The following is a 72089-nucleotide window of genomic DNA, read 5'->3' as shown; positions in this document are numbered from 1 at the left end:
AGACTAATACAATTGTTAGAGAGTAACACTAGAGCTTTGATTTAATGCAACTTACAAATTCACTTGCAAATTATAGATTTTTGTTCAGTCCTCAATTCTGCTTGGCTTTTATACTTTATAGCTATGATAGCTTGTTCACCATTCAATCATTTATCTCCTTAAGACTTATTTCTTAACATGCCATCGTAGACTCTTCTCTTGAGTAACTTATTGAAGTAAAACCCTTAATTCCTTCTCCTCCTTAGGTTCTCACACATGACACCAACCTTGTTTTCTTCATTACCAAAAATTATTATAAATAGGAAATTAAAATATTTTCCTGCTCATTATCCATTATAAACATTAGGGCTATGGATAGATTAGGCAGGATGTAATGTATCTACCCCATATCTTATCTTTTCTAGAAACTTCTCCTAGAATACACTTGAATTCACCTAAAATGGTTTACATCAAATTTTGTGCCACCAAATAATCAATATTATCTTCCTCCTAGTTCACAAGTTTTAAGAAAACAAGCTTGTCAGCTTAGATTTGGTGAATCTTTGATCTTTATCATAATATCGCAACTCAACATTATCAACCTTCTAATTCTCACCACATACTGTGTTTCTTGAAATCAACTATCTTGCTCAACATCCTCTATATTTTTCTTTTACTTGGCTCCAACTAACTTTCTGCTTGGCTTGCACTAACTTTTCTTGGCACCTACTATCTACTCAGTCAAGCTTGGTAGACAAACTTTGTTTAACTTATTCTTCTAAACTTTCTAAGTGGAGCCAACCATTTTGTAAGCTTAACTAGATCATCAATACATCATGTTATCACTATGTTAACTAATCCTTGTACTTCATTTCATAATAATAACTCAACTTTTTGTCTAGGAGCTTTTGTTACATCTTATTGATCAAATCCTCCTCATCAATCAACTACGTGATAGTACTTGAATCTTATAACCAAATAGCAAGTATGACATTAGTGATAAAACAATGATTGAAACACATAATCTTCTCCAATATTCTCCTTCTTAACAATATCTTTTTCAATGATCTTTTCAATCAAATTTCAATAATCTCCCTCTTTGGCATTGATGGTAAACCAAACTGATCAACCACATCAATCAAATGATAAACATCTTGTTTGACTAATCCGACTAGGTTAAAACTAGTAAGGCAATACCAAAGAGGGAACTTGTATTCCTCACTCTATCAACAACTTCCATCTTCTAATTAGGTTACAAAACTCTTTCTTAAAACCCCCTCTGAGTTCCTTCTTGTATCTCCCTCTTACTAGGTAGATTAGGATTTCTTCCTCTTACTTTTATAATAGATTAATCAGCAGAGTATCTCCATCTAATGTGATCTTTTTGGCTCTCTGATCAATGTCTCCCCCTTTTTTCTGACTTGATTCTTGATATCTTTCTCCCTCTCTAATCAATAGATCAGTTTAGGACTTTGTCCCAGTTATCTCTTGCACTTGATTAGTAAAACTCTTCTTCTGATGATGACCAATTTAATGTGCTTTCTGCCTCTTTAGCAACAATGCCAAAGCCCTATACCAAAAATATTTCATCTTAAAGAATGTAGATATAAGAATTTATAGTTTCTTCAATTTCTCCCTCTGTCACCTTGCTAAATATTCTGCTCTATCATTACTTTATGCAGTTCCTAAAGTAAGATCCACTACATCAATTTGTATTATACGAACATAAGTTTGTTTGATGTAGGGCACTCCTATTTCTTAAATGGCCTTTGATAAGGGTATCATTCCTAGTTTACCTATTAGATGCTCATGAGCATCCTTAGGTAATGGTTTTGTGAAGATATCAACATTTTTCTCCTTTGAGTTAACATATTTGATCTTCACCTCTTTGTCTTGAACTAATTCTCTTACATAATGATACTTGATTGCAATGTTCTTTGTCTTTGTGTGCATCACTAGATTCTTTGATATATTGATAGCACTTGTATTATCACAATAAAGTATCATTGGTTCTATGATTTCTTGCTTCATTCCTTTTAGTTGATGTTTGATCCATATAATGTTTGTCCAATTTATAGCAGTAGCAACATATTTTGCTTCAAAATTAGATTGTGAAGTACAACTCTATTTCTTGCTTGTCCATGTAACTAGTGTCTTGCCTAATAAAAATGCTCTAGCCTAGTCAGCATTAGTGTAGGCTCTTAAGTCAAACGTTTCATTCTTCTTGTAGTATAAACCAAACTCTTCTATTCCTTTCAAGTATCTCATTATCCTCTTCACAACCATTAAGTGATTCTCCCTAGGATTAACAGAGAATCTTGCAACTATCCCTATAGATAATGCAATATTAGGTTTGCTATGTACTACATATTGCAGTTTTCCAATGATAGACATGTACAATGTTTAATTCACCTCAGCTGAATCATCATTCTTTGACAACTTGTGTCCTATTTCCATAGGTGTACTTACTAGTTTAGATTCCTCTAGTCCAAATGTCTTCAATATCTCTTTGACATTATATACCATGCTTCATCTGATATACTTCCAATCTCACAAAAAATTTGATTTCTCTGAACATAGACATTTCTAATTCTTGCTTCATCTAATTTGCAAAAATCCTTACATAAAGCATCTTGTCCTCCAAATATGATATCATCAACAAATATTTTAGATAGCAAAATACCTTTCCCTTTTTTTGTCTCTATGTACAGATTATTGTTATCATCAATCCTTTCACATCTAATCCTCACAAGATAAGCATAAAGTCTCTTATAACATGCTCTTGGTGTTTGCTTCAATTCATATAGAGCTCTATATAGTCTACATACTATGTTCTTATTTTTATCATCAAAAAATCCTTCTAGCTATTCTATGTAGACTTCATCCTCTAGTATGCCATTCAGAAATGCAGATTTAACATCCATCTGATAAACATTGAAAACTTTGTATGTAGCATAAACAAGTAGAGTTCTTACTCCTATTCTTGCAATAGGAGCAAATGTCTCTCCATAGTCAATTCCTTCTTCTTCTGCATATCCCTTGTAGACTAATCTTGCTTTGTTTCTTGTGACTTTACTATTCTCACCTAACTTATTTCTAAATACCCACTCGATACCAATCACATTGTTGTCTTCTGGTCTAGGAACTAGACTCCATGTTTTGTTCTTCTCTATCTATTGAATCTATTCTTCCAAGGCCTTGTACCAGTCATCATCCTTTACTACATCTTTTATTGTTTTGGGCTCCTTCATGCTTAACAAACATGATTTACTTCTCAATCTATTTCGTGTCATTGGCCAAGCATCTTTGTTTTCAATGATTTAATCAACAAGATGATGTCTTTTGACATATTTAAACAATCTTGGCTCAGCTCTTCGTTCTACATTTTGTCTTTCAGCTTTAGAGTCACTATGTATATCTCTTTTAGGTATCTTAGCATCTCTTTCATGTGTACTAACCTTGGAATTAGAATGTGCATCTTCTTCATTTTACAACTTTGCATTTGAATGTAGCTCAGTTCTTGAATGCAACTCGACATTCATAGGGTGTAACTCGGTAGTCACTGATACTTACTATTGATTTGTAACTTTATTTGTAACATCTTCTTCAATAGGAATTCTTTCATAAAATTATACAAATGATTTGTATTCTTATGGTTCTTTTATAGGCTCAACTACATATACTTCTATAAATTCATTAAAATTCACATATGCACTTTCCACAATTTTTTTAGCATTAGTATTTCAACACTTATAAGCTTTTCTTTTTGTGGAGTATCCAAGGAATATACCTTCTTCACTTTTTGCATCAAACTTTCCATTCCTAACATCTTTAAGAATATAACACTTACTTCCAAATACCTTAAATTATTTTACATTGGGTGGATATCCATACCATAGTTCAAAATGTGTTGAATGAGTACCTTTTAGGATTTGCACATTGTTCAAGGTACATACATCAATACTTGTAGCTTCTCTTCAGTATTTTAGAGCAACATTCTGCTCCATCATAAGTGTTTTGGTATAGTCCATTATAGACCTATTTCTCCTTTCAACAATCCCATTTTGTGGAGTGGTCATGGGTGCAGATGTCTATCTTTTGATTCCTCTATCATTATAGAATATCTCAAACTCTTTTGAAGTGAATTATCATCCTCTATTTGATCTCAATAATTTCAAACTCTTACCTTCCTCTTTCTCAACTCTTTCCAAATACCACTTGAACATTTGGAAAACATCAGATTTCTATTTTAGAAATATGATTGTCATCATTCTAGATTAATCATCAACAAATAAAATTATATACTTATCTCATTTGTAGTGTTTTACTTCAATTGGTCCACACAAGTTAGTATGAACAATTTCTAGTATTTCTTTAGAGGTATAAGCTTTACTCTTAAAGCTTGACTTTGACATTTTGCCTAGTTGACATTGTTTGCACACTATATTATCAAGTTTCTTCAACTTAGGCAATCCTCTAACTTTCTTCATGTTACTGATACTAACCAAGTTAACAAAATTAATATGACATAATCTCTTGTGCCAAAGCCATACATCATCAAATTTTGTAACAAAAAAAGTAGCATCCTCTATATCCAGATAGAATAGATTACTTCTAGTTTGATCACCTTTTCCAATCAGTTTCCCATTTGTGTCATATATCTTGGCAGTTTTTGTTCCAAAATTCAACCTTGCATCATAGATCATTCAATTGTGACACATATAACAAGTTATAATTTAGTCCTTCAACATAGTAAGAGTTGTCACATGAAATCTTGTCTATGATTTTGATAGAAGCTTTTCCTTTTATCAAGCATGGTGCATCATTACCAAATCTTACACTATTTCCATCATAACAAGTCAAGGTAATGAACTTACTTTTTTCTCCAGTCACGTGATGTGAGCATCCGCTATCAATGATTCATCTATAATACTTTTCCACATAATTCACAAGTGTAGTTGCCTCATCTTCATTAGATTCGTCCTTCATTGGAACATATACCACTTCATCATCATGTTCATTAGAATCATCCTTGCTTTCTTCTTTAGCAATGTAGCATGACTTCTCGCCTTTGTCTTTACAATCTCTATTGTCAACTTCTCTTTTATTTTTATACTTGTTTCCTTCTTTTTAGTTCTTCTTCTATGTACATCTTGTAGCAATATGAACAACTTCATTGCAATTGAAAAAAATGATAGGTAACTTACCTTTGAACTTGCCTTTTCCTTTGTGAAATCTTTTTGCTAGTAGTGCTTCCAATTGTTCAACATCTTCCTCATCTATATCACTATCACTAGATACATACTTTATCTTTATTTTCTTCCTCTTCCTCTTCTTCTTCTTCTTCTACCTCACCTCATTATAACTCTTCAATAACAACTTAGCTTTGAAAATAGACTCAAGACTCTTTGGTTTGTAATTGTCAAAATTAGATAGCTCAAAAGTAGCAAGTGTACCTACCAGACCTTCAAGAGTTAGATTATTTCCTAGAATACATCTCCATTCTTAGATTGTAGAAACTCTAATAGCATAAACAAGTAGTAATAATCTCAAGACTTTACTTAATGCAATAGCATCATTTATATGGCTAAGAGCTCCTCTTATTTCACTAACAACTTCTTTTATCCTAGCAACATATTGAGAAATATTTTCACCTTCTTCCATTCTCATATCATCAAACATACCTATAATTCTCTCAAATTTGGCTCTTTGAACATTTTTGTCTCCTCCATAGATGGTGTTTAGAGCATTCCACACTTTCTTTGCTATGTCACAACCTTTGATATCATCAAATTTGAGATAGCTTAGGGCAGAGAAAATCTTCAACATTGCTTGATTGTGTTACATTTTCTTCTTCATATCTTCAGCAGTTTGGGCTCCAACTAGATCAACATGTTCCACTATAATGGTAGATTGTGAATGATCTCCAAGTCCTCCAATGTGTAGCTTCATCAAATTTTTCCATGTAGGAAAGTTAACTTTGTTGAGCTTGGGTAATTCTCTTTTAGACATCTCAATATTTGTGCTTCTAGCACCTTAAAGCTAGTCCTCTTAAGTAGATGGCTATGATACCAATTGTTGGAATTACTTTAGAATAATTGGGGTGGGGGGTGAATTAGTTATCCAAGGTCTAGATGTATAAATAAAAAATTTCACAATTTAGTGAACCCATAAAACATTCATACCCATGCATGCATTTGTTGTGTATTTACTAAAACTTGTATGTTATTGTTAAATCAATTTACAGAAGTGTAAAGCATGAAACTCAACACATTCATGACACTTGACATAATGATTTACGTTGAAGGCCAATTTGGGAAAAACCACCAGTAACATGCTTCTCCTTTTTCACTTTTTTGAAGTGATACCCTATAAAATGCCAACCCTATTAAAGGTTACAATACACACTATTAAATGTGGCCTAGTTAATGGATTTCAATCACCTTATTAAAACTAAGCCTTGTTAGAGGACCTTCGGCCATTCACTTGGAATACCACCATGTTAAAGGATTTTATAATGACTATTAGGTCACCCTTCCTCCAAAGGATTTACTGTAGACTGATACAATTGTTAGAGAGTAATAGTAGAGCTTTGATGTGATACAACTTACAACTTCACTTATAGATTATAGATCTCTACTATTCAATCCTCAATTCTACTTGGCTTTCATACTTTGCAACTCTGATAGCTTAACATTCCATTACAAACTCTTCTCTTGAGTCACTTGATGAAGAAAAACTCTTAATTCCTTCTCCTCCTTAGGTTCTTGCACATGACACCAACCTCTTTTGCTTCATGACCAAACATTCTTATAAATAGGAAATTAGAATATTTTCTCTCTCATTAGCCATCATCCAAATTAGGGCTTTGGATTGATTAGTTAGGATATAATGTATCTACCCCATATCTTGTCTTTTCTAGAAGCTTCTCCTACAATCCATTTGAATTTTCCTTAAAATGGTTTACATCAAATTCTATGCCAGTAGCTCATCAATCTTATCATCCTCCTAGTTTACAAGTTTCAAGAAGAAAAACTTGTTTGCTTAGATTTGGAAAATATTTGATCTTTATCATAATGCAACAGCTCAACATTATCAACCTTCTAATGCTCGTCACATACTGCATTGCTTGACATGAACTAAGAAAATGACTTAAGTGTATTATCACTCATATGTCAGAACCAATCTAAGATTAACATAAACTTGGGTCAAAACCCTTTAACTCTTCAAATGTCCAAGCAATAACATCATTAAATTCTTGACATAATTTAAGGTAGAATTCTTGTTCAATATTAGTGCATACTTTTCCCAAATTGGGAGTACATCCATTAGAAACACTAACAGGTGTGTAGTCATCTTCTTTGCAGTAAGGTTTGAACCTTTGCCTCTTACTTGATCATTAGAGCTATAAATGCCTTCCAATGTGATTAGAACTTTAGGTAGTTTGTTGGAGTTCAGGTTCATGATCTAGTCCCCATACTGGCTTTGTAACTTGGAATGGTTTCTAGTAGAGAATTCTACTTCATTTTGCAATAAATTGATGATTTTCACATTAGAATTAAACCATTGCCAATTTGTCCAATTATCTAGGACAATAGGCCATACAAACGTTCTGATTCGTTGCTTCTTTTTATTAGAAACATGCTTCGGTATATCATAATGAGCACCAATTTCTACAAGCCTATCAACATGTTCTTTTTTCCCCTTTGTCTTGAGACACTTTGAATATTGAAATCCCGAAAGCCTTCAAGTAGATCCCACACTCTATGCTTGTATGATTTAAGAAGGTTGTTCTTTATGAAATTTTAATTTCAAATTTGATTAAAAACCAACTCACTATCCCCAAGTACTTATAAGAGCTTGATACCTCTCCATTGTGCAAGTTGGAGACCTTGGATTAGAGCTTCATACTCTATCACATTATTAGTATAGCTGAATTGGAGTCTATAAGAAAAATGATATTTCTCCAATTTAGGGAAAATGAGAATGACACCAACAATTGAAACATTTTTTATTCCTTGAGCCATAAAAGAACATATTCCAGAATTCACTTGTCTTTCCTTTTGGTTTTATAAGATTGGCAATAGGGACATTTTCCTCAAGTATGGAATAGGTTCCAAGACTTTTCTCCCTAGCTCCTTGTATTGGGTCAAATTGGTAAGCAGTGGCTCACTCATCAAAAAGATAATTAGACATTTCTACTAAAGAAGTAGAAAGCTCATGTGCTATGTCTTCATCATCTACTTCATGAATTGTGCAATTCAATTTTATGGGACTAGGAGTGTAGGTCTATATATGATTGAGGGCTAGAGGACCTACCCTTATAGAATTTTTTTTTTATACCTTATTCTTGAAAACTTTTATGACCATTTAGATGCAATATAGCTACCTATTTGTGTAGACAAATCCTTACAAAGAAAAATGAAAAAATATGACTTGACCTTAGCTATTGATATCTCTTGTGTGATAGTACAACTAGGGCATGCATGCAGTACCATTTCCACATTTTTTAAGATTCCTACCATCCAACTAGAGCACATCCTTAACCATTAGCCCATATTTAATACCAAGGTGATCAGCTATACACCTAGTCATTACAAAACTACTAGCCCCTAAATCAATCATGAAATTATGGGGTAGCTTGTCTACTATGATCAAAGGGACATAAAAAGGAGGAGGTCTATTTTTTCTTACTTGGTTCTCCTTTCTTTTGGTTGCACCACTCTTATTGCATTTTCCTCTCTGGCTGACTGATATTCCACTGCTATGCCTTCTATGTCTTGTTGTAGTAGTTTCTTCTATAATGTTATAGTAGAAATCATATCCCATATTGAGATATTAATAATAGCCCTCTTCATTTGATCTATGATGAAGAGAGGAGTACAAACTACTTTGGTTGGCACCTTGGGAGCTATTGGGACTGATGATTAAAAGTGAGCAGTCCAAGGTTTAGTAGACTTCTTTTTTTTCCATATCTTGCCTCTATTGGGGAGAAACATTTGGTTATGCATTCATCACAGTTATATGAGAAGCAATACCTAAAGTTGAAGTTTAATTTGGAGAAGGAGGTGTGGCATCCTCATCAACTCATCTTTTTTTTCTATAATTGTGAGCTATGACATCATGCTTGGTATGACAATGCTCCTTTAGTTTATGGTTAATGAAATAATATTCACCTTGTTGTTGTACACGAGAAGCATCAATAAATTGATGAGCACTACATTGTTTCTATGTTGCTTGATCCTGTATGACCAATGCATGAGATGTTTTTTCTCTTTCACACATACAATACCCATACGAATAGTTGCAAGAAGGAAAAAAGTATTTCTCGTGAGCAAGGTTGTTATGGGGGACTAATGCACTATTTCAATTTATATTTATATTTTCAAAAGGGGTATTACCCATAGGTATATTTTTATTGTGTACCCTAATGTTATTGATATGATAAGTTAGCCATGTCAGACAATCAAATGAAGTCAATCCATCTAACCTTCCATGTGGACCAATGTCCACTAAGTAATTTTTGAACTCCCCAAATTTCTATCTTATGTTGACCATGCATCTTCATATCTATTTCTAGCTTCACCACCTATTTTTTTTATTAACTGCCCAACTCTAAGAAGCTACAACCACCTTTATTTCATTTTTTATCATTGTATCATAATGTGCCTCCTCTTTTTCTCCCTAACCATTGTGACCCTGTGCTCAATGTGCAATTGGCTCTTCACACCATCAAGACAGTTTAGACTTAACAACCTTCTACCTGTGCAAAAGCACATGAAATAAATTATTTTACCCCTTGTTGCCCCTTTAGAGCCTATTTCCTAGTTAGCATCTTGTAATCCTACTATCAATTTTAACTTATTGCATGTGCTACCTTTTGCATGGTTTCAACTTGAAGGTTGACTATATCTTTGACACCTACGATGGTGTAGAGAATATGTTAGAATATATGGTCCACTGATATAGCTGGGGTGGGGGGTGAATCAGTTATACAATTATTATCATAATCATTAACCTTGAAAAAACTTAACAATGTGAGTAATATAAAATAAAACAACAACAAGATACTCCTACACAATTAACACTAGATATGTTAACTAGGTAATCCCTTGATCAAAGGGAAAACCCTAGTGGGAATGATACCCACAAGATGATGTATTAATATAAACATCCCTTATTAAAGGATAGATCCTGTTAGGAGTTAGTTACAACATTCCATACATATGAGTCCCTATTAGGAGACTTTGAATCCCTATTAGGAGATTTGAACCCTATTAGGAGTTGTGCTAACCCTGTAGTTGTTGAAGACAGCTGGATTGACTACCCAAACAACTTCAAGGTTAAGTTCTATGAGCCCACTATCCAAATGATATCTATAGTATTCCTTGTAGAATAATAAAACTAAAATGTACTTCCTTTCTCTATCTTTTTCCTATCAACTGGACTTCTTCTCCTTCATATCTTGTAACTAGATCACATACTATGCATCCAATGATCCCTTAGATCACTTACACACATTCAATAAGCATTCAACTCGTTCTTGCACTATGCACTAATACTCACATTCCACTTGATCTTCTTCTCATAGACACTTTAAAAATAAGAAGAACAACTTTCCTTTATTTTGTATCTTCATAATAATTCCTTGAGTTGACCTTGAGGCTTTCCCAATTAAGTAAAATAAAATAATTAATAAATTCACAATTGCAATAACACTATCAACTCATAGTCTATACAAAACTTCACACATGTGATACCCATCTTGCACAAACACTAACATCACCTCATGAATTTCATCTATCAATGAGTGATTTCAAATCTCTTTATTACATCTTAGATGAAAGATAGTGATAAATCATCAAAACATTGTTTTCTAGTACTTTGTTTCTACCCTATTTCAAGAAATCAAGTGTAACTTCCATACACCATTGACTCAAACTTAGTCCTCTTAACCACATCATTAGGAAAACCTTAGGAACACGTCCTTCATTGTTAATCATCTAAACCTTCCTTAGCTTCTATGTATCATAATATCTTTGACTTCTATTCTTCTAGTCTTTTACATAATTACTAATCTGTTGACATCAATGATAAATATAGTCATGAATGCAACATGTCGATGTTCTCCAATGCTCATGATATTCCCCCCATATAGCATGATTAGAAGTCATGCTAATATACTATATTACTTGACCACTTGATTCTCCATCACAACATTACAATTATCTATCATAATTGTGGACTAGACCTCACAAAGTTGTGACAATCATCTCTTAACTATGATTTCCTCGTCGTGACTGCCATTTGTTCTTCCATTTAACCTTTACAATCATGCAAACAATCCCATTTCAAAATTTTTCCACTTTAATATTTTATCCCAATGTTAATGTTGCAAACATGAGAAAACCTTGAGGTTTTGACTATTTGGTGTTTCATGACATAGGAACCTTCAAGTTTAACCTTACCATTAACCCTACAAAGGTGTGCTCCAAGAGTTTACATAGTCACAACCTAAACATGGGGTTTAGCATTTAACCAAAAGATGAAGTGAACAAATGAATTTCACATCATTATAACCTTAACTATGGTCTGCCCTTAGCTCTGTGTGATTATGTGAACAAGACTATTTTGTAGCATCTCCACCTTGACTCATGCTTAATCCTAACTCTTTACGACTATGCGATGAAGAGATAATCGCAATATTGCCACTTGAATCATTAACCTAGATGTTAATGTTTTGAATGAGTGATCAAGGGATTTTTTTGTCTCACAACCCCAACCTTAGATGAGTCTTAACCACCTACAATGTTTCGCTGATGGTTAGTTAGACCTTTAGAACTTGAAATTGAACACTTTCCCCTTGAGCTTCAAAGTTGTACCACTTTCAAACTTGATTTTTTTGCGTGATCATGACTTAACTAACAATTAATACCTAAATTCTTGCTACTGTGTGAGAGGAGGACTAAGCACATGATTGCAACTTGAATTTTTACAAGGATATATCATGAAAATTTGAAAATATTGAAGACTTAGGAATATAAGAGGTATAACATAGGTTGTTAGATATCCCTATCAAGCTTGCATGGAAAGAAATATGTGGATAGTCAAATTTTGAATATTGGTCATGTTTGTCACCCTAAAAGTTCAAATTTTGGTAGGGGGTGGTGCAAGGACAAAAATTGCTAACAATTATCTTCTATGATAATACCAGTGCAATTAATATATCAAAGAATCCAATGATGCATACCAAAACTAAGAACATTGCTATAAAATATCATTTTTTGAGAGAATTGGTACAAGATAAAGAGGTAAGATTAGAATATGTGAATATTAAAGAACAAATCATGGAGATATTCACTAAGTCATTACCTAAGGATGCATTTATGTATCTAAGATGTAAGTTAGAGGTTATACCCCTCCTTGAAGCTTACTAAAATGAAGTTGATTGCATATGAAATAGTACATGAGGTGTATTGATATTCACTAAATATTGTCTTTGACATAAGATGTCAAAGAGGGATACTATGTATCATATCACAAAAGATTTTTTTGAAATATCAAAGAGAAGGAACTAGGTTTGATATTAAACAGGGAGAGTTTTCTATTAGAAGAAGGTGTTGAAGACAAAGTTTTCTGATAGAGGGAGAAATCAAAGGAAAATGGAGTTCACACTAATAGAGGTAGTTCTCAGGAATAAGAATCAGAATGAAATTAAGGATATTTACCTTAATTTATTTTTGACTAAAAATTTCATTGAATTGTGACATGTTGTGTTACCATCAATGCCAAAGAGGGATATTGTTCAATACAATTGGTTAGTTGTGTATTGTCTTTGATGTTACACAAAATGGAATATCATTACCGATTAGTATATGCCAAGCTTAATTATTCATTGAAGATAGTTTCCTATGTTTGTCAAGCATTCTAGAGTTTTCCAAGATTAGAAGAGAGTGTCTATCGAGTTTACTTGAGTGACAAAGAGAAGTTCACAAAAGTTGAGTGTCAACTGAGCTCACTCAGTTAATGAAGAAAAATTTGGATGGAACCAGTGTTAAGTGAGCTCACTTAGTTACCAAATAATGGCTATAAAGATGCAGTGTTAACCAAGTTCACTTGGTTAACATAGGAAGACAATTTATGAGTTAGTGTCTACCAAATAGGGTTGACTAAAGAAGGATTTTCTTATTTTGTAGTATTGAGTTTATTAGATTTTCTTGTTAGTTCTAGCTAACTAAGGAGATGAATACTAATTGTTCAAAGTCATATTCAAGCTGACTTGACAATGTGTATGATATAAATAAAATTTCAAGTTGAGGATTGAATGTGTGCAAGTGTATGGAATAATAGAAGATGCCAAGAGGAAGAGAATTAGAAGGATAAGTAGAATATCCTTGAGGAGCTACAAAGATGCATTCAATTAGGAAGGATCAACTATTCAGGAAAGAATTAAGATTCATAATTAGTAATTTAGGTGCATCAGAAATCAAGTCATCTCATTATTACTCTCTAACCATTGTAGCACTGATCTAAATCTCTTAATACAATTGGGTTAACAACTATTTTTAAATCCTCTAACAAGGTCACATTTCTAGATTGAAGTGTCTAAAGATATCTAACATGGCCACTCTTAAAAGGGTGATTAAATCCTCTAACATTTTCAAATCTAATAGTGTTTTTTGTAACCTTTAATAGTGTTGGCTCCTAAAAGGGTTCACTTTAGAAGAGTGAAAATTAGTAACTAGCTGCAATTGGTGGTTTCTCCCAAATTGGGTTTCTACATCAAATCTTGGTGTCATTTGTGTTCATTTGAATTCAACTAAGTTAAGCAACATTAAACATAGAGAATATCTTAAGATTTTCATGTTAGGCATTTTTTGAGTAACAAGTAGTTATTTTAGTGCTTGCCGAGTTACAACATTTACGACTATAAACTGAGTGCCCATGTTTGCTAAGAACCAATACTTTTGGTGAAATTTGTGTTCTATTTTAACATCTAGGGGATAGGGGATTTATTTTAGTGGTAACTAATTCACCCATCCTCTTATATTTCTAATAATATATAGTTAGACCCTCTCAATTAGTCAATAATAATTATACATGAACTTCATACAAGGTTGCCTTATAATTTAATATTATGCAAAGATGATTTGATGACATGGATTTTATATCAATAGGTTTCTATTGAAATTTGATTAATACAAGTATGATAAATGTGTTTCAATCATGGTTTTTTCACTGATGTCAAGCACACTACATTCTAATAAGACAATTTCTTATATGATTTAAGTATTATCATTTGTTTGATTGATGAAGAGAATTTGATCAAATGAGGTAACAATAGTAGCTAGAGGAAAGTTTGAGTTAATGTATGAATAAGATTACAAGGATTAGTTAAGAAAGTGGTATTATAGTGCATTGATAATCTATTTTAGGTTACAAAGGATGAATACACTAATTAAGTTCTAAAGAAAAAGTTAAACGAAGTATTTCTACCAAGCTTAACATTCGGCATAGTAGGAACCAATCAAAATTAGTGTAAACCAAGTAGAAAATCAGTCAGAGTTGAGAAAAGTCAATTTTAGTGTAAGTTGAGTAATACAGTGTAAGTCAAGTAAAGTTTAGTTGATGTTGAGCACTAGTACAATTTAGTTCTATTGGATACAATTGATTAATTGTGTATTGTCTTTGGTGTTTCTCAAATATCATATCATTATCTGTCAGTGTATGCTGAGCTCACTCGAGTAGTGAAGATAGTTTTTTGTATCTACCAAGCTTTCCTGTGTTTTCCTATTTTAGAAGGTAGTGTCTACTGAGTTCACTCAGGCATCGAAGGAAATTTTATAGAAGATGAGTGTTAAGTAAGCTCAATTGGTTAATTAAGAAAATTTGGATGGAACTAGTGTTAACTGTGCTCACTTGGTTACCAAAGGATCTTTATAATTTTGGAACTATGTTATCCGAGCTTCTATTGGTTAACATAGGAAATCATTTCTGAGTGAGTATCTACTGAGTTGGGTTAGGTCACAAAATTTTTTCTTGTTGTGGCATATTAAGCTTAATTGGTTTATCTATTGGTTCTAAACGAATGTAATGATGAATGTTAGTTATTCTAAGTTTCATATGAGCCAACTTTACAATATGAAAGATATAGGTATAAGGTCAAATTATGGACTCAAGAAGTGTCTGAAGATATAATGAATGTACTGAAGATTTAATGATGAAGAAAGAAAGTGAATTTGAAGGATAAGAAAAATATTCCCTTGGATTAGAAAATATATATTTGATAAGGAAGGATCAAGTACAAGCCAGAGTAGAGATCTATAATCAACAAATTAGTTGCATTCAAAATAGGTTATCTCATTGTTACTCTCTAACCATTGTAGATGTGATATAAATCTCTTAATATAGTTGGCTTAAAAGCTATTTGTAAATACTTTAAAAAGGTGGAAATTCTATTCAATTTTCTTAAGACCTCTAACAAGGCCACTCCTAATAGGGTGACTAAATCCTTTAATAGGGTCACACCTAATAGTGTGTTTTGTAACCTTTAACGGGGTTGGCTCCTAATAGGGCTCACTTTGGAAGAGTGAAAATAGTAACTAGTTGTAATTGGTGGTTTTTCCCAAATTTGGTTTGCATGTTAAATCCTAGTGTCAAATGTGTTCATGGTATTTTATTTTATGTTTTTGCAACCAAGTTAGAGTAAGGGTAATCACAAACAACATATAGATATTTGCATAATTAGTACTTGTCGAGTTACAACTTTTTATTTGTGTTTATCGAGCATCAAAAGCATTCAATTTTAGAACTTTATTTTGAACTCACATCTAAGGGATATGGGATTTATTTTTGTAGTAATTGATTTACCCCTCCCCTCTTAGTTACTCCTCTTATATTTCCAACAATTGGTATCAAAGCTTTTAGTGCTTGTAGAGAAGGTTTCAAGGACCTAAGCTAAAGATCAAGATGTCTTACAAAAGAGAGATTCCAAAGCTAAAAAAAGACAATTTTATAGCATGGAAAGGACTTATGAGGTTACATTTGGCTACTATTAGTGATTCAGGGTGCAAATATCTTGATACTGAATACAAGACTCCCACTAGAACATTATGTTTTGAAGATATTGTTGAAAAGAAGAATCATAACATCATGATGATTGAAAAGAATATTGCAATCAAATACTAGAAGGAAGCTATTAACATTTTAGTTCATACCTTGAATGGAGTACAATTGAAGAAAGATTCAAAAAAAATTCCTTATCAACTATGGTATGGCTACAAACCTAATGTAACTTACTTGAAAGTATTTGGCAGTAAATGTTATATCATGAAAGAGTCTAGAAAAGAAAAATTTGATGTGAAAGGTGATGAAGGCATATTTCTAGGATACTCTTGTAGAGGTAAAGCATACAAATGTTTGAATTTTTCTACTCATAACATAATAGAAAGCACACATGTTAGAATTGATAAGTTTGTAGAAAACAGAGAGGAAGAAAAAAAAAAAGAGCTAGAGGATTACAAAAGATTTTTTTACTATGAACCTAATACTCTTCCAAGCCTATCTGAAAGAAAGGAGGCTTCATCTCTTGAGTTCTCAAAATCTCCAATAGTTACTGAGTTACAGATAGTACAACCCGAGTCACAATCTGAAGGATCCAAGTCATAGTAAGAGGCTAACAAGCTAGTTCAAACCAAGTTTTATGAACCTGAGTAATAGATAGTAGGATCTGAGCTTCATACTAAAATTCATGATGAATATAGTGGAACTCATTCAAAACCCAAAGAACCTATATTAGCAAGATTTTTCTGAAGGCATCATGCACCTAATCAGATTATTAGAGACAAATCTAATGGAATAATGACAAGAAGCAAATTAAAAGGTACATGTTTACTTACTGAATTTGAACCTAGAAATGTTAAAGATGCTCTGGAAAATGAAAGTTGGATTGAAGAAATGAATGAAGATATAGAGTAGATAGAAAATTCTAAAACTTGGACTCTTGTTCCTAGACCCAAGGATTAAAATATAATTGGCACAAAGTGGGTGTTCAAAAATAAGCTGAATGAAGATGGAGAAGTTTCCAAAAACAAGGTAAGACTAGTATGTAAAGGCTACTCTCAATAAGAAGGTATTGAATATGGTGATACTTTTGCACTTGTTGCAAGATTAGAAGGTGTTAGAACTTTACTAGCATATGCAACACAAAAGATTTAAAGTATATCAAATGGATGTTAAATCTACATTCTTGAATAGAATTCTTGATGAGGAAGTCTACATTGAACAACCAAAAGGTTTTGTAGATTCTAGCAAAAGAGACACGGTTATTATGTTAAGAAAAGCATTATATGGTCTCAAGAAAGCTCCTAGAGCTTGGCTTTCAAAGAACAAACAATAATAGTAGTTTGTGTATCAAAGAAGGACTAGACAAGAAGATTTTATTTGTAGAAATATTTGTTGATGATACCTTATTCATAGGAAATGATGACTTGTGCAAAGCATTTTTAGAAGAAATGAGTAAAGAATTTAAGATGTCCATGTTTGGTGAAGTAAAATTCTTTTTTGGGTTAAAGATAAAACACAACAAAAATGGTATCTACATCACTCAATCTAAGTATATCACAAAGATACTAAAGAAGTTTGGAATGGAAGATTCAAGACTAGTTGGAGCCTCTATGTCTACTAGACATAACCTTTGCAAGAATGATGAATCCAAATAAGTAGATCAAACCACATATAGATCAATGATTGGAAAATTCTAGTATATAGTACATATAAGGTGTAATATTGGACTAGCAATTGGAATGGTAGAAAGATTCTCAACAAATCCTAGAGAAAATCACATGATGGAAATCAAGAGAATCATGAGATATCTAAAAGGTACTAAAGACTATGTCTTATGGTACAAACTTGGAGGCGATTTGGACTTGAAGGTATTTGTTGATGTTGATTAGGCAGGAATTATTGATGAAAAAAAAAGCACTAGTGGCAAATAATTCTTACTTGGTAAGAGACTAGTGTCTTAGAGAAGTAGGAAACAAAATTGTATCTATTAATCCACAACAGAGATAGAATATGTGGTTGCAACAGTTAATTGTTCTAACATTGTTTGGTTCAAATAGTTATTGGAAGGAATGAAGATAGAGATCAAGGATCCAATAGTCATATACTATGATAACACCAGTGCAATCAATCTATCAAGGAATCCAGTTATGTACACCAAAAAAAAGTTGTTATACAACATCACTTCTTAAGAGAATTGGTGTAGGATAAAGAAGTAGGATTGGAATATGTAAATACAAAATGATAGATTGTAGAAATATTCACCAAGCCATTACCTAAAGATGTATTTTTGTATCTAAGAGGTAAGCTAGGGGTCATTACCTTATCTAAAGCTCACTAAATAAATTTTAGTGATGCATCAAACAAGAGCAAGTTGAAGATCAATCAATTGGTGCTGAATTGATAAGAGCATATTGGAAATGAATCAATACTTAAGGTACATTGATATTAATAGAGTTTTTATCTTTTGAATCTATTGTGCTAGAGGGAGAAGTTTACTTTCATATCATATAGAAATTTTTGTCATTCCAAAGAAGGAGAAGTTTTCTATCATAGAAACTTTATGAAGAGATATCTATGAGGAAGAATGAACTTGATTGAAATTGTTTTAGATAGAGGCAGGAACCTGTGAAAGAAAGAGCTAATACTAATAGAGGGAGTTCTCATGAATAAAACTAAGGATATGTTCCTTACTCTATTGTTGTTCCAAAATTTCATTTTGTTATGACATGTGTTGCCATTAATGCCAAAGAGGCAGATTATTGGATACAAATGATTAATTGTGTATTGACTTTAATGTTACAAAAATGTAATATCATTAATTTTTGTAATGTTGAGCTCACTCGGGTAGTAAAGACAATTTTTTGTATCTACCTAGCATTCCTGTGTTTGCCTAGTTCAAAAGGCAGTGTCTACCAAGTTCACTTAGGCATCGAAGGAAAGTATTCAGAAGATGAGTTTTAACCAAGCTCACTTGGTTAATGAAGACAAGTTGGATGGAACTAGTGTTAACCATGCACACTCAGTTGCCAAAGAATCTTTCCAAGTTTGTAGTCTTAACTAAGCTTCTGTTGTTTAATACAAGAAATCATTTCTAAGTTGTATCTACCAAGATGGGTTGGCTAATGAAGGATTTTCCTATTTTGGCATATTAAGCTTAATTTATTTATCTATTGGTTCTAGCCAACTTTGATGATGAATATTAGTTATTCTAAGTTTGATATGAGCTAACTTAGCAATATGAATGATATAAGTATAAGATCAAGTTGTGGATTCAAGAAGTGTGTGAAGATTTAATGAATCTATTGAATATTTAATGATGAAGAAAGGAAAAAAATTTGAAGGATAAACCGAATATCCTTGTGGAGAAGAAAAGATATATTTGATTAGGAAGGATCAAGTATAAGCTAATGCATAGATCTATAATTAGAAAATTAGTTGGATTCAAATTAGGTCATCTCATTTTTACTCTCTAACCATCATAGTAGTGATCTAAATCTCTTAACAAATTTGGCTTAAGAAATATTTGTAAATCCTCTAACAAGGTGGCAGTTCTATTGAATTGTCTTAAGACCTCTAACAAGACCACTCCTAATAGGGTGATTAAATCCTTTAATAGGGTCACACCTAACAATGTGTTATGTAACCTTTAACAATGTTGGCTCCTAACAAGGCTCACTTTATAAGAGTGAAAGCAATAACTAGTGGTACTTGGTGGCTTTTTCCAGATTGGGTTTCCACGTTAAATCCTTGTGCCAAATGTGTTCATGCTATTTTCCTTTATGTGTTTTTAACTAAATTAAAGTAAGGGTAATCATAAATAACATATAAAGATTTTAATAATCATTACTTATCGAGTAACAACATTTTATGTGTTTTCACCAAGCATCAACAGTATTTAGTTTTTAGACTTTATCTTGAACTCACATCTAGGGGATCTAGGATTTATTTTACTAGTAACCGATTCACCCCTCCTCTCTAAGTTAGTCCTCTTATATTTCCAACATAGTTCATGTAGAGTGATTTGATAGAGGATGCTAAGAAATGTAGTATGTTTTTAGCATCAACAATGAGATAATGTGAAGTGTCAAAACTATGAGAAAGATTGAGAATTTGATGAATCTGAGCTGACAAGTTTGATTTTTTGAATTGTACAAACCATGTGGAAGATAATATTGATGATTTCGTGGCACACAATTCATGGTGAGCCATTTTGAGGTGAATTAAAAGAGGATTCAAGGAGAGGTTTCTAGAAGGGAATGGCATGAAATGATGAGTAGATTCATTGAATCCTACCTAATCTAACCTAACCCTAAAATGGACAATCTAAGATGAATGACAAAATATCTTAATGCTCTATTTATAGAGATGGTTGGTTAGAAGAAAAGTTTTTCATGTGCAAGAACATAAGAAAGAAAAGGAGTATAGGGTATCGCTTCATTTAGTGACCTAAGTGAAGAGACTAAATTGGAATGAAAATCAAGAAGGCTTAAGGGTATGGATGCTTGAAGGGTGAACAAGCTATCAAAGTTGAATTATGTGAAAGCCAAGTAGAATGGAAGACTCAAAATAGAGATCTCCAATCTGTATGTGTGTTGTAAGTTGTTATTAGATCAAGCCTTATTGTTACTTTCTAATTATTGTATTAGTCAAGGGTAAATCCTTAGGATTAAGGTTGACCTAATAGTAATTTATAAATCCTTTAACTGGGTGACATTCCAAGTGAATGATCTAAAGTCCTCTAGCAAGGCTCACTCCTAATAGGGTGATTGAAATCCTTTAACCATGTCACATTTAATAGTGTGCATTGTAACCTTTAAAAGGGTTGGATTTTCATAGGGCATTACTTTAGAAGAGTGAAAATGAGTAGCATGTCACTAGTGGTTTTTCTCAAATTGGGTTTCAATAGTAAATCATTATGTGAAATGTGTTATTGAATATGTTGCATTTCATGTTTACATTTATGCAAAGATTATTTGATAGTAACCTACAAGTTTAAGTGATTGTATGACCTAATGGATGCATGCATGATGAAAATGTTTTATGGATATGGGTTCTCTAAATTATGAAAAAAATTTAATTGTTCATCTAGACATTAGATAATTGATACACTCCCCCCCCTCATGTATTCTAAAGAATTCCATTAATTAGTTTCAAATTCATCTTCTTAAGAGGACTAGTTTGAAGGTACTAGAAGCAAAAAGATCAAGATTTCAAAAAAAGAGGTACCCAAGCTAAATATAGATAACTCTCGTACATGGAAATGTCTAATGAAGCTACACCTAGGATGTCTTGGAGATCATTCACAATCTACCATTGTTGTTGAGCATATTGTTCCTATTTGAGTCCTAACTACTAAAGATTTGAAAAAGAAGAAAGAACACAACCAGCTAATGTTGAAGATTACCTCTTCCCTGAGCTATGCCAAGTTTGATGATATCAATGGTTGTGATAGTGTAAACAAAATGTGGGATGATCTACACACAATCTATGGAGGTGACAAGAATGTTCTAGAAGATCCAAAGATGAAAGTGTTAGAGGTAAGTTCAACGATATGACAATGCAAGAAGGTGAGAATATTGCTCAATATTTCTATAGGATAAAAGATGGTGTTAATGCAGTAAGAGGAGCTACTAGTAAAATAGGTGATGATACTATACTAGAACATTTTGGCCCATCTATGCTATTAGAGTTTGTATAATAAAAGAACCAAGATGTACGGTAGGGAATGATCTAAATTTTGAAGGTTTGGTATGTAGGTTCACTACTTTTGACCTATGTAATTTTGATAATTATAAACCTAAAAATGTTGAATCTTCTTTCAAAGATAAGTTGTCATTGAAGGAACCTAATCAGAAGAATAAGAAAAAGGTAAAATATGTGCCCAATGATAATGATACAAATGAGGAGGATGTAGATAATCTTGAAGTACTACTAGCAAGGATATTTCATAAAGGTAAAGGAAAGTTAAAAGGTAAGTTACCTATCGTGTGTTTCAATTGAAATGAGGTTGGTCATATTTCTGCTAGATGTCCAGAGAAAAATAATTAAAGAGGTGGTGACAAGTAAAAAAGTAGAAGAGATGAAGACAACAAAGATTACAAAGACAAAGGCAATAAGTCTTGTTACATTGCTGAAGATGAAACAAAAGATGGATCTGATGATCATGATGATGAAGTGGTGTATGTTGCAATGAAGGATGAATCCGATAAGGATGAGGCAACTACACTAGTATCTTGTGTGAACAAGAATGACAAATGGATAATTGTTAGTAGATGTTCACATCACATGATTGGAGATAAAAGTAAGTTCATTACCTTGAATTAATATGATGGAAATAGTGTAACATTTGGTAATGATGCACCCTATTTGATAAAAGGAAAAGGTTCTATCTAACTCATTAAAAATATTTTGTGTAACAATGCTTATTATGTTGAAGGACTGAACTATAATTTGTTGTGTCATAACTAAATAATCTAGGTTGTAAGGTTGAGTTTGAAAACAAGAGTGCTAATATATATGATACTGATAGAAAACTAATTGAAAAAGGTGATCAAACTAGAGGTAATATATTCTACATTAATATAGAGGATGCTACTTGTTTAATTGTAGAATTTGATGATGTTTTTCTATGGCACACAAGGTTATGTCATCTTAATTTTGATAACTTTGTTAATATCAGTAACATGAGAAGAGTCATAGGTTTGCCTAAGTTGGAGAAACTTGACAATATAATTTGTAAATAATGTTAGTTAGGCAAAATTAAAACATTAAGTTTTAAGCGTATGACTCATACCTCTAAAGGAAAATTACATATTGTTCATATGGACTTGTGTGGACCAATTGAAGTGAAAAGCTACAAAGGAGATAAGTGCATTATGCTACTTGTTGATAATATTCTAGAATGATAAAATTTATGTTTCTAAAACAAAAATTTGAAGTTTTCCAAATCTTTAAGTGGTAGTTAGAGAGAGTAAAGAAGGGAACATGTAAAAGTCTAAAATTTTTCAGATTTAACTGAGGAAGGGAATTTATATCAAATGAGTTTGAGATGTTTTGTAACGACAGAGGAATCACAAGACATACATTTGCTCCTAGGATGCATCCACATAATGGAATTTTTGAAAGAAGGAACATATCTATAACAGACTGTGCTAGCACACTCATGATGGAGAAACTTTTTTTTTTGAAATATCAAAGAGAAGCTATAAGTACAATTGTCTATTCCTTGAACCATGTACAAGTCAAGAAAGGTACTCATTCAACACCTTTTGAGCTATGGTATGGATACTCAGTCAATGTAAAATATTTTATAATGTTTGGAATCAAGTGTTATATTCTCAAAGATTTTAGGAATGGTAAAGTAGATGAAAAAAGTGAAGAAGATATATTTCTTGATTATTCCACAAGAAGTAAATCTTAAAAGTGTTTAAATACTAACACTAATAGAGTTGTGGAAAGTGAAAATGTGAAATTTGATGAAATATATAGAAGTACATGAGGCTGAAACTATGAAGGAACTAGAAGAATACAAATCATTTGTATACTTTTACGAAGGTATTCCTATTGCTAAAGATGTTGTCAATCAAGTTGTAAACCAACAACAAGTATCGGTGACTATCGAGTCATATTATGAATGTTAATCTGCATTCAGGAACTGAGCAACACTTAGGTGTTGAGTTATAGAATGAGGTTGAGGCACGTTCTAATTCTAAGATTAGTGTACATGAAAGAGATGTTGAACTACTTGATAGAGATGTAAATAGTGATTTAGAAGTTGAGAGGCATGTTGGAAATAATCATAATGAGCTAGGTTACTTAGAGGGGAGGGGTGAATCAGTAAACTCATTTTTTTTGACAAATTCAACACTTAATAGTACAATTTATTTACCATTAATAGATCTAATCTATTACATGTATGAGAAACTAAAAGCACAAAACACTTTGAATACAATATTTGGTGAGCTAGAAACATTCCAAATAGAAAGTAAAATTGGGGTGGGGATGATACCCAAAATATTCAATATTGTAGTATAATGTTGGCCTGTTAAGGCTTATAATGATCACTTTTGATGATCTACCCTATTAGGAGCAATTAGGACTGCTAGATCCACCTTGTTAGAGGTTTTACAAACATACAATGAGTATGCACTTGGTAAAGTGATTTAAGAAAAGACTGTTAAGTCTACCTTGTTAAAGGATTTGAAGTCAATTCACCTTTTAGGATGAAACAAGAGATTTGACTTATAATTAAATTGTTGATTAAGATCCTTGAAGTACATATCACCTTTTTGTGATAGATGTAACTTGACTACTCCTAATTTGACCTTGCAAAGTCATTTAATCTACTGTTGATTTACCTTTTTATGCTTTTCATTCCATTCACATTCACTCTTCTCAAAATCACTTCTCAATATTACACTTGGGTATGATACAATACATTACATATATACCAATCCAATTCTCACAATTAAAAGGTCAGCCAAAATACAAGTTAAGACCAATATTACTGAGTCGGCCCAAATCTAGAAACTCAGGTTTTGAAAGCTAACTTGGTGAATTTCTGATACATGACATCCACTGCATTACTTGACATCATCATGCATTCGGTAGAAGTAGAGGCTCAGTCCATACTAATCAACTAACATAGCTTCAAACTTAATATACACTAGAGACTCGGTAGATACTGTGTCACTTGATAGAAACTAAATTCGATGTTTACCATGCATGCACTCGATAAACACTACTCATCCCATTACTCAGTTAACACTTGCTTCACATCATAAGAATTGATGACTTGGTAGACACTATGAAGCTCAATAAACATTGGACTACTTAGCAAGAATTGAACTATTCAGTCTAAACGGTTGGACTTCACATTGCCTATATTCACTTGGTAACCACTTGGAATGGTTAGTATGAACTATGAAACTTGGTAACCACTAAATTTATTGAAAAAAACTTGAGACTAATCAAAGAGCTTGGTAACAATACAAAATTTGAATAAGTGTTGTCACTAATAAGAAACATGAATTAATGCCAACAATCTACCCCTTGTGCTTTAGTGACAAAAACACTTATTAGCCAAAACTTATGTACAATATAATGTGATACTAGCTTGATATGGCATGCTGATTTTGATTTTTGATTTTTCAAAATTTTTCTTTGTAATATTGTTGTATATACATTTTGCATATATCTCCTCCATACAATGTACATATCATATTAGGCATATATCTCTCCTCCTTATATACATGTCTCTCTCCCTTTTTATTATGGAAATGTCTCTCCCCCTTTTTGATAATAAAGCCAAAGATTTATACACGACATACTTATATAGAGACCAAAATGTGAGAGAAACTTAGAATCTAGCTTAAGAATAAGAGTTAAGGTTTTGTCCCAATTTTCTTGCAAAATTTTGCAGGGTTGAAGTGCAACTTGGACTTCTATAGAGAGTTTGATCATATGATCTACAATTGAAAAATTATTGTCATGGATTAATGTTTTAGAATAAGAAATGTGCTTTTACATTGTATCCATGATAGGAAGGATCATGTTTTGGATGTCTATAAGTGTAGACTAGATTCTTTCTTCCTCTCTTAATAACTCTACTTGCATATCTAATAGGAATTTGATCCTCATGTGGTATGCAGAGCTTGAATTGGGGTCAAGCTGCAACTTTTGACCACTAGCCTTCAGATCCTCATCAATCTTATTCAATTTTCCCTTAATTTCCTTTGTATGCTCAGTAACATTACATAAATTAGCAAAAAGAGATGTTACATTTTTGTAGGAGGATTCAAGATTTGACAAAATTGAAGAAAATTCTACTTGCGTAATAGTTATCTACTGAGCAATGTGCTCAAGCACTTTATTGTCAAACTTCTTCACTGCTTTCTCCATTAGCTTATCCTAGCCACTAGAATTCTCATTGAATTTATTAACTGCCTCTTCTAATTGCAAAAAAATGTGTTGAGAAGAATCAACATTAACACCTATAGACTTTGTTAAAATATTCTTGGCACTCTCTATAATTTTGAATTCCCTATCTCTCTCTTCTCTTAGTTGCTTTTGCTTGGCTTTCTGTTCAAGAAGTTGACTGACTAATCTCATCTTCTCTATAGTAGCATTATCAAAATCTAACTTGGGAATCTCAATCTCCTTGTCCATATCTATATCTTCCTCAATTTCTTTTCCACTAATCAGAAGCTTTAGTTCTGTCTTTGGTTCAACTTCTGATACTAATGCTTCAGATTTTGAAACAAAAACAATAGTGGAAACACTAGGGCTTGCAATGAAAATTTGTAAATTTCCTACTAACGGAATGCTTATTAGAGCACTAAAATAATACGAAATTGATGTACTAGAAAAACTTCCCAAAATTGATGTGTTTATAGGTGGAATATTGACAAAAGTATGCACAATTGAAGAACTTACAGGAATATGTACACCTAAAGTAGCCAAAACTCTAGAACAAGAGACTATACTTACTGCTAATGATACTAACTTAGTAACTAAAGAAGTAGAAGACTATATCTCAGTAGATGAAGTGGTAGACACTTCCATTAGTGATACATTGAGCTAAGAGGGAGCAAAGACTAATTGGACATTTGATGTGTCTATTGCAGTCACAATCAAACTTGTTGAAGTTGTCTCCATGCTTGATGATGTTACTATTTTTGTTGGAGAGTGAGGAAGGGAGGCTATGATTTCCATAGCTATCCTAAATTGATCACTTTCTTCTTCTTGTTGCTTGTATTCCTCTTCAACTTCTTCCTCTTTATCCTTTCCAACATTCTTCATCAACTCCTGATAATCTTCAACATCAATGGTGACACAAGGAGTATTTTCTTCTTCATTATCTACATCCTTTTCACTATCATCATCATCATCATCATTGATCTCAACCAGATTCTCACTTGGTTTATGTAGGTGATAAATATTCTTCCACATATTTGTAGCATCCTTGACTACATGCTCTATGTCTTTTACCAAAAATAAAAAAGTATGAAATCTGATGGTCTTTTCTTCATGGCTTCCTTTACCTCAACATTGGCAATGCTCAGTAATAACTATCTTAGAGATTGTTCATATATGTCCTTGGATATTTGTATGGCTAATTCCCATATTGGCTTTAACCTTATTAATAGCTTATTAGAAATTTGAGGTGCAATTTGATAAGGGGAATATATCCATTTTCCCATCTTTGTTAGTACCAACTCCTCAATTTGCATCTTCTTTGCATCTGTTCTAGTTTTATACTTTAATGCTTTGAATTTTTTTATACTAGCACCTTCTTCCAATTGCTTTATTCTTTCCTAGAAGGTGAGATGGGTCTTACTAAACAAAACTTTTCTGCCACCTTTCTTCTTAGATCTTCTAGTGAATATAGTTGTGGAGGGCTTGGGTGGCTTGGTGATAATCACCTTGCCTTTCTTTCTTGCAAGCTCTTCCTCCTTCTTAGATTCCTCTTCTTTCTCAAATTATTCTTCATCTTCACCTTTTCCCTTGATAATCATAAGAGGGGCATTTTTTGTTTTTTGTTTTGATATCCTCCTCTTACCTTTATTCACCACCTATGGAAACTTAATCTCAAGTTCTATTCTAGCTTTGGCTTCATCATAGGTTTCAAAGATAGGTTCCTTTGGATCTAAACACTCATTTACCAGTGCTTTAATTATTTCCTTTGTCTCATCAATATTAACCTCATAAGGAAGAGGTTTTACCCACACTATTCTAGGCCTTATTGCTTGGATATACATCCTATCACTATCAACCATAAAACATACATCATCCTTATAGTTTTCAACCAATTTCTATGGTATCCTGAACTTGTTATTCATCTTTTCCATGAAAACTTAAAAATAATTGTCCATGATGCTATAAAATTTTTCACCCATTTCAGTTATAAACTCATTGATTTGGTATAACACGGGTGTGTCTTTTCTCCATACCACTATTCCTTTAGAGGGGAAAAACTTTTGAACATAAAACAACAAACATGTCAATAGAGAACCAAACTTGCATGGGTCAGTTGTTTCAACATTAAATCTACTAAGTCATATTCCAAATTCTTCTTAACAACCTTATAGCCTAGGTCAATAGCTTCACATGATACATTGTTGAGTCAACTTGAGCTATAAACCTTATGAGGTATGATATGAATGCCAAATTTGAGCTCTACATTAGATACATTGCTAGTTTTCATTCCTCTACCATCCCATTTGACTAGGGTTTTCTTTTGAAGCTCATCTTGACCTAGGGTTTTTGTGACTTTAACTTTGTAAGCATAGGGAGACTTGTAATGCAATGAATCATTTTCTTTGTAATAAAAATTAGTTGCTCTAACCACAATTGACCATTATGGACTTGACTTAAGATATTCTTGATCCATTTAATTTTAATGTTTTGTGGTAGGTGAGGAATATGGGTTAAGCTTTTCTCTTCTAGCTGTTTATGCTCAGGCTTAAGAGCTCCATCCACATAGAGTTTTCCTAGGGCACTATCCATTTCTAGGGTTCCTATCTCCTATATAGCACATTTGAAATGAGTTCAAATGTCATTGATAAGAAGTACCTTTGGTGGAATCTACAACTAAGCTCTATTCGAGTCGAGGGATTCTACAATCGCTAGCACCAATTTGAAATTTAGAGGTTTCCACTCAACACCTTGCATGAACATTTCATATCCTTTCTTCACCTTGCTGTTGGTGCTACTAGATGCCACAATGACTCAATAAACTAAAAAATATTTGAAAATCTTTGGCTACAAATACTACTCAAGATCACTAGAATTATCTACAAATTGCTCTATTCTCAATATGCTAAATTCATGGTGGAAATGAAGTCAAATTCCTTCTTTTTGTTAAAAATTTCCCATTAATGCTTGCTACGATGAGAGCCATAATGACATAGTGCACAACACTTTGTCATCCACTATCTACACAAATTGCTTAGAAAAAAATTGTAACTCAATAGCCAAATAAAATCTTGATACTCCTGACTTCACTCGGTATGACATAACCTTGCTCAGTGATTACTGATGTTGAACTCTTGTGATCCCTTTGTATCTAGAATACTGATTTGGATCTTTTTCTTCCTTCCAATTAGAACTCTTTAAGATGTGACCTTGAGAATATAGTTCTAGTTCTCCCTTAAGAACTTAATCGAAAATAGTGGAGTCACCCACTTCTTGAGTGACTTGACTACCATCACTTGAAGTACCTTGCTTAGTAGATTTAGGAATCTATTGTTTTCTCATCTACTTCTTGATGTTATTAGCTTTTTCTTTCTTTTCATCTTCAACTCTACCTATATTCATGCAATTCTTAGCTATATGACCAAGTTTAGTACATGTGTAACATCTTATGATAGCATCCTTTCTTCTCAAGTGATGCCTTGCACAATTTATGCCAATGTGTCCATATTCTCCACAGTAATGACGTCTACACCAAGTATTGTAGCCCCAATCAAATATTTCCTTTACAAATTGTTCAACTAGATTGAATGGGTTTGATCTAAATTCAGATGCCTTGTCACCTTGTTTCTTGCATTTGTGACATTTTCCTTCAAACTTTGGTTTCTCCTTGCATTTATTAGCTTTATGACCATGCTGACTACAACTATAGCATTTTCCATTGAATTTTTCTTTTTCATTGCTGCAACATTTTTTTGATGTATGACCTATCTTACTATAGTGATTTCAAGTAGGTCTTTGATCCCTTTGAGCACATTGTTCAGAGGATTTACCTTCTTCTTTGTATCCAAGTCCTACTTTGCCCTTTTTCCTATAGAGATTCTACTCATTTTTCTAATTTAATTGTTCCATGTCTTCTTGGGATTTCATTATTCTTTAATTGGGTTTCTTTTTAGAATTTAGATAAACTTTCATCCTTTAATTGATTTTCCTTTTAGTGTTCAAGTCATTCCTTAACCTTTCATTTTTAGATCTTAGACTCATGATTTCTTCATTTGTATTGGAGAGCAGATTGATAAGAATTTCTTGCTGATTTTGAATTTCATTGTTCCTTACCTCCAAGTCTTCTTTCGCCTTATTTCTCTATTCTAATATTTCACACAATCTTATTGACTGAACTTCTTGTTCTCTTTTCAATTTTCTTACTTCTTCTTGTAAGGAGCCATTCTTTTCTAGGAGTTCTTTGATTGGATCATTTGGTTCATCGAAACTGCTTGAGGGGAAAAATTCTTCAATCTTCTCTTCAACATACTGGTGGTCATTCACCTATTTTGCAAGTTCCTTCCTTCTTTTTAGGGGTTGGGAAAGATGCTCTTTTTCTTCCTTGATTTGAGCTATCATCATCTCCAGTTCTAGCTTTTCATTGTCAATAGCTTTGTCAAGTCTAAATATCTCCATTTTCCTTGATCTTTGCTCAAGTTTTCAAACTATATCTTGAGAACCACAATGTTCTAATATCAACTGTTGGAAATAATCAAGACTAGCTAGGTTACTGAGAGGGGAGGGGTGAATCAGTAACCTAAAAAATTATGAGAAATTCAACACTTAACAATATAATCCATTTACCATTAATAGATCTATTCTACTATATGCATGAGAAACCAAAAGCACAAAACACTTTGAACACAATATTTGGTGACCCAAAAACCTTTTAGATAGAAAGTAAAATTGGGGTGGGGATGATACCCACAAAACTTCAATACTATAGTATCAAGTTAGCCTGTTAAGGCTTACAATGATCACTTCTAATGATTTTCCCTTTTAGGAGAAATTAGAACTACTAGATCCACCTTGTTAGAGGTTTTAAAAACATGCAATGAGTATGCACTCAGAAAAGAAATTTAAGGAAAGATTGTTAAGTCTACCCTATTAAAGGATTTGAAGCTGATTGACCTATTAGGATGAAATAGTAGATATGACTTACAACTAAATTGTTGATTAAGATCCTTGAAGTATAGATCAACTCTTTGTGATAGATGTAACTTGGATGCTCTTGATTTGACCTTGAAAAGTCCTTTAATCTATTTTTTATTTACCTTTTTATGCTTTTCATTCCATTCACATTCACTCTTCTCAAAATCACTTCTCACTATTACACTTGGGTATGATACAATACATTACATATATACCAACCCAATTCTCATAATTACAAGGTTGGCTAAAACACAAGTTAACACCAATATTACTGAGTTAGCCCAAATGTAGAAACTTAGATTCTGAAAGCTAACTTGGTGAATTTCTAATACATGGTGTGTATTGGAGTTTGAAAACTACTAAACAATAGAGAGCCCTAATACCAAAAGGATAATACTTATGCAACCTAAGGATTAGCTATTTCCTATTTTCTATTATACATGCAAAAAAATTGGATCCAACATTAATAAAGCCAAGAATGGTTTTCTTCTCTTTAGGCTCTACAAGGCCAAGGTGGGTATACCTAAGGGATGACTCAATATAACTGTTGATATATGGATACTATCCTAGTTTCAATGGGATTCTCATCCCCAATCCATAAACACATAGTTCATTGTGATATTTTAAATAGAATACATCCCATATAACAGATTTGGTCATAAAGTCTTCTGTAGATCTGCAAGTATTCTGTGCAATATTGGCTAACTAAAGGCTAGAATATTTTATGCAAACAAGTATTGACCAACTTTGAAGACTTTCAAGAAATAAATGTAAAATTGATTGTAAATTTTTCTTTTGATACCCATTTATGATCTATTTCTCTTCCATCTGAATCAATTTGACTAGTGCATGATCCAATAGGGTTTAGAGTCTACTACAAATCTATAGATCTAATTTGTTGCATTAAAACAAATATTATCAGTAGTTCTTACTAGAATCCATCATTCAAAACATCCTTCTCATTACTACATCAAACTTATCAAATTCATCAAAGCATTTACTCAATTCATTGAACTGATAGCAGTGATGAAAAGATATACAACCTAAAAGATTGCATTTATTTGCACAAGTTTTTACTCATACAAAATTGAGATAACTAAGTAACCAAAAAGAGACAAAATTCAAAAAGAACTGATATGAGGACAACTCATAATTTATATTCATTTTCTTTGAAAATTGTGTGCATTTTACAGTAAACTTAGAATGACCATAGGAAGAAACACAAAGATCATTCTGTAATAATGTATTCCCATAAAATTATAGAGAAAATACATCATAAATCTTGTTCAAATTACTTGGACAAAAAACAAACTAAGTATGACTAAAAACATTAGAAATCAGATCGTCACATTGCCTTGAAAAATCGTTTATATAGATATGAGTTAGAACAAGCAAAGGGAAAATGTGGTTTGATAGGTGTCCTTCAAAAAGATTCTTACATGCACCTATCACAAGAAAACATGACCTTTCTATTATTTCTCCTGGAAAGAAAAAAGGCACTATGATCAGATTCTTTTATCATTCTGGTTCCTTGGGGTAGGTGGCCATCAAATGTGAAAGTGATGAGTCATCTCCTGCTACCTAAGGATTCTCTTTATCTTTATCATCAATGGTAGGTGTTACTTCTATTTTTGTACCTTCTTCTTCCCCATCATCCTTCACCTCATCATCTCCTACCATCTACTCTATAGACATCAATTTTTCTTTCCACTCATTGTAGGCAGTGTCATCTAGCCAATTAAAACTGAAGACCTCTCTTTGTATAGTTATTAAGGAATTTGGAATTTCCTCCATATCCACAAGATCTTGTCTGATGGTTTTGCATAACAACTACACCTTTACTAGCTCTTCATTTGTCATTTCCCATAATAGATGGCCTAGTTTAGTTATAACTTTATTCATTCTTTCACAAAATATTTCATCCAGCTCATTCTTCCATTCTTCCTTTTCCTTCACTTTTTCAATTGTCTTTAAAGCAGAAGGGAATAAATCAAATTTCTCTGTAAAATACTTGGAAAAACAAATAGTTAATCTTCTTTGGAAGGAATATTTTTTATCATCAAAACCTTATAATTTATTTAATATATCAAAATTATTTTCTATTTGATGACAGGTTAGCTAGATAACAGATATACACATAGCTACAATCCTTGCTAGTAAATCAAAAAATGCTGGCCATTCAATTCTGTCTACTAAATACATGATACCCTACCTCAATTTTTCTTCATATTGACTATTAATTTCTACATGCAATGCATATAACTTTTTTTTCTCCTCCTCAAAATCCTTTGTAGTATAGAACTGAGGCCTTTCTGGGGTATCTGGTATCTCAATAATTGGTGTTGATTTAAAAGGCTCAATAGGTGGCTGTTGGGGGTATGCAATCCTAGATTTATTGGATTCTCCTAATTTTATTTTCCTGAGAATCTTCCCCATTTGAGTCACTTTATTTTCTAATGACTATATTTGTATACCCCTCTCCTCATATGCTTTCAACACTTCTTCAAACCTAGTATTGAGTTGGACAAATCTATCTTCTTCTTGGCCAAACACCACACTACCAAATTTTAGCATTTCTAATGTCATTCCCATTATTTGTTTACTACCTACTTCACCACCACTGAATACTATCAATGCACCAGTATGCTCTATAGTAGAAATCTCATGCATTTTGGTATTGTTCCTTTTTTCCATAGACAAAATAAAAAGGGCTTGGTGGTCATCACTAAACTTGACTCCTCTATGAGCCTGTAATATCTCTTCCTCAGTTGTTAATTGAACATCTTTTTTTTTTCTAATTGAGTAAAAAATAATGGCATTCACTATATCCCATTTTGCCAGAAGGAGGACTCTTGATTGTTTAACTATCTGCTTCCTAGATTTAGGTGTAAATTGAGCAAAGTCATTCAAAAATGTAGACTTTACCTCTTCCTTAATATCAGAGTCAAGTTTGTCTAGCTATTCTACCTTTATCTTCTCACGAGTTTTCTCAAAATTTCCCATGTTTAATCTCCACAAAAATTGAGTAAAAGCCCTCGATTTTACAAAGTTCTCATCATTAATAAATTTCTTTGAAGCCTAGGAAACTATGGGATCAATCTCTTTACCTTGATAATCAACCACAATGAGAACAAATGAAGGTGTAGGTGGTTCTTGGGGCTCTCCAATCTCCAAATCTATGGAAGTAACAATTACATCTCCCTCTCCACCAATTTGTCTAAGCTGCTCCCTTAGAGATGTTTCATCATGAATTTTGATTGGGGATTATCTTGGGGAATATTTCTCCACTTGGGAATAAGACCCTTGCTGTAATCTTTGTCTTTTTGCAGCATTGGGTATAGATGAGCTGGCTGGGTCTAGTCTCTGCTGAAGAGGAACCTATTGCACATTCTAGATCATCAAATATCCCACACTTTTTTGCAATGTATATTGGCAAGGGGACACTACATTTCTACTATTGATCCTCATTTGCACCTCTGCAACCTTGTCTAGATATGTCTCAAAATACATGGTGTTCTTCTCATTCATAATTTGGATAATCACAGCAAAATCATTCATTAATGCTTACCTCTTGGCTCCCCAATATTTTGTATCTTTCAATGGTTCATAATGGGGGTCAAAAGCATTAATAAATTCTAGGGTCTTGTTCAATACTATCCATTTCTCCTTTCTCAATTCTTGTTCTTGCAAAATTAAAAATATTTTTGATCACATCCTCTGGATAGTAAACTTATTGCACCATGCGAGAAGCTTTCACGCTCTCTTTTAAGAGGTCATAGAATCCTTTAGGATCAATAAATCTAGCATGAGATTTTGCAATGTTATATCTATCTAGAAACAAATTTAGGTGCTTCCACCCTTTTCTCACAAAGAAAAAATCATGTACCACAGTAACAATTGGAAAAAAGGTACCCTTCTTAGGTAACTCCCTCTCATCTATAGTGCCTATTTTCCATAATAGCTCAGCTATTCCTATCATCAAGGGAAAATGAAATGGTAGCACATGTGGCTTCCCCAAAAAACCATATACTCTTATTATAGTTGAAACATTATAAGGGATTATATCCCCCTAATTATGACTAACCAATAGTCCTTGTGCATGGTCCTTAGGTCTGACCAATTCCAATAGTGCTTGTGGAATTTTGGGGCTGTCCCCTTTCAAAAGTAATCTAAGCTTTGATGCAAAGTATCTATCAAATCTCACATAACTAGCATCTATAGCCTTTGAAGTCATATCCACAATTCAAAGTTGCGCTAGATTCCTTTCTTCATCCCTGGTTATTTCCAACTCCATACCCTTGGAGAAAATGATAAATCCTTTGTACAAGCATACATACATAAGAAATGAATACTAATAGAATGGTTTATCCACTTTTCCTCGTGCTATCCCCACCAAACCATTGCAAATTTCTTGCACAAGAAAAGTAGCAAAATCAAGAATAGTGCTCATCCTAAATCGAAGGGTTTGAGCCATAAAAAGGATGATTGAGCCTAGGATCTGGTCAACTTCATCCATCCCAAAAAATTTGCAAAGAGAAAAATATAATGCTTGAGCCCTAAGGTTAAAATGTCTTCTTAGTAACAGCTCTGGGGTGTTGGCAGTAATCATAGACAAAGTACCAATTTTAGTAGCATGTTCTTGCAATGGCCTTGTCCTTACGTAAATCCTTTGTGCATCATACCTAGCTTGAAGGTCATCTAGATCAATGATTTCATGCATGGCATGGTTAGGGTTAAGGTTGAAAACCTCACTAATTAGTTCAGGGCAGACCCAAAAAAGATTCACTCTCGCATGATTCTTTACCCACCCTATAATTGGATCATATTTTTTGGCTAAATCCATCAACAAATCACTATCAAAGAAAACTATGGGGACTATTAATTTCCCAATATCAAACTTCTAGACATTTCTCATAGGGGTATCCAGTTTTCATTCTAAAAACCACTTCTTGAAATACTCCAAAACCCCCATGAAAACTTGGGCATCTCTTACCCAATTTTCTTTATCATAGAAACCTTTTGCTAAAATTACCCTAGGGTGTTTTGGAATGAGCTCCCTCCCCTTAGTTATTTCATGTACTAATAAAGGGAATCGTTCAAGAAAATCACCGTGTACAAAATGTTTCAAATAATCTATTTGTCCAATGAACTCTTTTCAGGGAGGCATATTGAATAATCCCTAGAAATTTGATAATAGTAGATACTTGATTTTCAAAGAGTCACATAGTACTTACCTGCTAAAATTTGCACTTCTACACTGAGTGATTTCCTCTACAACTTACTAGATCACTGGATAAAATTTCTATGCCCTGGCTCTAAAAATTTTGTATGCTTTGATGTTCTTTCTGCACTTTGGTGATTCATTAATGGTGAGATCATGAGTTCTTTCCATGCATTGAAATTGGATGAATGAACTCTGTACCATATTTACTCTCAATAACTGTTACTTCCAAATTGCACACAGATTTGAATCCTATTCGTAGATTTTCATTAGGTTGGATGACTTTAGTTTTAAAAAGCAACAAGCTTTATGGCTTTAAAAATAAGTCCACGTGTCGCAATATAACTTACCTGCATTCGTTAAATTTTTTGCATCTTATAATTATGGGGAAGTGCCACTCATTGATCAAGATAAGATAAACGATTAGACCAATTTACAATTGAACAAAGTCCAATCAGCTACACTGACCAATAGGAAGCCTTTATATGAGTTTGTGCCTCTTGATAACTTCCATGCCAGTGGGTCCCACACCTTCTTTTGAGCAAGAAAGTGCTTGACATCATTCATTCCATGTGTCAAGCTCATACATTCCTGCTTTCCTTATTAGACAAACATCTTCAAATTGTGAGCCTACACCCATCATTGATCAAGACAAGATCCATGGTGTGAAGAACTATGCACATTATGTTCGCAACATCCACTTGGACCAATGGAATGACTCTTCTCAACCCTCATGCTTTGACATGTCAGACTATTACATTAATTGTTGAGATTTCTACACCTATACCATAAGTACTCCTAGCTAAGCACATGTGATAGACAACATGGCGTGACTAAGTGTTCTTTCCTAATTTTGGCCCCACTATGACACACGGTGCAAAGTCGCATACCCACATTCCTTATTGAATGAGCACCTTCAAAATGTGGACTTGCGCTAACCCTCAATCTTTAAAAGATCTATGGTTGATAAAGCTTCACTCCCATCTGGTAGACCAGCTTCTTCAGTGGCACATTTGGCAGTACATATCAATGATAATCTTATAGTGTGGCACTCCAAAGTACACACTAGAGATTCATGACCCCACCTTGCTACATGTCAAACAACTGCTTGCTCACTTTATTTATCTTTCATGCGGCTTGAAAATGTGGGCTTACATTGGCCTTTAATCTTTGATGGATCAACAACCATAGAATCATGTGTCTTAAATACCATATCAGCTAAATTGATGAATAAAATACTCCCCTCTAGTCTAGCTCATCTAACATTTTCCACAAAAGACGTCTCAATCATCATCCTTGGAAATGGTGGGCCCATGCTATTAGACTGTGCTACATGTCCTATTTAAACATCCCTACATTATTTAATTCTCAAGCATCTCCTTGCAAGAAAGTGCTAGCCCTTGATTTAAATGAAATCAATGGTTAACGAATCTTGGTGATAAAAGAATACCTCCATTAGTAACTCAACCAATGACACTGCAGGAATTCTAGAATGTAAACGAAAAGTACTGATGGGTTCGCAAAAGGTTCTAAAAAATTATAACTCATTACAATATTTATGGCTGACTGAGATTTAAAAAGGGCAAGGGCTACATGTCATCAAAGTGCATGCCTGCATTATTTTAAAAACTTCCATCTCAAAATTGCAGGAATGTGATGCGCATTGATTTGAACAAGATCAAAAATCATATAAATGTTCTATCATCATAGGTATTTCTTAATAAAATGATCAAGCAATTTTTAGGCAAACCACAACCACCTAAGGTTTAAACAAGATTTTAATGAAGTCATGCTTGTGCAATCCCCTCCTTGGGGTAAAATTAATATGCCTGATGAGCATTTTTTAAAATATTATTTTTGAGAGTTTTCAAGAATAAGGTAAAATGTAATTAGGTATTAGCATTTTCAAATTTAGCATTTCTCAACTAATTGCTCTAATGAAAAACCTTGAGAAACTAATAAAATTCCAACAACATAGAGACTAGGACATGAACTAGGGAAATCTAAGAAATTTGAGAAATACAACAAGCAAACCCTAAATTGCATAATATAATGACCACAAATGATTTTTCACTAATTTTTCAAAATTTTCTCTGTACTATAAAAATCAAACAAAAAATTTCCACTACATTACTTGACATCATCATGCATTGGGTAGAAGTAGAGACTTGGTCCATACTAATCATTCAATGTAGCTTCAAACTCAGTATACACTGGAGATTAGGTAGGTACTGTGTCACTTGATAGAAAATAAGTTCAATGTTTACCATGCTTGCACTCACTAAAAACTACTCATCCCATCACTCTATTAAGACTTGCTTCACATCATAAAAATAGATGACTTGGTAGACACTATAAAGCTCGGTAACCACTAAACTACTCGGCAAGAACTAAACTGTTCAGTCTAAATTGTTGGACTTTGCACTACCTGTATACACTTGGTAACCACTTGGAATTCTTAGTATGAATTGTGAAACTTGGTAACCACTAAATTGCTCGAAAAACATTGGAGACTAATCAAAGAGGTTAGTAACCATACAAAATCTATATAATTGTTGTCACTAATAACAAACATGACTTAATACAAACAAGACCAAGTGAAGAAACTAGAGTAGAATCAAGATTTCCTAAATATGTCAAGAGACATCACCTTGCTGAAAAAATCATTCAAGATAAAGATGATAGACCAATGACAAGGAAAAGGTTGAGAAATGATGCATGTTTGATGAGCATGCAATAACCTAAAACAATGAAAGATTCTTTAGAAGGTGTGGATTGGAGTAAATCCATGGAAGAAGAGATTGAGACAATTAAAAAAAAAAAAGACATGGACTCTAGTTGCTAGAAAAAAAGATAAAACTGTAATTGGTGCCAAGTGGTTATACTGAAAAAATTTAGATGAAAATAGTGAAGTCATAAGGAATAAAACAAGATTAGTTTGTAAAGGATATGTAGAAGAAGAAGGGATTGACTATGTAGAAATGTTTGCCCCTATTTCAAGACTAGAAGGAGTAAGAACTCAAATTGCTTACTTTTCATAAAAAGGTTTCAAATTTTATCAAATGAATGTTAAGTCTACTTTTCTAAATGGTATATTAGAGGAAGAGGTTTATATAGAATAGCTAGAAGGATTTATTGATGCTAACAACAAAAACATGGTATGTAGACTACATAAAGCTTTATATGGTTTAAAGCAAGCACCAAGAGCATGGTATTAAAGGCTTCATAATTATCTTATGAAGATTAGATTTAAGAGGGTTGATGATAACAACAATTTGTACGTGAAGGCAGAGAAAGGTAAAGACATTTTACTCTAAATTTTTTGTTGATAATATAATATTTAGAGTTTAAGATACTTTATGTAAGGCTTTTGCAAATTAAATGGAGAGATCAGGTTCTTTTTTGGTTTGCAATTACATTAGATTAAATATACATCATTAGTTTATTCAACCTATCTGCCTCTATTTGGGTATCCTTGAGAGGCTTATAATTATTATCAAAATAATGAATGAATTACAAAACCCTAAAATAAACCCTCCATTTTTTCTTTTTGATCTCCCACTCTTCCAGAGAGAACTCACTCCTTATTATGTCTGTAGGGAAATAAAATTGGTGGTCTTTTGCATCAACTTTAGCCCTTTTTATGAACACATCAAAAAATCTTTCAGTGTCACAAAAATGGGGATGAGACATAACCATTTTGTACTAGTCTAGGAATTTATACAAAAATAACCAACCACCCTTTGTAATTATAAAATGATGGGCCATAGTATAAGTGGGGAAAATTGAGCCTCTATCTTTTCTAGCCAATTCTGCTTCCTCCAATCCTCCTAGCTACCACAACATCTTAGCTATCCCTACCTTCAAAGGAACCTGGTAGGGTAGTCCATTAGAAACCATAAACCCTAAATACTATTGAAACATGGTATGGTATGATATCAAACCAATTATGTGATACTTTCAAATTATAAGGATTATTCATGGGTTTGATGAAATCCAACAGTGCCTTAGGGATTCTGGGATTCTCCCTTAATAGGAGGAAACTTAATCTAGATGTAAAATACCTATCAAACCTAACAAAACTAGCCTCCTCTACATCCCAAGTCATGTCTGGACTCCACAACTAGACTGGTAGAGCTTCTTTTTCATGCTTTTGGTTTAGGAACATCTCCTTTTCAAAATATGTAACTCCTTTAAAAAGGAACATATGCATTAACAGTCAATAATAACCAAATGTTTTTTTCATCTTACTCTTCACAATTCTAACTAACCATGTATGGATTTCCTTTGCTATATATGATGCAAAATCAAAAATAATATCAACACCAAAAGAAGAGATTTGATTCATGATGTACATCAATTTTATTGGCATAAAATTATGTTCATCCTTGTCGGAAACCCTATATTGATTCATATATACTCCTATGGCCCTAGAAGTGAAAAACTCCTTTTAAAGGGCTCTTTAGTAGATGGTGTAACCACTGGAAAATTTATAATTCAACTAAAGTGTTCCCTCAATGCACCCTACCTAATCTTATCCCTCTTAGAAAACTATTCTTCCTCCAATCCTGATAGGTCAATGGTTACATCACTATCTAAAAATGGTTCCAAACCAAAAACTTCTCAAATTTCTTCAATATTTATTCATACCAGGCATTCCCCATCTATTCTTCTCACTATCCTAGCTATTGGGTCATAATTTTGGGCAATGGCCATATGTAGCTTAGAATCCATAAAGCCAACAGGGACCACTAGTTTTCCCAGATCAAAATTCCAAATGTTTCCATGGGGAGCAAACAAATTTTTGTTTGAGAACCACTTCTTAAAAGGATGGAACCCTATTTTAGTAGTAGTAGCATCCCTAATCCAATTCCCTCTATCAAATAAGCCATCTGCAATCTTGACCCTAGGGTTATAGAAATTAGCTTTTTCATCTATGAAGACTCGTTTGTAGACTTAGGAAACAATTCAAGAAGGTCATCATATATACATTTCTACTTGCATAATCTACCTTTCTTAAGAAAACTTTCTTTGGAGGCATGCTTACTAGTGACATAGAATACCAAAATTATTTACTGTCTAATAGATTTAGATACTTACTTGATTGTTCATTACTCTTTCACTAAAATTCTACAACACACTATGGATACTAGAAATTCTTTTGCACTTGAATCATACTAAGAATAATTCTTCAATGGCTCTTAGCTCTCAATTATAAAATTTGTTTGCATAGAGAAATAATGGTGAAATATTTGTGATATATCTTTGGTTCTAGTTCATATGGGGACCTTTTAATTTTCATAAATAAATTGTAAGGAGAAACAGGGTAGCATCACCTTCTAATTTTGAAAACACACCATTGATTCTAAAAAATTCGATGATCTAGGAAAAAATTCATGAATTACTCACTTTCAATTTGCCACATTGGCAGTCTACCCAATCAAGTTTCTCCACATAAGCTTTTCCATCTACTGTTGGCAACTTATTCTGGACCTACTAGCACTTGTGGACATGTGTCACACTCTTGCTATGTTGCCATACATAAATATCAATCAACTTTTGCATGTGAGATAATGACCATCATTGATCTTGGAAGATCTGATGGTGTACATTTTTCAAGTGTTTTAATGCAACTATGGTGTGTCCTTGTATTTTTCCTTTGGTCCCCATGTCACATGTACGAAAGTTCAGGAAAGTTTCCATAGTGACATGGCACCAACCTTCGATCTAAGAAGATCTGACAATGTCAATCAACATGAATCTTCTTCTAAGTGTGAATCAATACAACATGTGACATTAGATCCCCTTGACATGCTGGCATAATCATTTTTTACAATTAACCCTTTTGGTGCTACTTTTTGAAAATAGGCACTATGTTTTTACTTTCATTGGAGGTCACCATTGTGCAGCTAGTAAAAGCCTTGCATTTTCTAGTGGTGACATAGTGACCACCGTATGCATCAAAGAAATTTGACCTCATGAAATAAGCACACTCTCATTATGATACTTTATTTACTACACCTCTAACTCTCCATATTGATGACACAAATTATTAATGACAAAGAAACTTTATGATGCTCATCTCCAGTGTTGGACCCATCGAGTTTTCCTTTTGTAGGAGGTTAGCATATCACTACTAAAAAAGCTCTCACATTTTCTAATGGTGACATAGAAACCACCATGATTCTATAGAGATTTTGCATCATGAAAAGAAAAAATGCAACATTCCTTCCCTGGTACCTCCTTTACTATGCTTGACATATATGACAGTCTATCATGTTGACAAGGCTTGTTTATGATAGATAGAACTTGTGGTGCTATCTTTTAGATACAGGTCCCACCATTTTTCACTTTTATAGGAGGTCTCCATGTCACAACCTATAAAAAACTTTCATTTTTAAATGGTGACATAGAAACCACCATTGAATTAGGAAGATCTAACGGTGTTGGTGAAGCTCATTGAAAGCATATCAAATATCAATTGGCTTCCAGGTGTAATACATACTTGATCATTATGCCACATGAGATAAAGTGAAAGAAAGTTTCTATAGTTACAAGGCAACCACCATAGATATTAGAAAGATTTGAAAGTAAGAAACATTTCAGGGAATTCTGAAGCCAAAATGAAAATTCTTTTAAAAGTTCCCAAAAATGTATACTTTTTCGAAATGATTTTTCCTACTCAATTTATAACGTAAAGGAATATGACATAAATGGCTTTCTTAGGGCATGAATCTAGTTTAATTAGGGTTTTTGTTATGCTAATCATTTAAAAGTAATAAATCCCTAATTTTCTCATAACAACTAGGAAAATTCATAGAAGGACATAATCATCAAACAGGAGCTAAAAACATGACCAACAAGTTGTAGAACCACTTTAATGGAGAGCATTGATGGGATCCTTGAGCACCTCTCCCTCATTTGTTGAAAGTTTGCAAGCACCAGATCTAAATACTATAAAGACTATATAGGGACTAAGCCAATTGTGTTTGAACTTTGCTTTTTGTACCTGTTGTTGCTGATTTTTAGGATTCTCTCTCAGAACAAGATCACTCAATTGGAAGTCATGTGCCTATACTTTCTTATTTTAGCTTCTAAACATACACTACTGATAACATCTAAGATGATTACTAACAACTTTTCAACATTCATCTAACAATTCTAGCTCTTGAAGCCAAGATATTTTGTAGTTGTCATCAGTAATGAGGCCCTTCATGGAGATTATCAGTGTAGGAATCTCAATCTCAATGGGAAGCACAACATCTGGTCCATATACCAAAGCAAAGGTCATTGTACTCATGGGAGTTTTGATACTTAGTCAGTAAGCCCATAAAGCTAGATTAATTTGAAGGTGCTAGTCCCTTCCAGATTTGATAACTGTGTGATGCAAGATCCTAAGGATTCCCTTGTTAGATTCCTCTACTTGACCATTACCCTAGGGGTAATAAATAGATGACCAGTGTTGCGTGATTCTAAACTTTTTGTATAACTCCTTAAGATCCTTGTTTTTAAACTATCGTCCATTATTAGTAATAATGGAGGAAGGTACACCATACCTACATATGATGTAATTCATAATGAACATAACTATAGTTTTTCCATTTTGTATAAAGACTGAGACTGTCTCTACCCACTTAGTGAAGTAGTTTGTAGCTGTAATTATGAAATAGTTTCCATTTGAAGCGGACAGGTGAATTTGACCCACAAGATCAAAGGCTCATTGTTGTAATGGCCACAACATGATAGATGGAATTAGATCCCTGGCTAGACCATGAATCAAATTTCTATAGAGTTGACATTGTTTGTAGGAGTTAAAATATTTCATTGCCTCTTCCTCCATATTTAACCAATAGTAACTAGCTCTAATAATTTTATGAGCTAGCGTCAAGCCATTAGAGTGACATCCAAAAATTCCCTTGTATACATTGACTAATGTGTGCCTGGACTCATCAGGTTCTAGACACCTAAGGAATGTTCCATTGAGACCTCTCCTAAACAAGTCATTGGTAACAATAACATATCGTGAAGCATTGTGGATAAGTTGTTGATCCAGACTTGTCCTTTTTCATGATTTTGATTTCCTAAAAGAAAATCATCATCCTTTCATAGAAAAGACTCATACAAGAGAACAACTAACTTTCTTAACTCCCTCGGGTACCATATTTTAAGGGCTTCTAGGTTTCTAATTTACTCTTGGGCATCAATTCTAAGTAGTAAAGAGTATACTCCCCTATTACTCTCTTGCACCCTACAAAGTTCAAAAGCCCTATTTATACTATGTGTAAGAAATCTGTAAAAGAAATCATGATGTTTAAGTGGGTTTGAAAAGATCTCTTTGAAATGTGCATCTTTAATAAACATCCTACAATCACATAATCAGTACATGTTTCAAGTGTTTTGATACAATGTCTTCAAAGAGTGTCTTGCAAACCACTATTAAGCTATAGGAAATTAGAAAAAGTAAAATGAAAGTGCTTCAAAAAAAACTTGTTAGTCAAAAAGTGATGACAAAACTGAATACTAAAAATTGCATTTGCATTTGCTGATGAAAAATTTAGTGTGAAATCTTGCATATGCTCATGTAAGAAACTACACAATGATACACTTTTTCACCTAAGGAAGTGCAATGAAAGGGGTGAAATCTCAGTTTCTTTGTGCTAAACTGAGATTTCTTGTGTGAGAATCTAGAAAATTGTATAAACAACAGTGATAGAATAGTAAAAAATATAGAAAATAGAATAAATGAGGCTAGAAACATGATTTCTTAGGCCCACAGTGGGTGCCAGAAATGTATAAATTAATTATGGCATGTTAATCAACCACACTTCAAAATGATCCTTACATGTGAAACTATCCTGGAATGAATATTGAGCAGTTCATCCAAAATTATTTGGCAAATTGACATGTTGCCTCCTAACTAGATGGATTTTGCTATTGCTCTTAGAATGCAAAGATAGCAACCAAACCTCTAGTATAATAAAGATTTTGTAAAGCTATATGAGAATGCAATATTATGCTAGATGAGATGAAATTAATCTAAGAATAAAAGAAGAAAATTATAATATATGTATGTATATTAAGCTAACATGATATTATAATGCAAGAAATTAAGATATGGATGTATGAGAAAATGTTTAGATATTTCAACATAAATTCGATTCAAAATATGTTCAACCTTTGTAATAAGGAATTAAAGGCTATTTAAATAGAATCTTAGGATCGGTAGATGGTCAAGATCAATTGGAATGAATAGTCAAGATTGAAGATGAGATTCAATTAGAATGGAAAATTCCTTGTGCAGGTGAAGTTAACTAATTTAGATATGAGTGTGATGGAGAGTTAATTGAGTTTCACTTGAGTGTGAGAACAAGTTAACTAAGTTAATTCCAATTTGAGATTGACTTCACTCAACATTTCCATTTTTTAATTTAAGAGAAGATTTGGATAATATTTAATTTAATAAAATAGGATATGACCTCATCAATGTACAATTTTAATTAATTGAATAATTAAACTTAATAATTAAAATAAGGAGATCATTTTATTAAATTAAATACGTTTAATTTCTTTACACATTAGCTAAAGCGGTAAGATTAATTTAATCAAAATATGAAGACCTATAATTAAATTAAACTTAATTAATAGCTTTAATGTATCTAATTTGAGTTGATACTTAGGAATTAATAAAGAGTGTGATTAATGTCGATTAAGGTTTTTTACATTTGAAACTTAAGTCAAGTGTCAAATAGCATTACTTAAGGATGCTTATGAGTATTTAAGATGTAAACTAGAGGTGATACCCCTACCAAAGGCTATTTAACAAGCATGAGAAGTGCCCTGTATCAAGAAAAGTTAATTGACCTATGTTACACATTGATGCAGTGGATCTTAATTTAGGAGATTCCTAAAGTAATCAAGGAGCTAGACTTAAAAATCAGTCACAAGCTAGGTGACTGAGTGAGAAACTAAAATTTTTCATATATGCATATTAAGATAACAAGTTTTTGGCATTTTTGTCAAAAAGCGAGAAAGACAGAGAAATCTAGAGAAATCTGAGGGAGAAAGAGAAATCTTGACTTCTTAGGGAGATGAAAGAAAGCACAGAAGAAACATGAATACCTAGTAAAGAGAGAGTTAATGTCAAAAGAGAAATAAGAAGTAATTAAGAGGGAGTCATAAGGATCAGTTGATTGATTTTCTATTGATCAAACTAAATTTTGTAACTTATTTAGAAGATTAAAGTTGTTGATAGAGGGATAGATTTGAATACAAAGAATTATTTTTCTTTTTGATTTCTTGTTGGTTATATTGATTAAGTTTGATCAATTTAGTTTTCCATCAATTCCAAAGAGGGTGATTATTGAAAATAGATTGATACAAGTATGATAAATGTGTTTCAATCATTGTGTCACTAATGTCAAACCTACTACTTTTTGGTAAGACACTTGCTTATATGATTTAAGTAGTATCAATTATTTGATTGATGAAGAGGATTTCATCAAATGAGGTAACAATAGCACATAGAGGAAAGGTTTGGTTATGATATGAATAAGAGTACAAGGATTAGTTAAGACAATGGTGTTATAGTGTATTGATAATCTACTTAAGCTTGCAAAGGATGGATATACTGATTAAGTTCAGAAGAACAAGTTAAATCAAGTTTTTCTACCAAGCTTAACATTTTTCACAATAGGTGCCAAGCAAAGTTAGTGTAAGCTAAGAAGAAAATCAGTCCAAGCTGAGCAAAGTCAATTTTAGTATAATTCGAGTAATATAGTGTAAGCTGAATAAAGTTTAGTTGATGTCAAGCATCAATAAACTTCAGTTCATGCTGAGTGATTTGATATAGGATGTTGATAAATGTAGTATGTGTTGAGCATCAAAAGCCAGTTAATGTTGAGTGTTAGCATTATGAGAAAGTTTGAGAATTTAATTAATTTGAGCTAACAAGTTTGATTTCTTGGGTTGTGTGAACCATGTGGAAGATAAGCTTAATGAGCTAGTGGTATAGAATTCATGGTGAACAATTTTGAGGTGAATTCAAAGATGATTCAAGGAGAAATTTCTAGAATGAAATGATGGGTAGATTCATTGAATCCTACATAATCTAACTTAATCCTAAAATGGACAATGTAGGATGAATGAAAAAATATATTAATTCTATATTTATAGAGATGGTTGGTCAGAAGAAAAGGTTGTCATGTGCAACAACCTAAGGAAGAAAAGGAGTCTAGAATATTTCTTCATTCAAGGATCTAAGTGAAGAGACTTCATTTGTAAGGAAAGCAAGAAGGCTTAAGGGTATAGATGCTTGAAGGGTGAACAAGCTATCAGAGTTAAAGTATGTGAAAACCAAGCAAAATGGAGGACTAAAAATAAAGATTTATAATCTGCCATTGTGTTGTAAGTTGTTATCAAATCAAACCTTACTATTGGTTTCTCATCATTGTACTATTCTAGGGTAAATCCTTTTGACTAAGGTTGACTTAACAATCATTTGTAAATCCTTTAACTTGGTAACATTCCAAGTGAATGATCTAAAGTTCTCTAACAAGGCTCACTCATAATAGGGTGATTGAAATCCTTTAACTAGGTGACATTTAACAGTGTGCATTTTAACCTTTAATAGGGTCGAACTTTCACAGGGCATCACTTTAGAAGAGAGAAAATGAGTAGCATGTTACTGGTGTTTTTTTCCCAAATTGGGTTTCCATGTTAAATCATTGTGTCAAATGTGTTATTGAATCTATTTTGTTTCATGTTTACATATATACAAAGTTGATCTGACAGTAACTTACAAGTTTAAGTGATTGTATGATCTAATGGATGGATGCATGATGAAAATGTTTTGTGGATATGGGTTCAGTAGATTGTCAAAAGTTTTAATTGTACATCTGAACCTTGGATAACTAATTCACCCCCCTCTTATTTATTCTAAGCAATTCTAACAGTGTCTCTATTTGGACGTGATATTCTATATATGAAATAGATTTTGATCTTGCTCAAGTGATACAACTTTTTTGCCTTGTATATGTGAAAACCTAACCTGTCAGGAGCATGCGTAAAAAAGAAAATGTTAGTTGTAACATGTGCATATGAAATATTAGAAACAAATGGAAATAAAACTAAAATCAAATTGAGTTTAATAACTTATGTAACCACAATTTAAAAGTCCTCACATAACCTCAAAGTAGCTCAATAGGGGCACCCATAAGAGGCCTTGTTGGCGTGCTCAAGTGTGAGTGGTGTAGAGGTGCTCTCCCAAACACAACTATTGAATCCCTTGTTCATGAAAATGCAATATGAAATGAGTCTATGCTAAGATGAATGGAGAATACCTTCAAGAAATGGCTATGAGTAAGCCAATCCTTAAAATATTCTAAGAGGTGAGATGGAAATGCAATGCAAGAAATCAAACTAAGCTACCAATGCAAATGCAAATAAACTAGCAACTATCAAAGATTAACAACAATGCATAAAATCTCGGAAAGGCTTTATAACTATACTAGCATGATAACAATGCAAATGAGGGAGATTTTAGAATGAAACTAACATGATAATAATGCATATTTAGGAGATTGATCTAAGCACAAACTAGCATGATAAAAATGCAAAAGAGGAGATCTTAGAATGAAACTAATATGATAACAATGCATATGGAGGAGATGTGAAAATTCTTGAGACAAGGGCTCTATATATAAGTTTTTGGAAGAGGCCTTCGAGACGTGGCACCTATGTGGCATCCATATAGGAGCCACATAGGAGACACATAATCCATGCAAGGGTGGAAAATGAATTTAATAAAGAAAGGGAGATAGTGGGATCAATTTAAAATTGAAGGTAATGGGGGACATGTCATAGTGGAGGAATAAAGAAATGAAGAGAGTGGAAGACATGTCAAAGTGGAGGAATAAAGAAATGAGGAGAGTGGGAGACATGTCATAGTGGAAGAATTAAAAATGAAGAAAGTGGGAGACATTTCATAGTGGAGGAATAAAGAAATTAGGAGAGTGGAAAACATGTCATAGTGGAAGAATTAAAAATGAAAAATGTGGGAGACATGTCATAGTGGAGGAATAAAGAATGAGGTGAGTGGGAGAAATGTCATAGTAGAGGAATAAAGAATGAGGTAAGTGGAAGACATGTCATAGTGGAGGAGTGGGGGATTAAAGAATGAGAAGAGTAGGTGAGATGGAGGAGTGGGGGATTAAAGAATGAGAAGAGTGGGTGAGATGGAGGAGTGGGGGATTAAAAAATGAGATGAGTGGGAGACATGGAGGATAAATGAATTAAAAAATCATTTATTAAATTTGATGGAGGATGGAGTAGGGTTAAGATTAATTTAGATTAATCTTAATTAGGTTTGAGAAGATTAAGTATGTGGAGGATTTAAATAAATTGAATTTATTTAAAAGGGAATATATGATGTCACCATGCATTAAATGAATTTAACACATTAGAGGGGAGTTTTTGAATTAAATTCAAAATAAATTAGGGAAGTGAACTTATTTAATTAAGTAAAATTAATTAAATAAGTAGAAGAATATGAAAAAATATAATTAATTAATTAATAATTAATCATAATGTCAAAGGAGATAGTAAATTAATTAATATAGTATTTTAGGATAATTTTAGGTGTCTACATGCTTAATCTAAATATGTATTCTTGCAATAATGTGGGTGCTGTCATTGATAGCTATAGCTACATGGATGCTAATTATATATGAGTTTTGGAAATTATTGCCACTTTGTATGATATATTTCTACTCCTCTTTATACCCATCCCCTCCCAATATACAATCTGCATCCAATTATTTATGTATCTTCCAATCGATATATTATCCTCTAATGATCGTGTATTCATAAAAAGCATAGATTTTACTATAATTATGACCTCCTTATATTCACTATGATATTTTTATATGGATATGTGATCCTTCTATATAGAATGCAATCAATATTGTAGTTTGGTTCAGTCCTCTATTGATACCAAGCAATGGCTTCCCACATAGCTATTCTTGATTGTAAGTAGTTTTTTTCTTGTCTAATTTGTTGGTTTCTTATAACTTGTTCACTAAGAGAGTTATATTGAGAAAAATGAGTAACAATGTATTCTTTTCACTAGCATAGGATTTTCCTGATATTACCTATCCAGTCTTTACTCTATAATTGACATGTCTATTCAAGTGATAGAAGTTAATAGAATTTTTTTAATGAAAATCACTCTCATTAATATTCCAATGAAGGGTTCACTAATAAATTATAATATATTGTAAAAAATTCACAAAATAATAAACCCAAGCTACAATGGTAGCCAAGACACTCGGTGGAATAAGAGCCAAGTGTTAGGCAATGTCAAGTTCCTCGGCAATGTAGAGTGTTGAGCTATAGGCAGTTTTGAGCTTCTCATCACCCATAGGGATTGAGTTACTCAATTTCCAAAGAGTATAATTACCTTGCAAGTGGAGACTGAGCTGCTTGATCAATACAAGCTGAGTTACTTAGTTCAAGTAGAAGTCGAGTAATTTGAGAAGGAAGAACAATGTTCCAACAAATGCATTAAATGGTTTTTTCTCCTCTATCCCAAGTCTTACCAATCATGCACAATGGAATATGTTAAAGGAGACAAGATAAAAAACATAGTGGACATGAAAAATATACTTATTTTCTTGCATTCTATTAACTAAATCAAACTAATACAATTATGGAGAATAAACTATTAACCTTAGATGAAAAAAACCATCTAAAAGCTTGAATCACACTTACAAAAATGAATGGGTGCATATGATAAACCTAGAGCAATCATTGCTCATACAAGAAAAAATGGTACCTACATAAAATACCCAAAAAGTCATCCACCCTTGCTGCTACTGCTAGATCTGATTGATCTTCTTACCTTTGTTGTTCTGCTAAACTCAAAAACTTTGTATTTGACTTTTAGAATGTTTAGATTTGACTTATATATGAAAGGAACAGTCCCCCCTTTTGTCTCTTGTTTTCAATTCAAAATTAACCTTTTCATTCCAAATTTGAACTCATTTATCCACATTTATATTTATGACTATTGCACTGGCTCTCTTATGAAATTATATATGATCTTGATGTGCTTGCTTCTCCTATGGAAAACTAGATTTTTTTTCAATGCAATTGAGGAAATGTTATCACAAAACCTTTTGGGTCCATCCTCTTTCTTTCCATTCAAATCTACTAAAATTCTTCCTATCAAAATAGCTTGACATGCTCCTATATTTTCCACTATGTTTGCAACTTCTACTATAGATTGAGAAATAATTGGTTACTTCTTGGATGCCCATGAAATTGTACCTAAACCTATATGAAACATATAATTAGAAGTGCTCCTCCTTTCATCTAGACTTTGAGCCCCATCACTATTAGTGTGACCAATCAGCCTAAAATAATTACCAACATTATACAAAATGCCAAATCCCTCGAAACCATTAACATAACTTAGAATATCTTTTCCTTCTTGCCAATAGGAACCATGTGGAGCTTCCATGAGTATAGAATCAAAACTTACTACATGCATCATGCTAGGCTCAGTTGTTGTCAAACTCATCAAACTTCCAACTATGCTTTTGTATATTGTTGGATTCAAATTTGTGTTGCAATCTTCCTTTCTCAACTTTAGACCTACTACTATTGGTGTTGAGGTCTCCTTACTATTTTACATTTTGAATCTCTCCAAGATCTGATTTTCATATTTTTCTTGAGAGATGAAGATGACGTTGTGCAATTTTTTACTTCTATGCCTAAAAAGTACTTCAAGAAACCTAAGTGTATCATCTCAAATTAACTCTTCATGGCCTCTTTGAACTCACTAATAAGGAAATTATTATTTCTTGTAAAAATTAAGTCATATACATAGAAGAAAAATAATTAAAAACTTACCATTTTTTGCCTTGATGTAAAGAGTGGGCTCACCATTTCTTTTTCTCAAACCATTGCTCATCAATGAGTCAATCTTGCTATATCATGACCATGGAGCTTGCTTGAGCCCATAAAGGGCCCTCTTCAACCTATACACCTTGTGTTCCTCACCTAAAACTTAATAACCAGCTAGCTACTCCACATACACCTCTTCTTCCAACATGTCATTCAAGAAAGAAGACTTTGCATCCATTTGATGTACCTTTCACTTGTGTTGGGCTGCAATTTCTATGACAAAACACAATTTATTTTTTCTTACAACTGGGGCATAAGTCTCATCATAATCACTATCATACTGCTATTTGTATCTCTTGACCACTAATCATTTCTTATGCCTATCTTGTTTTCCTTTAGAATTGTACTTGGTCTTATAGACCCATTTAACTCCAATTACTCATTTCCTAGGAGGCAAATCAGTTAACTCCAATGTTTCATTTATCTCTAGCATCTATTTCCTCATCCATAACATTACACTATTTCTTTTCTTTCATGGCTCATTCAAAATAGATTAGATAACTATAAGAAAATAATGAAAAACTAACACTCTCATCATGGTCTTCATCATATGTTTCATCTTGGTATATCTCAATTAGCCTCTTAGTCTTTCTTGGCAATAAGGAGGTGAGAGTGGGATCACAATTTTTAGTACTAATGTTGCTACTATTTCTCTACATGTTTTAGTTTGATTTCCTTTTTGCCTCTATCTATAGCCATCAATATCTACTACTCCTTCATCTTTCTAATAATCAATTTCATTTTCTTCAAAAATAATTGACACTATACTTGAAGTTCTTGAAGATTCATCCACCAAGCCATCCCATGACTAATTTTCAAGAAACTCCACATCTCTAGAAATGATTATCTTCTTGGTGATTGTATTATAAAATCTATAGGTGTTTGATTCCAAACTATAACCTATGATGATACACTTCACACCCTTTTCATCCAGATTTTGCCTTCACTCCTTTTGTACATGTGCATATGCTACACATCCAAACACTCTTAAGTGCTCAATCATCCATCTATGTCTTTCCCATGCCTCAAGTGAAATGTTTTTTATGGAATACCTTTGTTGGACACCTATTAATTAGATATATTGTTGTTGCTATAGCTTCTCACCAATATTTATTTTGGAGTCCCTTTGCTTTCTTCATCCTCCTTGCCATCTCAACAATGGTCTTATGCTGACCCTTAGCCACTACATTTTTATATGAATACAATTGGATGTAATCTCCTTCTTGACATCTTTTTTCCTAGTACAAATTACAAAATATTTCGAGGTACACTCCCCCACTCTATCTAACCTTAGGAATTTTACATAATGTCCACAAGCCTGAGCTTTCAATTCAACAAATTTATCAAATGCTTCAGATTTTCTTTTCATAAAATACACCAATGTCCTATGGCTGAAATCATTTATGAATGTCATAAAATAGGTACTCCCCCAAATAGAAGTGGTTTGCATAGAGCCAACTAGATTAGAATGCACCAACTTTAATGGTGCACTTGCGCTTCTAGAATTACCAAAATTAAAGGAAGGCCTCTATTGCTTTCCCAAAATACAAGCCTCACACTTTCCATATGAATCTATAATGTTTGGAAAACCATATAATATTTTTTTCCTGAATAACAAATTTAAACTAGCAAAACCAAGATGTCCATATCCTAGATGCCACATCTTGGATGATCATGCTCTTTAAAGCTTATTGTTGATGTACTAATATAGATGAATGCTTGGGAGGTGAAAAAACAATTTGAGAAGAGAAAAAAGTCTTTATCCTAAGGGGACATTTGACTCCTTTTCATTTTGGCTACTACTAGAACATTCTTACTCCCATATTTCTCATGAATGACACACTTGTCACTTTCCATTAGCATCTTGCAGCCATCTTGAATGAGTTGTCTAACACTCATCAAGTTGTGCTTCATACCTAGGGAAAAATATATATTTTTGATTTCTCTCTTGTCACCTTGCTTGGTGCAGACCATTATAGATCCTTTGCACATAATAAGAATGTTTCCATTATTTCCCATTCTAATTTCTAACTTGAAATTCTTATAAATAAATGAATACAAACTTTCATTACCACTCATGTGGTTGTTGCAACTATTTTCCAAATACCATAGCTCAAGGATGCCTTCTTCACCAATATTAAACATGATGCGTTGTGGGATTGTTTACTTCACCCACATTCACATCAACCACATTTGCATTCTATCTTGACTCATCACCTTGATTATTTTAGCATTCACTTGCATAACTCCCAAATTTATTATATTAATAGCATTTTTTACATTACTCTTGTTAGATTTTTAATTCTTCTCACCTCCACTAGATTTATTTTGAGAGTTTCTTGCTCTATCTTGATTTATTTCTCATCCTAGGCTTTCTCCTACAACATTCCTTTGTCCAAAGTTATCATGAATTCTACTTCTAGAGCTTGTACTGCAACCATTTCTTCATCTGCTCCTACCTCTTGAATTCAACTAAGATTTGAAATCTTTCTCATGGGAAGATGTTGCTAATATGTTCATCTAGTGCTCATGGGTTTGAAGAGTACAAAAAATCATCCATAGCTAAGGTAGTGAAGTCCTTTGCCTCTTTAATGGTCATCACAAGATTATCATACATTGGAGGTAAACTCCTCAATACCTTTTATACTACTATCTACTCCTCATAATCTTCTCCATTTGATTTCAACTGGTTTATCAATCTACAGGTACTTGAGTTGAAATCTAAAATAGACTCATTATCCTTCATTTGAAGGCTCTCAAACTCCCTTTGAATCATTTGTTGCTTCACTACATAGATTTTATACATCCCCTTGAAATTTGTGTCAAGGATATCCCATGCCTCCTTTGAATAGTTGGTTGTTGCTACCTTAGGAAAAATCATTTCTATCATGGATGTCTCAATCAAAATTAAAGCTTTCGCATCCCTTCTACTTGACTTCTTCTGGTAAGTCTTTTGATAGTTGGTGAGGGAAACATACTATGTTGGGTCAATTACATCATTAACCCATTTACCACAAAATCCCACAAGTCATTTGCAACCATAATGGGTCTCATCTTCTTTTCCCAATAGTCATAATTTTGTACATTAAAGGATGATGACTATTGTCGAGTTTTTCCTACATATCAAGCCATCTATCCTATACAAAAATATCAATCACCCAGGAAACTATGGCCAAAATCACAAGGATGTAGGGTCTTATAACTCTGATACATTATAAAAACATTACAAAACAATAATAATATTCAAACTACAAAGTCAATTGAGTCACTTAGTAGGGTAGGAGCTGAGTGTTAGCCAATGCCAAGTTGCTCAAAATGTAGAGTGCTAAGGTACATGAAGTGTTGAGCCACTTAGCACCTATAGGGACCAAGTTACTCAATTTCCAAAGGGTATCTTAGCAACAATGGGCTCAAAAGAGGAGACCAAGTTGCTTAGTCAATACAAGCCAAGTTAGTTGATTCAAGTATAAGCTGAGTAATGTAGGGAGAAAGAACAACATTACAAAAAATGCATTAAATGGTTTCTCCTCCCCTATCACAACTCTTGATAATCATGTGCAATAGAATATGTTAAATGAGAGAAGATGTAAAACTCAATGGAGATGGCAAATATACTTTCTTGGATTCTATTAACTAAATCGAATTGGTACAAATCTAGATAATAAATTATTAACCCTGGATGAACAAAACTATCTAAAAACTTTAATCACACTTACAAAAATGAATTGCTACATACAATAAACATGGATAAATCATTACTCATATAGGAAAAAATGTTAGTTTCACAAACTACCTAGAAAGTCATCCAACCCTTTTATTGTTGCTGGATCTAATTGATCTTCATGCCTCTATTGTACTGCTAAACTCAAAAATTATTTGTCTAACTCTTAGAATGTCTAGGTTTTAATTATAGTATGAAAGGAACATTCCCCCTTTTTTTTGTTGGTGTCAATTTGAAAATCTCGCTCTTATTCAAAATTTAAACTCACTTACCCACATTTATGTATCTAACTATTGTACCTATAGACTGTCAGAGTTGGTAGGTGGATGTAGGGCTCTAGGAAAAAAAGGAAAAGATTTCTTGTTCCAATATATATGCTCTTGAGATTTTGGAGGCTATGTAATCATCTTCTTCCACTTTAAAATCAACTTTCAATTTTTCTAATCATTGTTGACTAGATAGTGGTTTTCCTGAATGACTCATTTATCTATTATCTATATCTACATTGATGTGTTTGACTTTGTAGAGATGTAGTCTTTGCTAATTTTCCTTTTGATAAATACACATGTAAGTTTACTAATGATAGTGATTTTAAGTTTGTTGATAATAGTATGTAAGGTTTTTATTTATTTATAATTGCATATATTGCAATTAAATCCAATGGTACACTTATGTAATCCTTGTGAAGGAAAGTGATAAATGACTTGTGTGGATTAATAATGATACCCATTTTGATATTATTCATTCTTTATCCTATCCTTTTGCAATTATATGCATTCTTGTTTAAGTTCTCTTGCTTGAGATATGAAGGGTCATCGACCATTTCTTAGATCGTGACTATTAATGATAACCATTTTAAGTTTTACTAAATTTTATGACAATATTTTTCATGTTATATTAATATAATTATTTAATTATTTTTTATTTATACAATTTTTATATTTCAAATAACATAATTATATTTTAGCTAATATAATCAATATTAATTATTATTGTGTATAGTACGTATTTTTTACTGATATAATAATGTTAGATGTATTAATATTAATTTTTTGGATTAAGATAAAAGTAGTTCTTATAGGGATCTAAAACTCAAATGGATCAACTTATAAAATAAAAGCAATTATATCTAAAATTTAAACTATGTTGGAAAAAGGATAAACTTTTATAAATTCTAACACTGTAGTGGCTAGTGACTAGTACAAAACCAAAAAAGTAGAAGAAAGAAACCAAAAAAAGTCTAGAAATAAAAATTACTAACAATGAACTAGAAGAAAACCAACTCCTTTAGAAGTTTGGCCACATGCATGTCTACTACCTCAAGATCCTACTCAGTATTCTTCAGCAAACGAATTTCTTTATTCTTGTTCAATTTCCCCCTATGAGGCTCATTCACAACTTGCTCATGTTTACCTTTTTCCTCACCACTCATATCCATGATGAGCTCAATTATTTCATTATACATTTTTCTTTTACCTATTATATCCTTCTGTACTAGCCCATGGATTTTTTGATCAATATCACCTATGACTTTCTTAAACTCATATATTTGGCCTAGAATGCCATCTTCCAACCTTTTCCTAGCCTCAACTACATTCAAAAATATTTTTCAAGTTTTTGCAACTCCTTTTTAATGGCACTAATTTAATCATGTACCTATCTCTAAACAACAACTAAGGCCTCCACTCTCTTCTTTACTTTGGGAAAAGTATTTCAAGCACCCTAGTTTTGAATGGACTTAAAGTCTGCCATATTCTTTGTATTTTTCTCCAAATGAACCAATTTAGACACTATCATTGAGTACCCAACAACATTCATAACAAGAGATTCCTTTCTATCGATATTCTTTTCCCAATTCATTATCTTGAGACATATTTTTCTTGCTCTCCTCTTGTAGTTTCTTTAGTCTTTTAGAAGAAATTGAGGAATTTTTTATGTTTTTTTATAGGAGGGGAATCCTCAATATCCTCCCATGTTTCTATCTCATTCCCATTTTCAGCCCAAAGATTTTCAAAAACTATATCTGATCTAGTGAGAACCAAATGTACCTCCAATAGAGATTACCTAGTTTCAAGAATATAACCATGCAATAGAAGATAAATAAAAATATCAATTAAGGGAAAATTTTTTTTAATAAAAAATATATATGACTCAAGAGATTTGGATCCATCATGTTAGGTTGTAAGTTCTTCTCCATTATCACCACTACGAGAAGAATATATCTCAAATGTGAGCATTCATCTCTATACTTAGACTCCCCACTACTGGTGAATGCCCTCTCCCTGATCAATGTTCTAAATAGATAAAGACTCCTTACTTATACTAGGTCAAGCCATAAGTTGGCCCTTACAAATAGAAGATTCTAGAATAAAAAATTGTTATAGGTCATCTTACAATGCATAGGAAAATAATCAAACATCTTTAAGCATATCAAATCCATCCATGTCATAAAAATTAAGTTAAATACCAACGTTGGATAGTAAAATATTTGAAATATCCCTAGGTGAAGTCACAAACTTGATATGACTAAGAAACATAGAGAATGTCAGGGTCTACTTAGTGAAGCAACAAAGCAACAAAAAATTAAGCCACTCAATGAAATAAGACCAAGAAGTAACTAGGGTCCCTCAAAAAAGAAGTAACCTATCTTGTTACTGAGAAAATATCAACATATAAGTAAATAATAATAGGTAAAAAAAAAACAACCAAAAGCACCAAAGCCACCACCAAGAATGTTGGTGACATAGAAATTGAGCACACTACCAAGGACCTAAGATCATCTTGCATTGGACTCCCTGGGTAAATAGAAAAGTGTTTCCCACACTTTAATACCTAAATACTTATATCTCCACAACTTGATCCTTACCGAAGGCTTCCAATCCATCAAAGACAAAAGTATAGATTTGCAAATATAATATCTCTACATCTTCCCTTCAATAAGCAAAATCATAACTAAACCAATAGTGTATACACACGACATGTCATTATAACCAAAAATAGTAAAATCCACCCATATGAAAATAATAAAATAAACATCATCAAAACTCTTAACCAGAAAAAATGCAAGTAAATTCATCTTTTGATGACAAACAACATCGTCAACACCATCAAAAACATGTAGGCCTACATCCATAATAGTAGTAACCTGTAACTTCAAACCCTCATTAGTATGGAAATCCTATTCAACCTCACCATCAATAAAATAATTTTTCACAAAAAAATATTCTATAATTTATGTGTCAGATTCATCCATCTACTCATGAAAACTAGAAGATATCTTATCAACTTTAGCAAAATCATCATGCATTTCCATGACTTGCCTTCTTCTTTGCACAATCTTTCTATCTATCCAAAAAAAATATTCTTTTGAATCCTAAGATGCAATCTCAAATAAGAACATTCTGTATGATCAATCCTCTTATTAATTTCATCCCAAAATGAATCATGCTCATACTTTTGATTTCTCTCAAATTGCAACTACCATGCATCAACGACTTGATTACATGGCTACAACTACCTTCCATTTAGTACTCTTCTCTTCCATATATACAACATGTATGAATTTTGGAATCTATTCAAAAAAGGAAAATTTCAACCCACTGAACAATATTTTGTAACAAAAAAATCAATTAGTGAGTCCTCTATAGCTATAGGTCCAATTGCAATGTGCCACCTCACAATAGGATCAGCAACTAGGGCTATATATATATATATATATATATAGGGCCAAAACAATGTCATATATAGTAATAATGAGATTTCATCCCACATGTTAGGCTAGAAGGCCTTCCTGATTATGGCTGCTATAATAAGAATAAATGTACAATGTGAACATCTATCTTTGCACTTACAATAGAACCTATCAATGAATCCCCTTTACTTAATGATACTAAACAACCGAAGACTCCCTACTTATATTAGATCATGCAATAAACCACTCTTTACAAATATAATAAGTTAGAATAATAACATACCTCATCTTTACTTAGAATACATAGGAAAACAAATCAAGTTCTTGATGCATCCCAAGATCCATCTACATCATACAAACCAAACTAAATTCCAAGGTTAGACAAGACATGGATCTAGAATATTCCTAGATGAGGATAGGTACATGATAGCATTGAGCAATAGAGACAACATTGAGGCTCACTTCGTGAAGATTGAAAAATGTTAGCCACTTGGTTAATTAAGACAAACAAGTATCTTAGACCACTCAAACAAGAAGTAATCAATCTCATCAATGAAAAACCAACAATAAAAAATTAATTGAGCTCATTGGAGAGAAAAAAACAACCAAAGACACCAAAGCCACAATCAAGCATGTCGGTGAACTAAAATTAGAGAAGACCACTAAGATTCTAAGATGCTACTACATCATTATCCTCCTACATGTCCATGGATTTGGCTTCATCCGCATCTCCTATTTCCATCCCAAAGTCCTCACTATCAACATCTTTTTTCTTCTTACTAGCATAGGATTTACTTTTACTCCTCGACTCACTTAAATTTTTTATTTTTAGGCTCACAAAAGGGGTTCTATCTTTTTAATACTCACCGAAAAGAATAATAAATCCTTCATGAAGGATAGGGAGACAAATTTTCTTCTTATGGATTAATTGACTACTATGTAGGGAATTCATAATAAATGAGGGAAACGAGAATCTATTTCCATAATGCAAATGGTTTAGGAAAACAAAATTTACACAATGTACTCACTTCTTCCTACCATTTGAAGAAATAATTGAAGCAATGTAATCGCTTCTTCTTACTTCCTTTACTAGATCCTTGTTCTCAATCTTATCCTCAATGAATTTTCTCTAGGCCTCTTCTATGGTATTAAGGAGATATGAGGCCCCATCCATGGTCACATTTTACTCCTTCCAACCCTTAAACCATTTCATTATTTCTTCATGCTCAACACTAATGATCTATTTAGGATAATGTCTTATCTCTCACTTCTCTATTTGATCTTATACCTACTACTTCTCCCTCCATTCATTAAAATTCCTTAGTTCCTATATCTTTGGCTCACCAACCATGATTCTTCCATTTTTCTTCTCATTCTTGAAAACTTGATAGTCTTATGCATAACCAAAAATAAGGAGAAAAATAATCCAAGAGACTTTGAAACTATGCTTTTAATCAACTGATCTCATATCACTCCAAATGCACCAAATTAACTTGTAACAATTACTATATCAACTTTATCCATTCATTTTTTTTTTTAAAGGTTTAGATAAGGTAATGTGTCTTTTCATCATTAATTTCTTTTTAGGTAGGTGATTGTTGATAAGATTATCTTTCCATAGCATCATTTTTCATACCAATAGTCCCAAGTTGGAAACACAATCCACATATGAGTTGGCTTCTCTATACACATAAAAGAGGATAACTTTCTCAAAGGTATTTATTATTGATCTTGATACTTTAATGAATTTTTCTATAGTCTATGTAAGTTGAGTCCTCCCATTTAGGTGATTTATTACCTTCTTTAAATTGCCTTCAGACAATAGATATTTTCACTTCAAAACTTTGGCAAGTTTAATTATAAGGAGGGCACCACTAGCTTCACCCACATGGCTACTCTTGGTGTAAAGTGGATAGGGCCCTACTTCAATAAAATTACCATTTTAATCCCTTATTAGTTCTCCACCTTGTGCATCCCCAAGGTTTTTTTTGTACTTTGTATCAAAGTTGGACTTAGTTGAACCATCTTGGGGAAAAGTCAAAACACATTCTCTCTTAAATTATTTTTTATACAATTGGCATTCCAATTACAAAGAAGTAAAGTATCTTGAGAAAAAAAAATTTCTCTTATGAAAATTTTCCTTTTAACCCATTCAAAGGATTCCTATTCCTAAAAGATCTAATGATTACATTCCTTCCATGTATTCTACCATATATGAGGGGGAATTATATTCATTATTACATTGACATTGTCATTGTTGGCCTAGTAGTACCACTATTGAACAAAGTCTTCAATATTTAAAAGAGAAAACCACTTGAGGTTCAAGGCATCAAGACATTAGTTCCAAACATTACAAGCATAAGGGATAACACCACTAGAATTCATTATCGAGAGTCTAGAGGTTGCCAAATAAACTCCATTAGGAATGTTACCCCATAAATTATATTCTTGAATATCTCCTTTTATATTCAAAGAATTGAGACCTATCTTGATATACCACAGGTTTGGACTAATTCAATGAAGATTAACCCAACTACCATTTATCTAGGACTCTGAGGCCTAGGAACCATAGGTAAATTTTCAATAATTCATGATATTGATGTTATCTATGTTGTCTATAAGAAGTTCATCCATCAACAAACTATCCTTCAAAAATTGAATTCTTCTTTCATTCACTATCTTCCACCTAGCTCCATTTTTGGCAATACATTTAAAATCCTAGATGTATCTCCAAATATAAGAACCACCTTCATTATTCTAACCATTTAAAAATTAACCTAACAAAGGGTAACAAAATAAGTATTTTGTCTTCAATGTGAGATTCCATTATCTTTCCTCTAAGTAGATTCTTTAGATATATTTAGTTAACAAGGATTTATTCATAATTTTGATGGATTGAATGCCCAAACATCACACCTTCTTAGGTCTACATGTACTTCCATACAATGATGGCATTATCTTCCTGTCTTCCACTCTTGACCAAAAAATAATATTCTGAGTTCTTTCAATAAAATCTACATTTTTGCCTAGGATTTTGAAGAGGCTTAAAGAAGACGTTGGAAGGTTCCACAGAAAAACATTTAACTAGTGAGATCTTAGCATTTTGACTAAGAAAGTAATCTTTCCAAGTAGACAATTTTTAGTTAAATTTATACAATGAACCTTTCCATAAAGAGTATAGGGGTTTAAGACAAAGAGGAAGACCTAGGTAAGATCCTAAAATTGAAGAAATAAGACAACCTAGAATTTAGGAAATCCTATTTTGGTGATCAATGAAGGTGTTAATAAAGATCAAAGAACATAATTTACACAAATTGATTAGTTGACCTATATCCAACGAATAAAAATTGAGAGGAGAATTTATATTTCATGCTTCATAGATGGTAACCTCCCCCACATAATGGTACCATCCATGAATTCTTCATGGGTACAATATGAAGGACGAGAAGAAGGATTGAGACCATGAATAGAATGTTTAAAAACTTTATTCGATAATAAATTTCCTAGATGATCAATAGATGAATTGATATTACTATTTTTATTATTAATATATTAATTAATATCATACTATATTAATGATGATATTTAATATTCATAACAAAGAAAAAAGATGACTCACTCTACTATGCAGCCAAAAAATGTGAACAATGCAGAAAAAATCAAACTTGCAAAAAAATGTAGTCTTAACATAGAAAAAGGTAGTCTAAAAAATTTAAAAAATCATTTTGTACACATCTAGGGCATCAAAAACACCTCCAACTAGGGAGAAAGGGAAATCCCCCGAGGCAACCTTAAAAGAATAACATTGATTGCAGAAATAATGATGTGTAGAAATAGTTTTAAACCACTAGTAAGGCTCCATGAAGAACATAATTCAAAGATTGGGAAAAAATTATAAAAAATTCACCAAACTTTTCAAGTAAAGGCAGAATCTATTCAAAATAATAGGTGTAACAAATCTTCCACAAATGAAGTCACGTCAAAGATAGGATGAAAAAAAATTCAAAATTAGGAAACAAAGTAAGCAAGAGAAAGAAAAAGTGAAAAGAGGAATAGATAAACAATAGAGGGAAAGGTTAGAAAATATATACAAAGCATCTATTATTTGAAAAAAAAATACGAGGCCCTAGAATCAAAGAAGACTAAGGTAATTCTACCATAAACTCTAAGACTTGACAAAGAAGAGAAAAATCTTATGTTTTCAATTCTAGATCATACAAAATTATTAATAGTTAATACCATACCCATTGGATCCATTACACCCCAGAAGTGTCCCTTTAATATTTCCTCTAAACATCGTCCATATATCCCTCCACATAGGAAACCAACTCTATAAAATCTTGCCTAGTAAAAATTTGGTTATTTTAAGTGAGAAATGATAGAAGCTTAGTAAACTATAGCTAACCCTCCCCAGAAATTTTCCAAAAATAGTATAAATTTATTAGAATAAAATATCAAGATCCAATCCTTTGTCCCCATTCCCAATGCTCGTCAAATCCAAATAATTAGGAATCAAAACTCACAAAAAAGGTGGGTCAAATGTATTGAAGTAGGGATATATGGATATTGGAATGGTCCATCAAAAAAAACTCCTAGACTAGTAGGTTGGATCCAGGGAGTATGGAAAATCTAGGTAAGTATCTCTATCATATCATATAGATTGATTTATTTTCTTTGTCACATTATTAACATAAGAAACATATTCATTTTAAATTATTAGTGGCTTTTTAAGGGTCTTTTTTTTACATGGGAGTCAAACTTAAATGAACATAGGATCAAAGCTAAGGTTCCTACATGGCTTATATGGAAATCTCTACCTCCTGCATTAAATCAAATACAAATAATAGAACAAATAGGTAGAGATATAGGTAATATTTTAGGTTTAGATGTAGGAGATCATATTTTTAGTGATATCAATTTTTTTCTAGATCTAGAAGTAGGAACAATAGATAAAACAACAAAAAGATCATTACAAATAGGTCTCTATGTAACCTAAAATTTAGAAAATGTGAATGAAAGATTAAGAAAATCAAAACTGTGGATACAACAATACCTTAGAATTACTTCAAGAGAACATTGAATATTGAAGAAAATTTTGAAAACAATAATGAAAGAATAGAATTCCAAGATAAGTTAGTTGGGATCCATAAATATCTCCCTAATTTTTTGAGCTCAACAAAAAGATTTGGGATGAAAATAGTAGGAAAAGAAGAAGGAGACATTACATAACTAGAAGAAGGAAAAGAGGTAGAAAATTTTTCAAAGAAAGAAATAGAATTTATCTTAGCTTCTAATATGTCATGGTGCTATCAAAGAATGAGATCATTATAGGAATGTGAGCAATACAAAGAAAAATTAAACAATTAGAGGAAATAGAAAAGAGTTTGAAAGCTTATAATAAGGAAATTTATGACCTATTACTAATAGAAGAAGATATAAAAGATCAATTAGATTTATGGGAGAATGCACATTTAGATCATGTGTATTCTCATAAAAGGGATAGAGAATGAGAGAAGATTGATACCAACAGACCCATGAAAGAGGTTAAGAATAATGATCACCAATTACATTCAAAAAGGAGGTACAAACAATAATAAAGAATTAGGCCAACACTAGTCAAAGGAAAAAGGTCAACACTGATAAGAATAAATAAATCAATATACATAGGATATCAAAGTAAATTCCAAAACAAACAAAAGATGATAATGAAGGAAATAAAAAAGAACATTTGACAGGTATTATTTTCTATGATGATGAAAAAATACAAAAATCCAGTATACCACCAGCTTCTTTAGAAAATTGGGGTAATGTTACTATTCACAATAAAATAAAGAAAAGATAATATAATTTTGAGAAAACCCTAGAAAATTGGAAAAGACCCTTGGGTAAACAAGGATAGAAAAAACAAAAAGATCAAAAGCCAATAACCCAAAATGAGGATATCCATAATACAAATAGAATTTTATACTCTCCTTGACAAGATAGAGGTTTCTAGTCTATAGGAATAGAATGTTTTGGTAGATCAAAGAATAGGTAAGAACTAATCATGGGAATAATTTGGAATTTTAAATGATCCTAAGCATTATTGGTAGAAGATGACACCTAAATGAAATAATCAAGAGCAAGAAAGTGGTAGGAACCTAGATTTGATTGGAAAAGATATAAAGGAAAAGATATTGAAAGAGATAGAAGAGGAAGAAAAAGATTTAGAAGGAACCAATATCTTAGATAACATACGTAAAGTCCAAAACTATTTGGAAAATCTAGTGATAGAAATTAACCAAGAATGTATTCAAAATCCAAAATGTGGCAAAGAAAAAATTAAGAGGGGGAGAAAGTCACTCAAAGAGTTGAGAACAATAATAGGAAAAGCTAAGGATCAGTAAAAGATTATGGAAATCCTGAATGTAGGGAAGGCAAAGATCCTTGCCACTGAAATAGAAGATATATTCATAGAATATTTTAAATAAATTTGACTATTTTAATCTAAAAGCACAAGAAATAATGCTGAAAACAATTCCCTAGGTGATCACAACTTCAAACAACTAAATTTTAAATAAACCCTTCACTCTAGAGGAAGTAAAACTAGCTCTTTTTCATCTTAGTCCAAAAAAATCAGCAAGATCAGATGGGTTGCAATCCCCTTTGGTCTATAAATTTTGGGATATCATAGGAATGGACCTTTGAAAGGAAATAGAAGTGATTGTTAGAGTAAATAATTAATTTATTAATTATTTATTCTATTTACTTAAGCTTACTTAGGTAAATGCTTTTCATTTATTAGTTATAGTCTAGGAGATTGTTATAAGTTGTTGACAATACGGGAGTTTGTTCTCTCCTAAGTCATACTTATCCTCTCACCTTGTTGGAGGACTTTCCAACTTATGTGGATGTATGCTTATTTGTCACACTTATCTCCTAACATCTTCTAGCTTGTTCTGGAAGATTCCTTGAGGGCTTTATAAGTGGTCTCTCCCTCATTGTAACAACAACACATCTCATTATTGCATATTGTAAATACATATTTTCTTGTGTTTGCATATTTTCTCTCTCATGTACATTTAGGGTTTTTCCCTAGCTCCATGCTCTTCTCTCATTGGCTTCCCTTTGACAAGTTTTTTCATGTAGGTGATCATGGGCATCTTCAGACTTGAATTTCATCAACTCCAACAGTGATAAGGAAAGTCAGATCAATCTTGGTAGAGATCAATCATACTTCTTAAACATTTATACCTAAGAAATTGAATTATGAAGGACTCAAAGATTTTAGACTTATAGCATTGTGCAATACAATTTATAAAATCCTATCTAAAACCCTAGCTTTTAGACAGAAGAGAATCTTCCCTAAGCTTATTTGTAAAGAACAAATTGGTTTCATATTAGGGAAATTGATTTTAGATGGCATAATGATCATTCAATAAATTATATGCTCAACAAAATCAAACAAAGAAGCTTGCATGTTAGTGATAATAGATATATAAAAAGAAGACAAAATGGTGTATTGGTATTTCTAATGTAAGAGATTATAAGAGTTTGGGTTTTCTTGGAATAGATTAATAAATAACCTTTAAATCTATATCAACACCAAAAATATCACTTCTGATAAATGGCTCTCTAGAAGGTTATTTTTAATATCTCTAGAGGGATGAGACAAGGAGATCCTATATCACCTTTCTTGGTCATCACCATGGTAGAAGCATTTGGTTAAGAAATCAAAAAATCATAGTCAAAAGGAAAAATTAAAGCAATTATTGTATCAAAAAACATATAGTAGAAGCATATAACTTCAAGAATATTATAGGAGAATATATGAAAGCATCTGGATCAACTCAACACCAAAGCTAGAAGATTTCATATGAAATGTCATTGGAATCAAAAAAGGAACCTTCCCACATATGTATCTAGGGATACATTTAGAAAAAAAAAAGGTCACTAAAATATGAAAGAATATCTTATAAAAAGTTGACAAGAAAATTGACAATTGGAAAGGGAAATGACAAACTAAGGTAGTAAGAAATTTGAAAATTAAATTAGTTTTAACACCCATCCCAACATATCAAATGTCATGTCTACCCTTCCTCGAGAATGTTCATAAAAAATTAGAAGGAAAATTTAGAAACTTCTTTTGGAAAGTTACATAAGAAAAAAACAAATTAACACTAATAAAGTGGGATAATATATGTTGGCAATATGGGTAGTTAGATGTTTGAAGTATTATCATTTATGACACCATGTATTTAATATTTCATTTATGCAATCATAGTTAGAAATTTGTCTAAGTGTTAGACAGATTGGAACAATACATAGACATATAGAACATGTAAGGATGACTGAGTTGGTGCGAGGAAATGTGTAGTTATCAATGGATGACAATGTGATGATGACATATGTGTTGGAAATATTCAAGACTATGCTAAGTTACTAAGAGGAGAGGGGTGAATCAGTAAATTATAAAATTTCTATACCAATTTTGATTTTGAAATCAATAAACTATTTAACATTTAATTCATCACATCTGATCGCATTGCATGCACGAGAAACTGAAAATATTAAACATCCACAACACTTGAACACAATGATTTGGTGACATAGAAACCTTCCAAATAGAAAGTAAAATTGGGGTGGGGATGAAACCCACAAACTTTAGTACTATAGTATAAAGTTTGATTATTAAGACTTACATTGATCACTTCTGATGATCTACCCTATTAGGAGCAAATAGGTCTGCTAGGTCCACCTTATGAGAGGATTTGCAAACATACAATGAAGTATGCACTCAGTAAAGAGATTTAGGAAAGACTATTAGATCCACCTTGTTAAAGGATTTTGACTGGTTCACCTATTAGGATGAAGTAGTAGATCTCTGAACTTGCAACTGAGTTTGCTGATGGAGATACCTTGATGTACAGATCACCTTTTTGTGACAGATTTGTCACTGCTACTCCCTGATATGGCCTTTATAAATCTTTATCTATTGCTTACATTCACATTCTTTCACTTGCATTATATACAAATTACATTCCATACTACTTTGATATCACACACACACACACATCAAACCAATTTGCAAAATTACAAATTTGGCCAAGACACAAGTTAACACAAATATGACAAATTCGACCAATATGAAGATAGTCAAGTTTTGAATATTAACTTGATGAGGTTTTGATACTAGGCATCCACTATCACTACTTGGCATCATCATGCTCTTGGTCAATGTAGAAGCTTGGTCCATACTAATCACTTTCAAGTAGTGGCTCAGTAGATATTGTGCAACTTGAAAAATATTGTATTACTTGTTTACCATGGAGTGGCTTAGTAAATACTGCCTTCACATTGCATGAACTATGAACTCAATAGACACTGCAATGCTCTATAACCACTAGCTTCACATCACATGAACTATGAACTTAGTAACCATTGATAAACTTGGTATACACTGAATTGCTTCATTTGCACTATTAAACTTCACACTAACTAAATCTACTTGGTAACCACTAGAAATAGCCCAAAGGACTTGATAGAAACTATAGAAGCTTAGTGGCTACTAAATTACATGGCAAACAAGGTAAACTGTTCAATGAGCTTGGTAGTTATACAGACTATGAATAAGTGTGTGTGTTAGTAATAACAAACTTGACTGATATGTCAATAATCTCCCCCTTTTTCATTAGTGACATAACACTTATTAGCCCAAAATTTAATACCTTGTATTCATCACCATATGATACAAGCTTGGTTTGATTTTGAGAATTTTTTTTTCAAAATTGATCTTTGTAAGATATATACAGACTCTATTGTGCACATGAAATTTTTTCTCTTATATACATATCTCCTCCTGTAACACAAATCTTCTCCCTCTTTAACTTTTCTCCCATATCTCATCTCTTCCTATAACTCTTCTCTTCTCCCCCTTTTTGATAGTAATGTCAAAGGTTTATTCAACATATATACATGGAGACACCAAAATGAGATAAGAATTTAGAGTATACTTTGAGGGTAATTGCCAATGTTTTGCCCCAGTTATCCTATAAGAACTTACATGTCTGAATGGAAACTTGTCCTTCTAGAAAGAGTTCAATCGTGTGATCAGAAATAGAGAAGTTGTTGTCCTATATTAGGCTCTTTGCATAAATAATGTGAAATAGATCCTTGCTTCTCTTAACAACTCTACCTGCATATTTGACAAAAATTTGATCTTCTTAAAATGTGCAGAGCTTGAACTAGGGTCAAGTTGCAATTGTTGAGCACTTGCCTTGAGATTAGTATCAATTTTGGACAATCTATCCTTAACTTCTTTAGTATACTCGGTGACATCATATAGCTTAGCAAAAAGTGATGACACATTAGAATAGTATGCCTCAAGATTGACCAAAATTGTTGATAATTCAACTTGGTTAATAGAAATTTGCTCCAACACTTTATTATTGAAGTTCTTTTCTGGTTTTTCAATCAATTTCTCTTATCCCTCAATGTCCTCTTTAAACTTTTGAACCGCCTCGTCAAGCTGGAAAAAAAATGGTTGAGAAGAATCAACCTCAACTCCAATAGCCTCAGTCAAAATGTTAGTAGCTTCATCTAATATTTTATATTCTCTATCCCTTTCTTCTCTCAGTTTTTACTGCTTAGCCTTTGTCTAAAGAAGTTCACCAACCATTTGCATTTGATCTACAGAAAGATTGTAGAAATCCCTTTTGGGAATTTCTATTTCCTCATCTAGATCTATATCTTCTTCAATTTCTTTTCCTTTTGAAAACTTTGTACTCAGTTGAAACTTAGGTTCAACTGTCCTTGTACTTATTACCTTAGTAACCAGAATGGAAACAATGGTAGACATACTCAGGCTTGTTATAACATTGACTAGTGGAGTACTAATAGAGATGCTAAAAGAATCCAAAATTGATGAAGTCAAAATTGAAGTAGGCAAAATTGGAGTGCTTACCATGGATGAACTCAAAATTGAAAAAGTCAAAATTAGAGAGGAGATGGCTGAAGAACTCAACTCGATAGAAGGAGTAACCTACAACTTGGTTAATGAAGTGGAAGTCACTTTTGTCATTGATATGCTAAGTTGTGTTGGTGCAAAGAGTGATTGGACATTTGATGTATCTGATGTAGTCACAACCACACTTGTTGAACTTGTTTCCATACTTGATGTTTTCAAGGGTTTTCTCAGGGAGTGAGGAAGTGAGAAAATGACTATAGCTACTATATTTATTGGGTAATTCTCCTCATCATCTTGCTTTAATTTCCTTGGTAGCTTCTACTCCTTGCTCCTCTTCTTCTTCCTTTTATTTAGCTAATTGTTCCTTATATACTTCATAATCAATAGTAACATAATGAGTTGTTCTTTCATCATCCTCTTCATCATTACCTTTTTATTCTTCATTATCCTTTAAATCTACTGGGAAGTCACTTGGTTTATGTAGATGATAAACATTTTTCCACATGTTTGTAGCATTCTTAATTACATGCTCTATATCTTTGATCAAAATTAAACATGTATTAGACCTAAGAGTCATTTTATCTTCATTTTTCTTTAAAGACTCTTTTACCTCAACATCTATCATGCTTGCTAGTAACTGCCTCAGGGTTTGTGCATATATGGCTTTTTCTATTTGCATTGCAAAGTCCCATCTTGGCTTTATTTTCTCTAATAATTTATTAGATATTTGAGAGGCGATTTGATCTAGTGAATACTTCCATTTTCCCATTTTGGTCAACACCAATTCTTCAACCTATTTTTTCTCTACCTCAGTCCTTATTTCATACTTCAAATATTTGAAGTTTTTTATAGCAACACCTTCTTCCATTTGTTTCAACTTTTCCTGGAAGGTGAGACGAGGTTTGTTAAGGACAATATCACTTCCTTTCTTCCTGGACCTCCTTGTGAAGACTACAGTGGATGCCTTGAGAGGCTTGGTGATGATCACCTTGCCCTTTTCCTTTAAAATTTCTTCCTCTTCTTTTCTTTCTTCTTCATCCCCTAAATGGTCTTCGTCTTCACCTTTTCCCTCAATTAACATAAGAGGTGCACTAGATTTTAATTTGGCTATCCTCCTCTTTCCTTTATTAACCACCTAAGGTAGCTTTATTTCAAGCTCTATTCTTGCATTTGCTTCATCATAGGTACTAAAGTAAGGGGCTTTAAGATACATAGGTTCATTGAAAAGGGCTTCAATGATATCCTTGGTCTCATAAATCTTTACTTCATAGCCAAGATGCTTTACCCATACATTTCTAGGCTTGACTGCTTGGATGTATACTTTGTCACAATCAACAATAAAACACACATAATCCTTGTAATCCTCAACTAACTTCTTAGGTATCTTGAACCTATTGTTCATTTTGTCTTTGAAAACATTGGAGTAGTTTTCCATGATGCTGGCATAGTTTTCTCCCATTTCTGCAATGTATTTATTTATTTGGTACAATAATGGAACATCCTTTTTGTAGACCACAGTGCCTTTAGAAGGGAAAAAAATTTGCACATAAAAGAACAAACATGTTAATAGAGATCCAAATTTGTAAGGATTATTCTTGGAGGTTATAATTCTTTAAAT

The sequence above is a fragment of the Cupressus sempervirens genome, chromosome 7 (genome assembly GCF_028749045.1).
Source record: "Cupressus sempervirens isolate cs-2001-9-10 chromosome 7, ASM2874904v1, whole genome shotgun sequence".
In the NCBI taxonomy this organism is placed as follows: Eukaryota; Viridiplantae; Streptophyta; class Pinopsida; order Cupressales; family Cupressaceae; genus Cupressus; species Cupressus sempervirens.
This window is presented reverse-complemented; position numbering follows the sequence as displayed.